General features: G+C 36.7%; 1 protein-coding gene across 2 annotated transcripts; it reads right to left on the bottom strand.

Moving 5' to 3' along the window:
- Positions 1-11,373: 11,373 nt before the first annotated feature.
- LOC124555100 (ras-like GTP-binding protein Rho1) lies at positions 11,374-71,397 on the bottom strand. 2 transcript variants are annotated; one of them, XM_047128897.1, is made up of 6 exons: positions 71,125-71,397; positions 39,201-39,343; positions 16,758-16,918; positions 14,254-14,454; positions 12,660-12,842; positions 11,374-12,414 (listed from the first exon to the last, which is right to left on the bottom strand). In XM_047128897.1, the coding sequence occupies exons 2-6, from the start codon at positions 39,262-39,264 to the stop codon at positions 12,376-12,378; spliced, it is 648 nt and encodes a 215-aa protein (XP_046984853.1). In that variant the 5' UTR covers positions 39,265-39,343; positions 71,125-71,397; the 3' UTR covers positions 11,374-12,375. The 2 variants fall into 2 exon arrangements, with proteins under 2 accessions (XP_046984853.1, XP_046984854.1); XM_047128898.1 differs by lacking the exon at positions 39,201-39,343.
- Between the last annotated feature and the right edge of the window lie 692 nt (positions 71,398-72,089).

Genomic DNA, 72,089 nt, shown 5'->3' with positions numbered 1-72,089 from the left:
TTTGTATGACCTGCGTAATTTCGTACTCTTTCTCTATTAGCTGTTGTATGCTATCGCATGGTGCAACAATAATGTGTGATGTGTCACACCTAGCATTCATTGCACTTTTAACTTTTTCTGAATTTGAGAATGTGTCCTTTAAGTCGTCCTTGTCTACATGTAGGCATCCCCCATTCCTTGTCTCTTTTTCTTATCCACTTTCTTAAATTCCACTCCATTTCTCTTTATTATCCTAATTATTGGTCTTTTTATTGTCCATATTGGTATTGCCCTGTCTATGTGGCTAGTAACGTTTGTGTGTGTGTGTGTGTGTGTGTGTGTGTGTGTGTGTGTGTGTGTGTGTGTGTGTGTGTCTTCTCATTCTGCCCTTCACATTAGACCAGAATATTTTGGCTTATTTTGCATCACACTTTTTGATGGAGGTTTCTGTTTCTTACAAAGATGGCAGGTAATTTTTTGTGTTTGATCAGTGGGCTCGAGTTTGATAATTTTCTACTTTGACATTGTTTCATCTTATTCGACTGTTGACCTGACATTTTCTGCATTTCTATTTACTCTGTGGTTTCCTGTGATGCTTGACAGCAGATTACAGAGTGATTCTGAGTCCATATTTGGTTCTTTGGATTTCCCACTCCAAGAACATTTGGTACTATCCAACAAGAGGCTAGAAGTATTTTGGAAATTTAAAGAGTGAGAATAGTGATGAATCTGTGAAGTACGGAACATTTCAAGGAAGCAGGAGTTGGTTTAAAAACATTCAAAAATCACTACAATTTGCACAACTTGATAATTAAAGGAGAAAAAACTAGTGGAGCTGAAAACACAGCTAAAGAAACATTTTGAAATGGATACTGACCTGAATAAGGTTTCAATGTAGATGAGACAGCACTCTATTGCAAGCGAAGGCATTAAAGAACTCATATTTCAGAACGTGCAAAATCTGCATCTGAATATAAAGTGTCAAAAAAGAATTATTGACTTTGCTTCTTAGTGCTACTGCCATAGGTGATTAGGGAATCTTGGAGACTGTTAAAATCAACTAGACTGAACCGAATTTGGAAAAAAAAAATCTGGCTCTAATGTATAAAAACTAATAAACCTAAAGTCGGTTCTCTTTCTGAACTAAAACTTAGGAAGCCATTTTGGTTTTGGAAGAAGATGATTTGATTGACCTTCAAGACACTGACAGAGAACCTGTTCCAAACAAGGAACTGAGCCAGTTACAAACAGAATGAGCACATGAAGAGACAGAGCCAAAGACCACCGTGTGCCAAAAGGTAATTACCAAGAACTCTGATACGCTCTCTCATTCTGAGCTGGGAATGAACATCGTTCTTGAAACTGATCTTGACAAAGAACACAGCACCAAAGTGTGTCAGGCTGTGAACTCAGCCACTGCCTGTTACAAAATACAGCTAAAAGTGACTGAAAGCAAGGTGAAGCAGACAATTTTGCACCAATATTTTAAAGTGGGTCAATTCACATTAATGCTAAGTGAGGATGGAAAATATAATGGCTTAGCAAGTCTCTATGTTACTGCTTGTCATGGATTAAAACAGTTTCCAAATACTTATTTTGTTATATGTATAAATGCATGCATATGATTTTTTTTAATTTGTGCCTTTATTTGATCAATAAAAGGACAACAGGAAAGGTGATCTCAAATGCAGAAAGAAAAAGAATAACTGAAAGAATGAAGAATATTGGACATACAGAAGAACAAACACTCCTTTACATAATAATAAAGTACAATGACACTGGTTATAAGCAATGTATTACTGAAATATTATTGAACTGAACTGTACAGAGTGATCAACAGTTAATGCATCATTTTCACAGTGTGCGGGCAGCCGGTGAGGCCAGCTAATGTGACCGCGGCGCGGGTGGCATGAGGTTCGCATTAAATATAGCATGGTTTATTATAAAACATATGTACCATAAACACTTTAAAAAGCAAAATTTTCACATACATTTCCTAAGGAGATGCTGACACATCTTCCATTCATTATTCAAGCACTTCTGACACCTGCTTAGGAAATTGCTCATTCGGATCTGCAGTTACCCCTGAGAAATGGCAGCAGTTTCTTGATGAATGTTAGTTTAAGTTCATCTAAAGTGTGTGGATTTGATTTGTACACTTTCTCTTTTAATACTCCCCACAGATAACATTCACAAAGGCTTAAATAGGGCTAACAGGTCATATTTTGTTAGTGATAACTATCTTGATACAAGTCATGAACTTCCTGTACTGAGAAGTTGGTTCTAGTGCTGGTCACAGAATCCTGCTGGGTCATGAAAGCATGTTCTCTCTCAGTTAATTGGTCGTAATAAGGGCGCAAAATGGTTACCACATATCTCTCATTGTTAACTGTTTCACACACACACACACACACACACACACACACACACACACACACACACACACACAAAAATAAAGCCTATTATTCTCTCACTGCTAATAACGTCCTACGTTCCTATTTTTGATCATGCATAGGTGCCTCTTGTGCCACATTACATTTTTCAGAACTCCAGTAAAAATTATTTCGGGAATTAACATACCCATGATTCATCTGAAAAGGAAGTTAGATGAGGGTCAGTTTCTCCATCATGCACCCTATTCAAAGCCATTCATAAAACTGCAACCTTTTTGCAGGAGCATCATATTTAAGTTCTTGCACTGCTGTTACTTTATAGGGCTGGAGCTAATGTCATTTCATAGCTGTTGAAAGAGCCATAGGGAATTTCCATTTTCTGAGAAAGATGTCAAACTGAATTCCTTGGAGACCGTCCTAGAGCATCTACAATGTTATCACAGTTTTTTTCTGAGAGTACTGTACGTGGTCATCTAAGTTCACAAAATTTATTGATCCATCAATAGATTTTACTGCAAACACAAAATTGAACATGAAATCTCCCTTGCAATGGTCTCCTTACTGCACACGCTGTTTGTGTGCACCTATGAATCATACATAAATGCTCTTTGACGAATAGAATTTTGTGTTTCCACATTTTGCTTGAAGTCCTTTCCCTCAATGCACTGCATTTCGTCACCTAACGAACATGCTACCTGCGCAAGATTTCTACACAAACAAAGGCCTTGCAGGGGAGGAGAAATATTACTCCCTGCCAACACCATCACTGGCTGGCTGGCTGGCTGGCGACGGGGGAAAGAAATCCCTGCCAGGCAGCTGCGGTATGGATTGATCGCCCTGTATTACTGAACAACAACCACTCTTTGTACAAACCTCTGTAATTGAGAGTGGTTCAATGAAGACCATAAATAATATTTTAGGATGCTGAATATATACATAGTCACTAAAAACGCAAGTTTTGTTTCAGCTTTTACCTATTTCAATTTTTCTGACTTAATCAGAGAAGGGTTATGCATACATTACTCTAATTGACCTTCCATGGAAGGAAGGTCACATATGACACTAGCACTTTTCTTACCATATTTATACTGTTCCAAATGAGTGTCTAGCAGTAATTAGTTAGTATTGATACACTCTACATTCCCTGGCACCTTTACTTAATATATTTTTTCTTCTTTTGCACAGCCAATCAAATTAAAGATATGTCAAGGTTGACTTGGGGTGAAGTAATGCATGTTAGTGGAGTGCTCGTGCAAAATGAACTATCATTTATATATGTTAATGGTTATCTACAAATCATGACAACAGCAAATCCCACTACCCGCCAACGAGGAAGGAATACTCAAGACAGATGGTACGTGGATGAGGGACCTAGAGCTTGTCCCTCATCTCATTTGGCAAACAAAGAATAGAATGTAGACCATATTAATCTGCATGGGTCATTCTGAACAAGGCAGGACTCATGAGACGGGAGAGTAGCTGGACAAATGCCACAAGGGGTGTTACAGCACCTCAGCTGTTCATAATACATATACAAGGTCTGTTCAAAAAATTCTGGAACTTTGACCACAAAATTTTTTTATGCTTATCTTTCTCCTTCAAAATACTCTCCTCCACAACTGATACTCCGCTCTCAACGTTGTTTCCACTTCTACAAACAGTCCTGATACACCTCTTGCTGGATTGCTTGAAGTGCCATCTGCAAATTTTCTTTTACCTCATCTATCGTCACAAATCTTTGTCCTTTCAATGGGGTTTTCAACTTTGAAAACAAACAAAAAAAGTCCACAGGGGCCACATGTCTCACTTGTGTAATCCAAAAGCTCTTCATAGATTGCTAGGCGCAGGTCTTTGTGGTCTTGACTCATGAGCCATGGGACGAACTTGGCAACAACAAGATGCATTTCAAGATCCTGTGTCAGGATTTTATGACATGATCCAACTAAAATATTACATTCTTCTGCAATCTCTCCGAGTCAGCCAGTCTTCAACTGGCATGCACAACTTCACTGACAGTCCAGACACGAATATCGTTGATAGACATTGAAGGGTGTCCTGAATGAGGGTATTCTAACTTCTGTCAGGCCATCTTTAAACTGTATGAACAATTCGTAACACCAAATACGGTTCAAGCACTCATCACCGTAAGCTTCCTGCACCATTCGGTGTGTCTCTGTAAAGGTTTTCTGGAGTTTCTCACAAAATTTAATGCAGATGCATTGCTCCTCTAACTCCGTCATCTAGAAATGTGCAAACTGTATGTCACAACATTCTACTCAATACGGCAAAACTCTGACATTTTGACATTTGATAAAACTTTGTGTGCTTTTTTTCGGTCTTGGCTCTGCGGGATGCTTACATTGGGAAGACTGGGCTTTGGTTTCGACGTCACAACCGTAAACCCATGTTTCGTCACCAGTTACGACCTTTTTTGAGCAAATCAAGATGATCATTGATGTCATTCAACAGCTCCTGAGCGATGCTCATGCGACGGTTTTTGGTTTTTCTGATCGAAATTTCGAAGTTTTGGAACAAACTTCACTGACGTGTCTCGTGCCCAAAACATCCAAAAAATTGCACGACACTAGCCGACCGATATGCCAGCACCCTCAGCAACTTCTTTTAGGTAATTCAACAATTTTCCAAAACAATTTTCTTCACAGGTTCAACTTTATCATCTGTTGATGTGCTGGGTCGTCCAAAGTGAGGTTTGTCATTGGCATCTTTTCAGCCATCTTGGAATAGCTTGTACCACTTGTTAACATTTTCTTTTACTTAGAGCTGACCACCGTATGCCACTGTCAACATTTCAAGTGTTTTAGAGCACTTGATTTCATTTTTCACAAAATTTGATGCAACTTCTTTGCTCCATTTTTATAATAATCTAAAATTGCCAAGCACACTAAAACACGTCTAATCTTTCTATCTGTCAAAAACATACTAATTATGCTGTATACTTGAAACTGTGAACATAACATACAAGATGTGAGAATCTGAAGGTGACATTTTACTAGTATCGCAATTTTTGTGCCCAACTTCGATTCAAATTATCTAGCATTGTTATCCCACGTAGCCGCATTTTTTTGCCTCTTTACTAAATATTCAACTTTGCACTTAATTTATTCAATATTGGAATGTGGTATATATATGAAATTTTATACTTGAGAACCAGTTTCACATTCGTCATACTCTTAGCCCCAATATACGAGAAACAAACTCTGAAACTTTTGTCAGCGCCAATTTTTTTGGGCGATTTTGCCTGAAAGTTTCTGGCTAAATATGGCTCTTTTCATTATTATTTCTAAGAAAATGCGTAAAGTTTTACAAGATATCAGTGTTTCTTTTCTCTCAACAAAAGAGGGCCAGAGATGTATCAGCTCAAATTTACCAAAAATTCTTGCTCGCTCTACGCTTTAGCACAGAGTCAAACGAGTGACTGTATCTCTGCCTGTATTGCTTCAACGAACATCGCACTTTAGCAATTTTCATCGGGAACATGTGCGAATGTTCACATAAAATTTCAATAAAACCAGTGGCGCTCGAGCAGGGAGGCCCAGATGAGTTGATGTCGAATCATCCATTTGCAATTACAGAAAAAATGAAGATATGTAGGTAAGGCCTTTGTTCTACAAGAACTACACATGAATATTGAGTCATGTAAAGCTATGAACCCACTCCAATGCATACAACTGATTTCTCGGAGTTTAAAGATGCTCCTGAGACATTTGACAATGAAGGTGTGTATGATCCAATGCAGTATGACAAGAAGAGTGTCACGATCATCCATCTCAGTACCTATTACAGGTTCTTACTCTTTTTTTTAAAAAAAAAAAAAAAAAAAAAAAAAAAAAAAAAAAAAAAAAAAAAAGAATGGAAAAATGTCAGTCTTCAAAAGAGGAAAGGCCATGGCCAATGTATGAAATGCTGTACTCCATCTGAAAGACCAACCATGTTTATCAATTTCAAAACAGGATTACCTGTTTCTATCACCAACTATTCAACACCACAGGGAATTCCACAGTGAACTTGCAACATGTAATTCCAAGAATGGAATTGTGTTAAGTAACAGCATCCAATACGAAGTTTTTTAATTTAATTTTGTAATTCTTTTGCCAAAAAATTTCAAATATGAGTGTTTGTTGACCGCAGTTCCGCTAGTTACTATATTTTGAATATAAGTAAGTTATGCACAAAGAGAGATACATTGTTCTTTGATTCATTTGACAAATGCCAGATTTGCCATTTAGAACATTTTCCACTTCCACTCTTCGTATGTACTGAAAATAGTATTAATAAAACTTTCAATTTAAAGGATATTTTAATTAGCCATTATCAATCAATTTGAGACAAGTTTTTGGATGTGGTCCACTCTTCTGACAATTCATACTGAAACAGAGGGGAGCACACAAAATGAACAGTGTCAGTAAGTCTTTCAAAACAATGATGGCAAAGTGGACCCTTACCTTAAAGCTTTTATTTTATTCTGGTTGTGACACTTTGATGTCCAACCAGTGGAGCACACCCCTCAGGTGTCAAGAGTCACAGTCCAGTGAAATGAAATTTTAACAGTGCCTGAAAGTTACATTCCATTAATAAATGCATACCTATTTTTTTTACTCTCTAGGTACTAACCCCAACTACATGTAGTGGCAGAGTCCTCTACATGTAGTTAGATCATTAACTTGCATATAAACTGGAACTTTATATGAAACCTTATTGTTTTCATCAAATCTGTGTCAAACGATAACACTCATGTGTTTCAAAATTCATAAATGACCTATGCCTCAAGAGCTCTCTACCATACAAGTGTTAATCAGGCACTCAGTTTGGTGCCCCTCAGGAGACAAATTCAAGGTGATTTCATCAAGTGGAGAAGGAGGTGTGGAGCACAGTTATGCTGTCTTAATGCCAGAGTACATCCCACGGAGAGTTGCACAACACACAACAATTACTAATGAGCATGTCATTGAGGCTGTTTGCAAATGAACTTAGGACGATTGGCCAACATATGTTTCTAATCTTAGCTGAAAAGCATTATGCACATATTTCCAGCAACAGTCAGAAAAATTGGAATTAAGAAACTTTTGTATGTTTGGGTCCAAGGTCAGTGAATGAAGGGCAGAAAACCAACAAGTAATAAAACTGTTCACAAGGTTCCCCCACAAGTTACATGACCTTTTCTGGAAAAAATCTAAATCTGGTGAGAATATTACAATTCCAAATGAGGGAGTGGGGAATCAAGTGTGGAATGTTTAGACAGTCCTGGAGTGGTGTGGTGTGGTGTGCAAGTCAGAACGCATGCGCGATGAGTTCTGTGTACTGAGAGACAATACTTTGTGACAAGGCTAGGGTGCAGAGAGAGAGAGAGAGAGAGAGAGAGAGAGAGAGAGAGAGAGATATATATATATATATTTAATGAAATACTTTGTCTAAAAGCTAATACTCTCCAAATGTCAAGTGTGCTTGCTTGCCACTCAATGCCGTCTTTACATTGCACACAGTGCTATTGGGCGCATTGCTACTTTTGTAAGACTACTACAGCACCATCCAGCACAAAGCGAACAAATATTCCAAATCAAACATTCCTATTTATTTACGTGCAGTACAAATATGTAATAAAAAATGGGGATACCTATTTTTAAAAATGCATCTTCTATCAATTTTACCTATGGCAGTGCTATCTAGTGGGACATCCATCATAGCACCATCTGTTTTCCCCATCGCACTCTAACACATTTGTTGTTCTTATTTTTTGTTTAAATTAGCATCAAACCAAAAAAATAAGAAGACCAAATCTGTTGGAGCATAACGGGGATAGGTCAAATTGATAGAAACTACCTTTTTTTTCAACAAGTACCCCAATTTTTTATTATATATTCATATAGTACATAACTAAATAGGAATGTTTGATTTGGAACATTTGTTTCGCTTTGTGATGGCTGGTGGTGTAATATTCTCACAAATTTAGCAACACACCTAGTATCACTGAGTGCAATTCATTACTTAAAATAGGTATAACAACACACTTGTCCAGTCATAATAATTACGAGGAAGACAATCTTGTTAAAATGGAACGTTTAACAGTCGCAGGAAAGGTACATATGGTGTTTATTTATGGCTATTGTGATCAAAATGCCCAACAGGCTTGTGTTATGTATGTTGATCATTGTCCTTACAGACAGCATCCAATTGTCCAGACCTTTCATCGGACAGTTAATGTATTTGAAGTAACCTGAAGTTTTCAGCCAAAGATGATGCAACCAAGAACTGTGACAAATGAAGATGCCCAAATAAGTGTTTCAGCTGCAGCTGAGGCGAGTCCACACATCAGGAGCAGACAGAGTGGGAATCTGGAATTTCAAATACGTCTGTTTTTAGAATTCTATATCATCATACATTTCACCCTTCACATATTTCTATGCACCAGGAATTGCATGGCGATGATTTTGAATGTCGTGTAAATTTTTGCCACTTGGCACAAAATAAATTACGAGACAACAACAGGTTTCTTGAAAGAGTTCTAGTTACTGACGAAGTGTCATTCACAAACAGAGGTAACGTAAACCGGCATAACGTGCACTACTGGGCAACAGAAAATCCAAGATGGCTGCAACAAGTGGAACATCAGCAACCCTGGCAGTTTAATGTAAGGTGCGGAATAATGGGAGGACATCTAATTGGCCCTTATTTTATCGATGGCAGTGTAAATGGAGCAATGTATGTCAATTTGTTAATTAATGTACTACAGATTCTGCTACAAGATGTTTCACTTCATGACAGAATGGTGATGTACTTTCAATAGGATGTATGTCCGGCACATAGCACATGTGCAATTGAAGTGGTATTAAATAGAATATTTAATGACAAGTGGATTGGTCGTAGAAGCACCATACCCTAGCCTGCACGTTCACCGGACCTTAAATCTCAACTTTTTTCTTTGGAGAAAATTGAAAGATATTTGTTACCGTGATCCACAGACAATGCCTGAAAACATGCATTGTCAATGCATGTTAAACAGTTACTGAAGGCGATCTAATCTATGTCGAGAGGAATTTCATTACGCGTATTTCCAAATGCATTGGAATTGGACATCATTTTGAGCATTTATTACATTAATGAGGTTATTATGGTTGCTCACACAGTAACAGCATGCTTTCCCATCATTTATGATAATGGTCACAAAAGTGAGTATCATACTGGGACAACAGAAATCAAGTCCAAACTTAACTACTTTGTGTGTTTTAATTTAAAAAACCCTATTGTTACTAACTATTCATTGAAATGGGTGAGGCGTATTATAAGTGTCGGAATATTACAGCATCTTCCATCACAAAGTGAAACAAATGTTCCAAATCAAACATTCACATTTATGTACATACTATATGAATATGTAACAAAAATGGGGGAACCTATTTAAAAAAGTGCAGTTTCTATCAATCAGACATATGACAGCATTATCTAGTGGGCCATCCATAGCGTCATCCCCTGTCGTGCTAGAACAGATTTTTTGTTCTTATTTTTTCGTTTGATGCTAATTTCACAAGATATTTGACCCGGTCACTATCAATGGATCCACGTTCTTACTCTAGCTTTATTTTTCTAAACTTTATACTCATATAGTTAACAGCCTGCCAATATCAATACTTTAATTATGTCACCCAGAAACATTTTATTTAAGGAATTATTCAAAAATTCTGATCCATTAAAACAATGTGCACTTCAAAACTCAAGTTTTTAGATTGACATATTTCAAATGAAAGATCTCATTCTCATGCTTCTACAAATCTTTTATTTTCGGAAAACTGTGTATTTCAAAACTTATGTTCATTAAAAACTGTCAGTTATCAGAATGTTTGAATCTAAAAACCTACTTGTTTTAACAGTCTAGTGTCATAGTATTGTACCGCTAATGTTTGTGCTTCCAAAAATGTATAGTGTTACCAGAATAACATGTTAATGACAAAACTATTAGAAAATACAAGTTTGCAGAAAAATCTTTGCAAGATTTGTGGATTCTGATGCACACCAAAAACCTCCACTACATAGAATAGAATCATCATTAATACCACCAATTTTAGGACATTGAACTAACTGTTGATCAAAATTTCTGCCTACTGCGTATCACTCTTTTCATGTCTTTAACATAACTATGTACCATGTCCTAGCTGTTTCATTTGTAATTTTGTAGAAATTAGCTTACATGTGTCTAAATAGGCTTTGTGCACCAAGCCCATTTCATTTAGCATCTATTGCAACTATTGATCAAAGAAACTACAGTAACTATGTAATTTAATCTTGTTGCAGTTTCCATGATTTTTTTCCACCATTATTATGTCACAGTCAATACGCATATAAAATATGCATTAATTGTTTTGACTTAATTTGAACCCAACCTGGAGACGGTAAAGCAACAGAAATCAAAGATAAGTAAAATTTTGATCCAACTGAAATGTTTAAACACACAATACTTTTTAACTTCTCTATGCTCTCGAATGCATGCAGTGCAGTAAAGGAGTGTTGTATGCACTTTCAATGACGACTGATAACTGCTTACAGCAAAACTAATGATAAATTTAAATTCAGAGATACTTTAATTCACAATAATGCCATAGATGAGACCGATTGTTTTAAAACGAGCCTCAACTCTCTCTCTGTTAATCCAACCAAGGCCCAAACCACACAACATACACGTTGTTCACGAACGGTTTTCCATGATTACTGTCAGATAAAATGGCATTCTGAATATACTAGAAACTCGTGCAGCTACCTAACCAAATTAAACCAAACCATGTTGCAAGTTTGTTGATGGGGCCATCACAGACAGCATAGACAGAATATTTAAAAAACAAATTTTTAACGACTTTCTTGTTGACTCGTTAACCTTGTAAGATCAGCTAGTAGGCATTTGCTCCTTACAATTTGTTACTATTAATCAGTAACAACATTTCTGCAGGACAAACTGCAAATCCAATTATAACAACAATTTTGAAATAAAAAACAATTGGAACAGAATGAATTTTATTTCATCTAATCTCAGAACAGAATCACATACAGTACACAGATGCTTACTTTTATCAACATTTTAGTTAGATCACAAAAATGCTGTTAGACTGAATATACCATTTACATATTTATATGCATATATATATAATATATATCTCCATTTATGTATAATCAAAATACAAAGAATTATTTAACTATGTTACACAGATATACCATTAAAACAAAATTTTGAAACCTGTTACATAGATATCCCACTAAAAGAAAATTTTGAAACTTTTTTTTTGCAACTATTGATTAAAGAAACTTAAAGACATGTCTTACACTTCAATGAATTAAATATCAAACATTTGGAACATCCAGCATTTTTTCTGCTAGCAGTTCTTTATGTCAGTACAGATATAAATATCTAAAAATGAAATGATATGTCGTATGAAAATATTGGGCTCAAAATTACTTTAAAAATATCTAAATGAATAATGGAGGAATAATCCATACTATTTTAAATCAGTGCTAATGAGAATTCAACATAAAACTGCTCGCTTTCTTTGCTCGCAGGGTATTATCAGGCACCTGAATGCAAGTTCATTAATGTTGCACAGGGACAATTTTGTACGCTGTAAACTTTTTCAGCCTATCAGCCAGTATGTTACAGCTGCCATTACTATTCTGTTCACAAAACTCAAATGGACCACACATCACTTAAAAAATAAGAGATTTTAAATTTTTATGCAACTTATCGGCACCCTATACAAAAACTAAATACTCAAAAATGTAAAGTCATCACACAAATACATAAGTTTTAAAACTAAATCATTTTTAGTATATGGTATTTCTCCAACTGTAAAGCAATAATGAATTGTCTTGTATGGCAAACCAAGACACCTGGAACTGATAGCTGAAATGTTCTTTACGATAAATTTTCTAGTTATTTTTGCCATGCTATACAAGGTACTTACTGATTATCAGACAAATTAACTGGTACATAAGTAACATATGATGTTTAAAGCAATCTACATCGTCCCCTCTTCTTTTTCTTCACCTAGAAGGAGAGAGATCAAGCTCAGTAACAGTGAAGAATTACGTTAAATGCTAAAATCTAAACCTAGTACACATGTACACATGAACTTTTTAATATGAATTGTCAGCTATTTCACCTTTCAATCAGCAGTGAATAACATGCTCATGAAGAAAGCTCTGCAAGAATGTTACCTCTTGCTGTCTGTTAACTGACAAGCACAAAAGGCAATCTTAACTATCTAAGCATCAATTTACTCTTAAACTTACTTGCAAAGCAGCACGCGTAGCAGTTTCAAAGACTTCACGAACTCCTTCCTTGCTTTTTGCAGAACACTCAAGATATGCAAAGGCACTGATTTTTTCTGCCATTGCCCTCCCCTCCTCTGGTTTCACAGGTTCTTGCTTCATTTTGCCTAACTCTTTTATTGTATTGGGATCATTTCTCAAATCCTTTGAATAAAAAATGCAAAAATAGTAAGGAAGGTAAATTAAACACAAATTTATAATTGTACAAATTATTTTACACAAAATAAAATCCTTAACAACAACAACAACGACGACAACACTGCCCATTACTTGTTACTACTACAGGCTGTAAAAAAGACACTATACTAGAAACAACAGCAGGATCTTACATATCATGTTCAGTTTCCTTTACACCTACAGTTTTTTTAATGTTGAGATGTTACCTATCCCATTACGTAGTTACATGTAACAAGAGTCTATTCCTAAGATCACACCCACACTTTATGAGTTAAGTACACCAAAGTGCAACTTTAAAACATAGCTGTGTGCAGCAACCGTGAAATTAGCAATGGATTTTATGGTCTAATTGAGCATCGTTTTGACTCCTAAACTAAGGGAGTCTTCATCAGAATTTATATTACCTAAATAAGGGGATAGGAAGCTAGTCATTAATGAGAAAAATGCAGGACAGTAATAATTAATATTTGTATTTAACAGTCTTTAAAGTGCTTTATCATATACCTTGTTAAGGAATCTTTCATTTGTGTTTTTCAAATTGATCTGTTAAGTGTTTTCTGCAATTGCAGGTTGCTGTGACAGACCACTGTTATCCGAATGCCACAACCAGACACCATTTTCTTTGTTGGGTCAATTATCAATCTTGCTGAATGTAAATGCCATAATGCACTGTGATGAAACAGAAGATTTAAGTGCCAAAAACCGATTCATGACAAACTGCTGGAAACTAATGTCAGTTTGAATATGAGTATGTATGACATTTTGTACCATTAGGGACACTACAAATGCATTTTAGCTTTTTATGATGCACCTGCTCCTCTCTGATCAGAACACACTGAGTATGCAACACAATAATATTAACGCCCCATACATGAGACTGTACAATACATGTACATGTCAGATGTGATGTATCTGTGTCTTTCATAGTATTGGCTTATTAATTTATTTGTGAATCTCTTTTTCCTTTACAACTAACTAACTTTAGACAGAGCAGCTGAGCAAGTGCATTATTTACTTTGTTTCTGAGATTATGGAACAAGTCACCTTCAGCAATACTTTACTGGTCAGGCAAGACCTCTGAAATATTTGTTCACCCAAGTCAAAGATACTTCCCAGGCACCCTGGCAACACTGGAATGGGAACTATATGAATTTCAAATACGACTAGGGTTGTATCAGCTAGTTAATTTAATGGACTTAAAATACCATCTCTTCTGCCAACAACGCATACCATACTTTGCACCTTCCTAAGTAACTTCAAATGTGGTGAGAAATTTGTAACAAAATCATAAAAAGCAGAAGAAATACATCTGAATTGCTCCTATATGACGTAGAAAATTTAAAAAATTGAACTGACACAGAACACAAATCAAACTGACCTTTTTGTTCCCAACCAGAATTATTGGAACATTTGGGCAAAAATGCTTTACTTCTGGAGTCCATTTTTCTGGAATATTTTCTAATGAATCTGGTGAATCTATTGAGAAGCACATCAGAATTACATCAGTATCTGGATACGAAAGTGGTCTCAGGCGATCATAGTCTTCTTGGCCTGCTGTGTCCCAAAGTGCAAGCTCCACCTGAAATTCAGGAGATGTTCATAACAAAGGAATATATAAAAGTTCTCTTTTCATGAACAACAACAAGGGGTGTTCCACAAATAATGCAACACTTTCTTTTCCTGAAAACAGGTTGGCTTTATTCAGGATTACAATACACCATATTATTCCCCACCCTTCTGGCTACAAAACCCTATTTTGCAATATAATCTCTGTTCATGTGAAGGCCTTATATCACCTTAGTGTGAGAGCCTGTTTGCCCACATGGTACAGCTCGACTGGTCAACGACAAAGCCACAGTCTTGCTGCAACAATAACCTCCCCATCATCCACATACTGCTTCCCACAGAGTGCACCCTTCATCAGACCAAAGAAAAGGAAGTCTCAAGGTGCAAGATCTGGGCTGTAGCATGTATGACATAACAGTACAATTAAGTTTTGTGAGCCCCTCACAGGTGCACAGACGTGTGTGAGGCCTTGTGCTGTAATTGAGAAGAAGTAATTATTTGCATTTTTGTGTTAATGAACACACTCAAGTCATTTCTTTAATTTCCTGAGGGTAGCACTGCAGGAGTCACAGCTGTGTGCAACTGGCTGGAACAGGGGAAACTTGACAGGTGTGTGTGACTTCATTGTGATGATGACAGATGCCTCACTCAATGACTCACCATGCTTTTGTTCACTGCCACACCTCTGTAGACATTCTGCAAACACCTACAAATACGAGGGCTAGCCACAAAGTATATTATGTTTTGGAATTAAAAATAAATAAAGTGTTGGAATTTTTTTTATTATATACAGATGAAAGCCACACTTAAATACTACTTTTCTACATAGTTGCCATTTAAATTAAGGCACTTATCGTAGCGATGGACAAGCTTGGAAATTCCTTCGTCGTAAAATTCTGCCACCTGCGCCTTCAACCACGTGGTTACCTCTTCTTGAAGCTGTGCGTCGTCATCAAAACGCTGCATAGCCAACCACTTCTTCATTGCTGGGAATAAGTGGAAGTCGCTCGGTGCCAGGTCGGGACTGTACGGCAGATGAGGAAACAACTCCCACTTAAAAGATTCGAGAACTTCAAGAGTGGCATTTGCCGTGTGGGCCCGGGAGTTGTCGTGAATCAGCAAGATCTTTGAGCCCAACTTTCCCCTGAGCTTGTTTTGTATTGCTCTTCTGAGGTTGTGCAGAGTTTGGCAATACCTTTGAGAGTTTACTGTAGTGCCTCTTTCCAGGAAATTCACAAAAATCACATCTTTTCTGTCCCAAAAGACAGTTGCCATGTGGTTGAAGGTGCAGGCGGTCGAATTTTACGACGAAGGAATTTCCAAGCTCGTCCATCGCTACAATAAGTGCCTTAATTTAAATGGCAACTATGTAGAAAAGTAGTATTTAAGTGTGGCTTTCATCTGTATATAATAAAAAAAATTTCCAACACTTACTTTATTTTTAGTTCCAAAACGTAATGTACTTTGTGGATAGCCCTCGTATCTGATCGTCTGGATTTCCGGGAAAAAACCTCAATGACAGTTCTCTGCTTGGAACACACCTTCGTTACAGAGGCCATTTTGAAGGCTGTGCATAGTGCCACCACCTATCAGAATTTTATGAAACTGTGGAGGCTGAAGTGGGAATATCCACTATATCCCACTACAAATTAAGCATTTTTTAAACAAAGACTGGCTGAGAGAAAAGTGCTGCATTACTTATTGAACTCCCCTGTTGTTTACATGCATAATAATTATTCCTGTTGCAATGAAACCATAAGAGATTGCACACTAATAATCAGTCCGATACGTATATTTCAATATTAGATACGTTGTCCTTTCTATACGCCCAGGGGAATAAAATCCTCATTAATGTGGAGCATATCAGAAAAACACAATACGGAAGACATACTTTACAGAAGAATTAACATGGTTACGTTTGATGTTTATTCTGCAGATTATAGTTTAACTGATCTGCCAAACAAGTGGAACAAGTCAAAGCTCATGGAACTTTGCTGGCCCAGAATGAAGAAGAATGCTAGCAATAATCTTCGAGTTTTAATATTTCCGTAACTTAGTTGGGGAAAAACATTCCAAGCCCTCCAAATGAGAGCCAAGGAACACTTTCATATTACACTAAATTGTGCTGCTGGTGAGACATTTCTGTCACATTATGTGCAACAAACAATACAGATTAAAAGGCATAGAGTACTAATTTTTTAAAAGAAAGGAGAGATGTGACAACACTAAGCTTTTATTAATATGCATTGCCTAGAACTAACAGATTGCAGTTCACTGAAATCTTTAACAAAAGCCCTGTGATATTTATTTACTCACCTGCTTTCCATCCACTTCAATATCTGCAACATAATTCTCAAAAACTGTTGGCACATACACTTCTGGGAATTGATCCTTACTGAACACTATTAAAAGGCAAGTTTTACCACAGGCACCATCTCCAACTATAACCAACTTTTTCCTGATGGCAGCCATAAATTCTGAAAATATTAAAATAATTCTCTTACTGTTAAGATTTTTGTAAATATTTAATCATACCCCGTACAAATAATGCAGGAAACTACCACCCCATAACTAACTGAAAACTCATGCATAAGTACTTGCATTCTTGTTACAATATTTTTGATTTGGAACTTAAAACATCACTTTTTTACTTAGAGAGGATAGAATCTTAAACAGCAACTTTTCGGCCCTGGCAATGATTAAATACTCATGAAGTCCCCACTAAATTTTTCCACATGAACACTTCCACATATCACAAAACTTGCACTTCAAAAACATGAATGGTTCACATTTGTTTGATATCTGATATTATAGAGAAGTTGATATATGGCATTTGACTGTATGGATTATGCAGAAGACACCTCAGTTTATAAATTCCAGGAAAGAAACACTAAACTGAAGTACATATCATAATACTTAATTTCTTAAAGTGTTCCCAATTCTTTAGGAAAAACTGAATTCTTTACTAGCATAATTGTTTTGTATATTCCTATGTTTTTAACTCTATTAGAGTCACACTTTTTATTGGCAAGAGCTAATATAACGAATTAACAGACAATGTGCTTTCATTTGTAAAACACTAATGTGATTAACAAATATATTGCACCACAAATGTGTAATAGGCATTAAGTTTTAAGCTCAAAAATTTAAGACACTGCACTTATTTCCACTACCATTGCACACGTTCTTTTGCTCTATTTCATCTTTTCCTTCATAAAAAAATATTAATGCTATTAATCACACTGATCCTAACTCTAAGCACATTTATGAGACAAAAGAGTATGTTATTGACAATATTTTTCCTGTGCATGGTTAATAGGGGAAAAAAGGCCTACAGAGATCTTGACTTAAGGCTAGAATCAATTAAGAACATATCACTGAAGTTATTACTCTGCCTTCATTTTAGCCTGCACAGTAATTGGAGAAACACACATAAACAGACTTGTGCAGGGTTGACACATTTGGTAGAACTACAGACATGAAATACAGGGTGACAGAACTGGCATGCAGTGGCCACATAAACTGTCATGCACATGCAAGGAACATACACAATACTATTACCTTAGATTTGGTTATCTGTATCACAAATATTCAGCAATTTCTCTTAAACAGCATGCAGATTATCATTACTTACACATGCAGTGATACTAAAATAAAATCTCAAACTAAATATTTTCACTCACACTTGACTAATTTGATGGGTTAAGCTTTTTAGCATATTTGAGTTGCAAGATTTTCAAATTCTGTTTAAACTGTGCTTTATCTGAAACAGAGTTTTTAAAGACTGCTGGCAATTTATTTAATGGGAGTGTTCCTGAATAATGGACTCTGTTTTGGACTAAGGTAAGTTATTTTACGTCTTTATGTAGATACCAAGCAGTATAGCTCCTGTCTGTCTTCACTAACACTATTTATTTTTCCCAATACAGTTATTGTAAAATCCACAAATCTGTTACACTAACACTTCCTCAAGTCATTCCCAGCATTTCACATCACATCATTATTTTGAAGACTTTATAATGCAATAGGTTATTGCAACTGCACTTTTTGTTGGATAATTCTGTGTGTATAATTTATTTGCTGAAAAATAGTGTGTAGCTACTTAAAGTCATTCGAACTTCAAGAGACACGGTGCCGGCCTGACTGACATTGTCAGTAACATTTTTCAAGAATAAAGTTGCGCACTGTTTTGCACCACAACTGCCCAAAGGAAAGTTGTGCTGACTTTGATCAAAGTGCTTGTATCTGTGAGGCAAGTAATCATGAAGTTCCAGACTTCTGACACAAACTAGTAATACATGTTCATAATTATGCAAATTAAAGTGAGACTGACCAACTATAGTGAGAGATGCACTTTTCACTATCAATCCAGTATAAATAATAGATGTAAGACCAACTGAGTTGTGAATTTAGTACTATATAAAAGTTAGATGTTCTGTAGTTCATTCATGGTACATGTTATGCTCTGGAATTTGTAAAACCAGCAAACAGAAGACATTAAAAAACGAGGACGACAAAAATATATGACCACATGCTGGCCATTCAAACTTTTTTCTGTATGAATTACTAAAACTCCTGCTTGCCATAGAAGGAAGGAAGGAAGGAAGGAAGGAAGGAAAATTGGTGTTTAATGTCACACTGAAAACGAAGTCATTACAGATGGAGCACAAGCTCTGATTAGGGAAGGAAATCAGCTGTGTCCTTTCAAATGAACAATCCAGGCATTCACCTTGTGATTTAGGAAAATCATGGAAAACTTAGATCTGGATGGCTGGACAGTGATTTGAACTGTTGTCTTCCCAAATCCAAGCCCAGTGTGCTAACCTCTGCACCACCTTGCTTGGTCTCTTGGCATAGAAGGACCCATTAAGGAGAAAGATCTTTAATTTACATTTGAAAATACTTCTGCTACCTGTCAGACTTTATTTCCCAAGGTAGTCAGTCACAGAATTTTATAACTGCATATTTCACCTTTCTGTTCCAATGTTTGATTCATAAAAAAGTAATGCTGATTATTTTTCCTTTAAGTGTTACTATATCTATTACTCTCAAACTCAGGTGGATTGCTGTTCACAAACTTTTGTAAGTGAATAACGGTACAGTGATGCTGTAGTTAATATTCCCATCTTCTTAACCCTAGATTACTAAACCCTCACAAAATTATGACTGCAGTAGGGTATTAAAAAATAGGATATTTTGTACTTATTTAGCACATAAAACACACCATGTGACCAAAAGAATCCGGACACCCTGAAAAACATGTTTTTCATATTAGGTGTATTGCACTGCCACCTGCTGCCAGGTCCTCCATATCAGCGACCTCAGTAGTCATTAGACATCGTGAGAAAACAGAATAGGGTGCTCCACAGAACTCACGGACTTTGAATGTGGTCAGGTGATTGGGTGTCACTTGTGTCGTACGTCTGTTTGATGATTGGTTTGTGGGGCACTCAACTGCACTGACAACGACGACGACACAAACACCCAGCCTCCAGGCAGAGAAAATCCCCAACCCGGCCAGGAATAAAACCCGGGACCCCGTGATCCTGAGGCAGCAATGATTGCCACAAGACCACGAGCTGCTGACGTCATACGTCCGTATGTGGGATTTCCACACTCCTAAACATCCCTAGGTCCACTGTTTCCAATGTGATGGTGAAGTGGAAATGAAGGAACACATACAGCACAAAAGCGTACAGACCGACCTCATCTGCTGACTGACAGACCACTGACAGTTGAAGAGGATTGCAATGTGTAATAGACATCTATCCAGACCATCAAACAGGAACTCCAAACTGCATGAGGATCCACTGCAAGTACAATGACAGTTAGGAGGGAGGTGAGAAAAATTTGATTTCATGGTCAAGCAACTGCTCATAAGCCACACATCATGCCAGTAAATGCCAAACGACGCCTCGCATGATCTAAGGAGTGTAAACATTGGACAACTGAAAAGTGGAAAAACGTTGTGTGGAGTGACGAATCACACTACGCAATGTGCCGATCCAATGGCAGGGTGTGGGTATGGCGAATGCCTGGTGATTGTCATCTGCCAGCGTGTGTAGTGCCAACAGTAAAATTCTGAGGCAGTGGTGTTATGGTGTGGTCGTGTTTTCATGGAGGAGGAAGGGGGGGGGGGGCCCCTTGTGCACCCTTTGTTGTTTTGCGTGGTTCTATCACAGCACAGGCCTACATTGATGTTTTAAACACCTTCTTGCTTCCCATTATTGAAGAGCAATTTGGGGATGGCGATTCGATCTTTCAATAATATCAAGTACCTGTTCATAATGCACGGGCTGTGGAGGAGTGGTTAGATGACAATAACATCCCTGTAATGGGCTGGCCTGCACAGAGTCCTGACCTGAATCCTATAGAACACCTTTGAGATGTTTTAGAATGCCAACTTCGTGCCAGGCCTCACCGACCGACATCAATACCTCTCCTCAGCGCAGCGCTCCGTGAAGAATGGGCTTCCATTCCCCAGGAAACCTTCCAGCACCTGATTGAAGGTATGACTGTGAGAGTGGAAGTTGTCATCAAGGCTACGGGTGGGCCAACACCATATTGAATTCCAGTATTACTGATGGAGGGCACCACAAACTTTAAAGTCATTTTCAGCCAGGTGTCCTGATACTCTCGATCACATCGTGTACCACTGAAGATCTAATAATGACGATTAACTAACACAGACTCTATAAATTATGACACTGTGAATAAAATGTGGATTAGTAATGTGGAGTTCAGTAGCAGTGTAACACCCCCCCCCCCCTTTTTACAGTTCATGGGTTAATAAGATCCCTGCAGGATGTGTGTGAATCCCACAAAATAACTGTAATTGCTTTCTTTCGTCTGATGAATATTTTTTCACTAACAGAGGAGTCAGACTAGTATATTATCTCATAACACATCAATGAATGAAAATAAGTTAACATATTTAACTTACTGGCTTCTTTATCCCCAAAATTTGCAAGTATTTTTATGGCAAATCAGCTGAGCCTAAACGTTTTAGCGAATCTACTACAGTTTTTTTCCAGATTTAAGATTTCATCAATTTGCATACCTAGGAACTTATAATTTCTAACATGTTTATTATTTCTTGTTTCTATAATTTGTGGGGGGGATATTTTTGACAATACAAAACTGGATGGATTGCTTTCTTTCCAAATTCTAATACTAGCCCATTTGGGCAAAACCAGTCAGTACCTTTCACAAAGAATCATTTACTATTTTCCCTGTTGATGCTTTTCTGCTTGGCTTCACATCAATGCTTATGTAATCTGCAAACATAACGGATTTTGCCCCAACTCTAAAATCAAGCTCATTAGCATAAAACAACAACAGTAGTCGGCCAATGATCATACCTTGTGGGGCTCCCGCTGTAATTTCTCCCCATATGGATTGTGGTGTCTGTCTTTGTACTACTCAAACAGCTTAGGGTAACTTTTTGCATTCTGTTTCTTAAATGGGCACTAAATCATGCACTTACTGAACTACATAACCCCTAGGAACTTAACTTCTCTAATAAAATTTATGACTGACACAGCCAAATGCCTTCAATACATTACAGAAGATCCAGAGTGGTGACATGTTTTACCATTTAAAGATTTTTTTTATCATGTGCTCAGTAAATGTGTAAATAGCTGTTTCAGTAGAGTGGACCTTTTTTAAATCCAAAAAATTGTGTAAGGGGTGACACTGGACAGTAATGTGGAGTCAACCATCTTATAGAGGGGCAAAACAATGGCCTATTTGCATCTGACTGGTAAAATTCTCTGAATTAATGACTCATTACATAAGTGACTAAAAACCATTACATACTACTGGTACAAACTTTTATTATCTTATTTGAAAGATTATCCACCCCATATTAGATTTCACTTTTTAAGTCATGATCTCCCTTTTTTCAGATTAGGATATGAGATTAATTTGTTCACACAATGATAATGTATGCGTGCTTTGACTGTGCATACCGCTATAACTCTGCTACAGTCTCTCACATCCCCACATGGTTACATGGTATGGTAGTGCTCCTTCCCCTAACTATGTAAGTTACGTTTGGATCTGCAGGGGTTGGGTTCAAAGACACAAGTAAAAAAAAAAAGAAGGGTATCACACCAATAGACTTCTTGTGGGAAGATGGGAAGACAGTGAAGCAGCTTGGAATCGAGTACTGAAGTGGCCGTGACTGGAAAGAACGTTCCTTTGACAGTGTTGGACAATGTTCGAGAATGTTATACAATTTTCCTGAAGATTCGAGAATGTTTCAGATCTCCAAGGTAACACGGAATTAATAGGAAGCACATTATTTACACATTATGGGCATTTTCGCAAATGTTGCAGTTATTCCAATATCAACTCCAACAGATGAAAGTAATGCATGCTTAAAGAAATCATCTTTGGCCTCAAATGAGGTAAGTACAGCTAAGAAGAAATATGAGAGGTCAACTTTCCAATGAAGAAAGCAAAACATTTGTTGAAAACTCTTCCAAACTAGTGAAGGCACTCACCCGATTGATTGTGCAACTCATCAAACTGAACTTACTAATGATAATGATGTAGTTCACAATATTAATTTGTAAACTCAACAAGAAATGGTAATAAACAGCTATCAATCAATATAATTTAAACACCAATCATATCAGGAAAAAATAAAGGAAAAACAGCATTTATTATGAAGATTATGTTGATCTCTACCGAACTTCCATGTCAATTTCAATTCCAAGGACTGCAGTTTTCAATATGATTAGCATTTAGTATCACTATACACTGATCAGCCAGAACATTATGACAACCTACGTAATAGCCGGTACGTCCACCTTCGGCAAGGGTGACAGCAAGGTCATGTCTTGGCGTGGAAGCAGTGCAGCCTTGATGGGTCTCTGGAGAGAGTTGGCACACTACTATGCACAAGTCACCTAATTCCCCTAAATTTCTGAAAAGGGGACAATGAACTCTGATGCCATGTTCAATCACATCACAGATGTGTTAGATCGGATTCAGATCTGTAGAGTTGGAGGACCAGCACATCAAATGAAACTCACCACTGTGTCCTCCCATCACACTCCTGGCATTGTGACATGGCAAATAATCTTGTGGAGAAATGCCACTGCTATCAGGAAACATGATCGTCATAAAGGGGTGTACGTGGTCTGCAACCAATGTACAATACTCCTTGGCAGTCAGGGCACCTTGCACGAGCTCCACCAGGTGCATGGATGCTCACATGCATGTTCCCCAGAGCGTAATGGAGCCACCATCAGCTTGTCTCTGTCCTGCAGTACAGGCGGCATGGAGCTGTTCCCCTGGAAGATGACAGATTCGCACCTTTCCATCAGCATGATGAAGGTATCGGGATTCATTAGACCATGCAACACTGCCACTGCACCAACGTCCAGTGCCAATGGTCACGGGCATATTTCAGTTGATGATGTTGTGGTGTTAACATTGGTACATGCATGGATCACTGGCTGCAGAGGCCCATTGTTACAAGTGTTTGGTGCAATGTGTGTTCAGACACACTTTTACTCTGTCCAGCAATGAAGTCTTATGTTAGTTCTGCAAATGAAGTCTTATGTTAGTTCTGCAACAGTTCATCAGCTATCCTGTTTTACCAGTCTGCCCAGACTATGACATCTGTAATGAAGAGTGGCTGCCTAACCCCACCACGTCTGGATGTTGTTTCACCTTATTTTTGTCACATGTTGATGACACCACAGCATTCCCGAACACCCAAAACGTTTTGCAGTTTCTGAAATGCTAGTGGTTAAGGGATTGTGCACCTTCCCCATTCTACACACAGACAACACATACTAATAAAATAGGCACCATGTTTGTGTCTGACTAGCAGTCATTCATTTCCAGGTAATGCTGCTATCACCAGGGCTGGTTTATATCTATAGTACATCGGTGGTCATAAGGTTCTGAGTAATCAGTGTGAACAAGGCAAAAAGACAAACATTTAGATATTTTGGTATTAATTAGAAAGAATCATGCTCTTCTCACTATTAGTTATATGTAGCTTGCTCTAAGAATGGAAAACCCAAATTGTTTGTGTGTCTACTCACCAAACAACAAGATGATAAATGTGGGTCACAAGAAAGTATTGTGATAGAGGAAGTTAATCGAATATAAAATGTAGTGAAAAGGAAGGAAAGTTTTCTGTCACTAAATTAAACACAGCTGCATTCAGAATTTGATGACTTAGTATAGATTTAAAATTTGTCTACTTAAAGGTTGATCCTTTTACCACCAATCACCAGTTGTGTCAGGCACTGCCCTTGGTTTCCTTGTTGTGTACTACAATGGTTGTGCAGTGTTAGCTGCTGTGTTTCTGGAGATACACAAGTGAAGTGGTCACTATGGCATTGTGATGATCACAGGGACATCATCCATCTATTTTGCACACATTTTTTTAACATTCGAGTATTTTGGAATGTTCTAGGTGTTATATAAAGAAGTGACTGGGGGAGTACTTTACTTCAGATTAGGGTACTGTTGGGTACTTCAATGGATTTAAGAGTACTGGAGACTTTATGAACATTCCAGAGTACTTTTTAGCATGGCATATTAACATTTTTACGATTTTTTAATGTTCATTTTTACTACGTTTTCGACTGTCCTCGAGTGATCTAGAGTGTTCACAGAAAACAAATATAAAAACAATGGGAAGCTGTTCATATTCAGAAAACATATTTAAAAAATGTACAAATAAAATGCATACCATGTGGTTTTTAGTTGGAAGTATAACAACAATTGTCTTTTCAATCTCTGGTAGTCCTGCTGATGTCACTGATAATGATGCAGACAGCTTACATTCCTGCAGTGTGACAACTGTCCCATCTGCTATTACCATTTGCCCACTGTATGGCCAACTATTCCATAGGAGTTTGGCTGCAAGCAGGTAAATATGCTGCACACTACCAACTTATTATTTATGAACGCCCTTTTCATTCATAAAGTTACACAGTTCTGCTAGTGGACGTAACTATACTGTGTCCAGACTTCGTTTTACACAGTCCAAGTCTGAGATTCTCTCTCCTGTCCTGAAATATCTAATAATTTCTGAAAATACTCAATATGCTTACAAGTTTTTCAAGAAAGTTCTATACATTGAAAGGTGCCTGGATCTGAAGCCAATATCTTTAACCAACTCACACAACCACCTTTGTGTAAAATGTAACGCTAAATTCAAAGGTGTAGTAACACTGTCACCCAAAATTTAACAAAATATCCACAAAAAGATTATCATTAAATTTTCTCACACATGTAAAATTATTCAGTGCCTCAATTTCAAGACTCACTTATATGAAAAAGTGTATGATCTTATTTATCATTATCATGTTGTAATTTATGGGCAATTTAATTTTTGGTGGTAGTGGCAGTAACAGTCTTACCCAGCACCAGTTTGACCACTAAAACAAAAATTCCAATTTCATCCATGCCACCAAAGCATGCTAGTAGAAAGCCAAAGACTAACATGCAGCACACAAAATCGTAATTCCACAAAGTGTGTACATTAACTACATTATGCCTATTTTACATATAATTTTAAACAGGGTGTGACAAAAAAAAAAATGTGAAAATTCTCAAGGCAAAATACTAAGTGCCACAGTAGAACACTTCTATTATTTATATTAGATACATAAAACATCAAATATTGCTCGAAAGAACAAAACTTCTCACAAAGCATCAGTTCCACGCTGACAAATAAGTGGTACACAAAGAAGGGTTATATGGTAACGAGAGAAAACTCAGCTAATAGATATTATCTGGTACTCTGAGCCTCCACACAAGTGTAGCTTCAGGATGCCACATTTTATGCCCCTTCATGATGTAGACAACAAAAATAAATCACAGCTAGACCTCAATGAATTGATCATTACTATTTATGTGCCGATGTATGTAACTGATACACTGAGTGCATTCAGTCTCCGTCCATGCATTCTGTAAAATTTGAACCACAGCACAAAAATTAGTCACACAAAGCACGGTCACAACTCAAGCCAAAAATGTTTGGTTCCTAAAAGTGGGGTAACTGGAGCACCAACCCTATCCCCTCGACACGTTTCATGGTTCATTAAGGCCCACACTGTATAGAAGAATTAAGACTATCCATGAAGAAAATGTCTAATAAATTCCTTTGAGTGAACAGCATCAATAAAAATATGTTAAAAATATAAAAAATGCAGAATATTTCCATCAACACTTTTACAACAAGTAATCACAAAAGCAGCTCTTTTCTTAGCTTCCAATTACATTTTTTACTCTAGAAGGAATCTTTCACTCTGCAGTGAAGTGTGGAACTGTTTTGAAACTTGCTAACAAATTTAAACTGTACACCAGACTGGGACTAACCTGGAAGATCACAGGTTCCTTTATGAAATTTCAACTTTTGTACACTATATTCAGATTTCCTATCCTTCCTAACAGTGTCAAGTTATTTTTTTTGGGTGGGGGGGGGGGGGGGGGGGCGGCGATGACACCACTGGGACATTCCACGCCGAGTGGTCAAATGTCAGAGAAAGTTCGCTCATGACCATAATGAATTTTGCTGAAATTTTGTGAAAGTATTAGTAAAGTTTACTTTCACCAACAGCAGTGATTTGTTTTACCCTACAGTAAAGTGCACCAGAGTTTTTGCCAAGTTTGAGACAATATCTCTGGCAATATTTCCTTAAAAGAAACAGAACTAGGCCAACTTTTACAACTTTTTGAGCTCTCTTAAATGAAATAATAAAATATTTCTTGAGCAATTTTCATACGGCTAATTTGAAGCAAAGTAGGCCAAAAAAATAGGTGCTCAGGGTGGGGGTGGGGAGCGGAAGGTGAAATTCAGCTTTCTATATCTCGAAGTAATAGCAGGATAAACGTGAAATTTCACACATAACTTACCAATACAAGGTTTTAGAATACACAATTTTATTCTCATACTGTCTCCAAATAGTTTACAAATTGAGGGCCAAGTAATTGATTTTGTAAAAATGCCAGAAGTTGGTGTAACCCACTTAAATAAAGTCTTCTGTAAACTTTCTTAAACTATTTTCATTAGAAAGACCACGTCGTTGGATTTGGTTTTGCAATGCAAGCAGATAAGGTGAGGGGCATATAAAGTATGCTCTATTCCACTTTTACTCAAATCTCTATTATTTTTTTTATTATGTTCTACAATTGTTTAGTACTGTCTGGGAAAGATATTATCGAAAATTGTGATGACTGGAAAGTGAGTCATAAGAACTATAAAAACTTCAAGGAGGGTCTTGTCAAAGACACATCCTGACATTTTGTCCTCTTTTCCTGCTTTAGTGGCTACAGAATCAAACTGCTTTATACGCTTCAGAATTTAAATTTATTACCAATCCACTGCACATCACGATAGTTAAATTTTTGTGTAACAGCTGCAACACACATTGTATAAAACTGCCTTCAAGTCCCACACCATTGTTACATTGTGTAAATTTGGGTGAAGTTCATAGCAGTCTGCCTGACATTTTTATTGGAAAAAATCCTGTTATAGATAATTCTGAATATGTCTTTACTGTACACAGCTATGACATTCTAGTTTAGTTCTGGTTTTAAGTAAAGCATATTTTGCTTTCGCTTAGTTTGCAGTGTAAGAGGACCATTAGTGTACTGATGAAAACTTGTATAAATGTGATGCTATTGTCCATGGAAGCTTGCTCCTGCAACACAGCATTCTCATCACCACAAGGGCCATGCCTCATAGCAGAGCAACCGACAGCAGCAGGTGTTTTTTTTCCCCACAGGATCCCAAGGCTGATGGTACATTTCTTAAGTGTCAGAGGCCAAAGCTAGAAGACTTCTCTTTTAGGATGCTTTTGTTACCTTCAAGCTACTTTAATTTTTTTTTACACGATTCATAAATTTGTTATACAATATCACGAGGGAAACAATACTGCTGGGCCAATTATGTCATTGAGGGTGCGGGAATAACAGCAACAATGTACTGATCCAGAACCCACACAACACTTATTAAAGCATCCTACTCAGTGGAAGTCTCACTGATATTTCCAATCCATAACTACTTTTCATATATGTATGCAGCATACTGTCCTGACTGGTGATGCAATGTTAATATATCTACTTTATTACTGTCACTAATTTTAGTCAGAAAAGGTGACATTTGAAACTCCACCTATCTGAATTACTGCTTCATCAGTTGGCAAAAAACTGATGGTTTTTCTAGTTCCTGCTAGAGTATGCCCATCTTAAACCCTCTCTTCGTGTAATACTTCCCTTTGTTCAATTTCTTCTTCGCTACTGAAAACAAACAAATTTAATGTCATCAATGGGCTCCCAAGGCAGAAAATCATGTCACACCTCCAGCCACGACAATATGTTGCATGTATTTATGTAAAAGTGGAGGAGGATTGGAGATGTCGGCAATATTTCTGTTGAGCGGAAGAATGCTTTAACAAGATTTATGCACTCACATGGCCCAAAAAATCCATTTTACTGGCTATCTAGACGTGACAAGTACTCTGTTCCAGAACAGCACATTTTGCAGCTCTTGCAACATGCTCCGTGACATCATTTGCGAGCTGTATATAGAGTTTCTCTCATGACATTCTATAGCAAATTAATTACAACCTATAAGAAATTCAAACAGCTTGAAGGAAACATAAGCTTAGGGTTCTAAAAGGCACCTCATCTAGCTTTGGTCCCTAACATTTAAATGTATCATCAGGTTTGGGAACCTGTGGTAAGGAAATCTACTCGTGGCTGCTCTTGCACATCTATTACATGCGGGTCCCTAAGACGATGGCGATGCTAGTTTTTTCTCACTTTAAATGAAACAAGCAGTGGATAAACCATCGTGGGCAACAGCAACACATTTACACAATTTTTCCACCAGTACACTAATGTTCCTCACAAACTATGTGGACACAAAATATGCTACACTTTAAACCAGAATTCAAAATAGCACATCAATAGCATAGCACAATACTCGAGATTCTCTACAACACGAACCCTTTCCAAAAAATGTCAGGCAGACAATGGTGTAAAACTTTAAGGCAACTTATATTACGTGTGTTGCAGCTGTTACGCAACAATTTTGTTATCATGATGGTCCAGTGCCTTGGCAATGCACAGTTAAATATTGAAGTTTATAACCAGTTTGATACTGTAGTTATTATGGCAAACAGGCTCAAATATGTCACAATGAGTCATGCCAACTTACATCCCTTTTTGGAGTGAGTTGTTCTGACTATCTCACTTCCTAGGCATCAGGACTTTTGATATTACCTGCCCCAGAGAGTAGTAAAAAAATTGTAGAACATAAAAGATATCAGATTTAATTGGAGTACCAGACCAAATATAGTTATTTAGATGGTTTAGAACATAATCTTTTTAATGAAAACAGTTCAAAAGAGTTTGCAGAGAACTTTTTATTGTAAACATGGGCTACAAATAGCCATTTCTGGCATTTTTACAGAAACCATCAACTTTGCCCTCAATTTGTAAACTACTGGGAAGCAGTAGGGAATGACATTGTATTGGTGAGTTATTAAACACTAAATTTCAGGTTTATCCCGCAATTACTTCCAGACATACAAAAAGCTAAAATCTCGTGTTTAAAGGGTCTATTTTTCTGGCCAATTTTGCTTCAAATTATACTATTAAAAATGCTCAAGAAATCCATTATTTTGCTTAAGAGGGTGCAAAAAGTTGTACAGGATGACCTAGTTCTTTCAAGAAAATACTGCCAGAGATATTGGATCTCAAAGTTGCTGAAAACTTGGGGGTGCACCACTGAAAGTTGCACTGTGGGGTCAAACAATTATATTGGCAAAATTAAAACTCTACCAATCTTTTTTTTTTAGGAAAATGTGCAAATATTCATACAAAATTTTATCAGGATCCACAATGGTCATGCAGGGACCTCAAGATCACTTGGCACAGAATGATTCTACTGTTAGCAGTTTAAGTAATATACACTGTTAAAACCTGTTGACCAATATTCTCTTTTAAAGGTTGCGAACTACTCTTACGGCTCATATCCCTTCAAATATCCTTCTGTAGCTACTTTCAACTTTTCACTATATTGATTTGAAGGTACAATTATTATGAAATTTGTTATACATACCATTGTAGAGCAGATTTTGGTATATGATTACATATTTTATCCTTTTATTGAATTTCGACATAAAAGCATAATCTTACTTGTTATACACAACTGGTGGTAACGTGGCTTGATCGTACTCGTGTTTTTCTTGTAGGGTAACAACTAATTGAAAGAAATCTTTATTTTACTCCCATTCTACTTGCTTAATAATGTAATGGCTTGGTTGAAAAAGTAGCAGTATAAAATGAAATAGTCATTCCATGGTTGAAAAACTGAGAATTAATTGTATTACTCCACAGTGGATTACTTTCATGCAAATTCAGAAAGCATTAAGGTAACAACTGTGCAAAAAATGAGGTACTCTTACAACTATTTTCAATGTCCTCAGATTGATATAAAATTGTAAAACTTTCAGCTGAAGATAGTGCACCACGACATCTAAAGGAGATTAAAAATTGTGACAATTCAACAAATCATGCATAAGTCAATTCTTTCCACAGAAATGAGATCTTTTACATATACTTACTAAACACCATGTCACTGAATTTCCCAGGCTACACAAACCAAAAATGCTACTTGGAGCAATATGCAGTTTTAAGATTACTGCTGGGTCATTCCACATCAAAACACACAATAATTTAATGAATTGTAACCCTCTATCTCAGATTTTCACAAACCTTTGCACATTTGCTAACACTTATAACATAGGAAGTTCTGCAAAATCGTTTTAGTCTCAGCCTACAACTTTATTTTATATCAAATTTTGAATGTAGTGATATTCTGATATCTCGGCTCTGCAAGAATGTCAATGCAAAATGGTACTTATCTACATATATGCCCATAACACAGGTGTTTATGAAGTTGTTTTTTTTTTCAGAAGTTAAGTAAAGCACATAGTTAACAGATATCCAGTTATTGAAGCAATCAAGTTGCAAAGAAAGTTTTTAAAAATATTAATATACATCAATTTTCAATTTCAGAAAAATTGCAAGGGTGTGGAAAAATGCTTATCTCACATTTGTCCAACCTGCTGGGAACCTCAATTTGGTCTTAAATAATAGCCTAGATTGTAAAGCTTTCAAATAAAATAAAAATTTTAATGGGTCTTCTGCTAATTGACACTTACATCTGAAATCAAAATACTTTTTGCTGGGATGGAAAAGGGTCATTTTAAGTAATGCATCCACTTACTGTCTCACTGCCTCAGATGCAAGGGTATCAATTTGGCATATTTAAGTACAACTCATTTTAGGCAGGCAAGTTAACCTTATGTGTGAAAATTTATTTCCTTCCATTTGACTAATTCAGTAATTTTTTAAAGACTATGATATACATGATTTGTCTGTTCAGCCCATCACCTGCTCACAGTGATAAAGTGTTCTTAGACTGCAGTAGTTTGTCTGAAACCTTTATAGGCATGGAAACAATGCAACAATTGCTAAAATTCATTATTGAGAATGCAACAATTAGTTTATTTGGCCTCAGTTGCTTTGTCTTTCTGTGAGATAGGCCATATCTGTTTGTGGCGTGGCTGTATCATTCCAGCTGTATAAAGTATGTTTTAAGTCAACTGGTGCTCAGTTAATAGCAATGGAAAATGTGAATTAATGCACTGTTGGAAAATTACTGAAACACCATGTCATTTGACAACCTATGCATTAATAAAAACTATACAAAAAAATAGAAGAGCTGAGTGAAGACCAACGAGATTTGATATTGCTGCGATTAGCTGTCCACAAGATCAAGAAAGTGCTATGATATGTGGACATCACAGATACTATTACTTAAAAGGTTTTGAAAGTCATCAAAGAGCTTGTGAGTCTATCAAAAAACACAGACAAACAGTTAAAAATCTTTGAGGTCAGTTTGCTTGTCTTTGTCTAAAACATTAAGTACTAAAGGAATCTCCTACAGTATGTAAAACCAGGCCAAAAACTGTGCACATGTTTTAAGATTTGTGAACAGAAAACTGACACCAGTGATACAAATGGAAGAGACGGAGATGACCCAGAAGTGATACTTCACGAATCAGTACTAAAAAGTCAAAGTATTGAGGATGCAAATTAATCTTTACACGATTTGGAGCGCTCTCCCCCTTAAAACTTCACTCCATTCGAAATCACAGCGAGGCTTCAGATGGCAAAAAGAAGCTATAAAAGTTAAGCGTGTTTTGGAAAGAAAAGTGGGCCAGGCATTAGATTGCTGTATTGAATATTCTGGGAGTAGAGAAGAAAAATTTGATTATGAAATTGTTAAGAAAGCCAAAGATTTTGATACCAAGATATTGTTAATGAAAGAGAAAGTAGTGTAAGAAACAAAGTCAGAATCCAATGTTAGTGAGTATGTGATTTGACAAGCAAAGAAACTGAAAACAGAAATGGGTATTTTAGCAATTCCTAAACCAAAAAGGGGGAAGTTATTGCTGATTAAATCTTAAAGATTGTCACCAATTTCGACCAAAATGATTAACATACTCAAATGTTACCAGGAACAAAAGACATAGTTAGAATACAGAAGAATGTGTATATGCAAAAAGACTCATTCTTTGCAACTTATGAGAAATGTACTCTTGCTTGAAACAGGAGAATCCAAACATTAACATTGGTCTTTAAAACTGAATTGGTGTGTTTTAGCTAGGGCTGCCAGCAATCATTTAGAGTGTGTGTGTGTGTGTGTGTGTGTGTGTGTGTGTGTGTGTGTGTGTGTGTGTGTGTGTGTGTGTGTGTTCGTTCCACCAAAGTGTAAACTGCTTTTGGATGTGGAACAATGAAGAAATATACAAAGAACTTACAAAATTTCATGTATGTGGCTCTGAAAACTACAACTGCATGCTTAATCACTGTGATTGTCCCAATGATGGCAAACTATCAGAATTATTAAAAGAGAAATTAGCTTACAAACTGGCTGATGAAAAAATTGAGTTCTGCCAGATCAGGCAGAACTGGTAAAGAAGTCTGCAACTGTTGGTAATAAAATTACAGGCACTTAAACCACACTCATTATAGCTAAGTGTCAGTCAAAAATTGTTGAAACAATTGAAAGAAACTCAAACACCAGAAAAAGCAATTCTGCTAATGGACTTCACTAAAAACTACAGTTCTGTACTTCAGAATGAAATTCAGAGTTACCACTGGACAAGAAGCAGCTAGCTATACAATCCATCCCATGGGTGTTCATGTGGTAAAGGAAGAAAGTAAATTGGTAATAGTTAACCACTGCTTTATAAGTGATGATATGAAACATGATGTAGGATTTGTAAATGCTGTCCAGGAAGAAATGGTTACGTGGCTGGCAAAGCATTACCCACAAGTGAAGAAAGCACACTATTTCACTGATGTGCTGCTCAATACAAGAACAGAAAAGCTTTAAAACTTGTGTGAGCACAAAAATGATTTTTCTATTGATGCCGATCATTCCTTTTTCGCTATTAGCCATGGTAAAGCTGTGTACTGTGGTTTGGGAGGACCTATAAAATGTATACTGAGAGGATCTAGTGGATGATGCACAAATAACTGCATCTGGTGTGTACGATTACTGCAAAGCTAATATTGGCCTTTTTTTCCACTTCTCAGAGAAAGTCAATGTAGATTTCCTAAGCAACAACCTCAAGGAGAGATTTTCGACAGCCCGTACAATACCCGCAACCGGGAATTTTCACCACTACAAATCACTTTCTTGTGATTCTTTAGACATCAGAAGAGTAACTACTTCTGAAAAGCCTTCCTTGATTTTTTTTCATACAATGAAAATGCCCCACAATGGACATGCACTCATTCCTAACAAAATTCTTTTGTAGCAGCTGACAGATGGTACTTTGCCTTTGTCAAAAAGTCTGATGGAGGCGATGTTTATCTCCCTTTTCTCCACCCACCTGGACCAATAGTGTCACTCCTTTGGCCTGAGAATGAAGACTCTTGTTTTGTGCCTTTGGAAAACATTTTGTGCGTTGTTGGTGTACCTAAATCAGCATCATTAGGCAGAATGTACTACTTTAATGAAAAATTTACGAAGTTAACAGAATATAATTTGTCACAGTGGTTTAAAAACAGAAATGTTCTTAAGCAGTTTCATTGACAGTTTCAGGGATCATCACTGCTGAACATGTACGTGATGCAAATTTGACACCCTAAATAAAGTTAACTCCAGTTTCAATTAAATTTATACATTTTGGCTCTGTAGTTTCATGAAGCAGCAATACTACAGGTTGTCAGTTTACATAGTTTGATCTGAATGATCTTCTGAACAATGCTGTGATATGTTAAATGAACATCCAATATCTATCAAAACTACTTTTTTTTGCTTTTAAATAATATCAGAGTTTCAATAAAAATAAATCTTATCAGCTGTCAGAAAGCTTTACATATTTAAAAAAATCATTGTTTGGACAACAACAGCTTAAGTTGATTTTCTATACTACCATAAGTCAAGAATAGTTAATTTTTTTTCCTAATAAAGGTACAGCCCTTCTGTGACATATTGGGAAATGTGACAGTGATGTGTTGAAAATAAGACACTTCTTCTGTAGAAAAAGTTTTGTGAAAACCTGGAGAAGTTGGTGCAAGGTACTCATAATTTTGTTTTCATCACAGCATGAAGTACTGTGATTTTTCAGATTTATTTGTGTATCCATTTGTAGAAACCCATTAATAATTTTATTATATTACAATGTGTACTGTCTTGGGTATTACTAAAGACCAATGATTATAAGTTCCCACCAGGTTGGAGAAATCTGATAAGCATTTTTCAATGTGTGTGTGTGTGTGTGTGTGTGTGTGTGTGTGTGTGTGTGTGTGTGTGTCTCCCTTTTTCTGGAAATTGAAAAGTGACCCACATTAAATTTTTTTGTATTGTTCTTTGTAACTTTACTGCTTAAATAATTACATATCAGTTAAGTACGTGCTTCTTTTACTTATGAAAAAAATTCCAAATCAAAAGCTTCATAAACACCTGAGTTATCGGCATTTATGTAGGTAAGTACCATTTTGCATTGAAATTCGTGCAGAGCCCAGTTATCAAAGTATCATTACATTTAAAATTCGATAGAAAAAAAAAAAAAAAAAAAAAAATTAGCCTGAGAGCAAAAACATTTTGCACCGGTTTTTATGTTATAAGTATAAGCAAATATGTAAAGTTTCATGAAAATCTGAGATGATGGGAGACATGAACTGCACAATTTGACATGGAATATCCCTGCACTAACATCTGTGAAAATTGCAACACCCTGAAATAATGGCCTGAATGTATTTCAAGTCAAACAGCTTGTCTGCAAGTGATTAAGACTGCAGAGCAATGGCATAACACTGACCTTTACAGTCACAAAAGAGAGATTTCAAACAAAGAGGAAGTGGGAAGACAACAGCCAGTGAGCATTAATACTAATGTGAGTTTGAATAGGGTACATTGGCAAGTTTCAAGAAAAATTGTCATATTGCAATATTTCAGCTTGTACAGGATGGAAGCAATGATAGATTACTGGACAAGACTATCCAGTCATTGTATATTATGATCACAACATTGTCTGTATGGACATTACAGAACCTACAGCTTCATCTACAGTTTTATGTTAACACTGGAACTAGTGGCTCACATGCCCACTGCATCATCTTCCATTGGCCTGGAAAACCACAGAATGCAATAGGCATGTTACTACCATCACTATACTAAGTGATAAACAGTAGTGTTTTCCACAAAGCCCCACTTCAGCCCATTCTGCACTGATCATCATTTACAGAGAAGGAATAAAAATGTTGAAACACCAAAAAAAAACATTTTCTGGTCTAATTCAATCTAGGAAACCTAGAGAGATTCAAACCAACTTGAAATTGTTTTGAACAGATAAATACAGGTGCTGTATGGTTTTCAAAGCAATCTTACACCATTCTTTCTGCAAAATTGTGGAAGTTCAGGTAACAATGAGGGATGTAAATAGTGGCCCCACCCCCTTCTCACCAAAGTAGACCACAAAGGCTCAATAATATTGAGGTCTGGTGACTGGTGGTCAGGAGTGAGGCTATAATTTATCCTCATGCTCACAAAACCACTAACAATGTGAGCTGTGTTAACAGGGACCCCAATGTCTTGGAACACAGAATCACCACTGGAGAAGAAACATACCCTGGGATGGACCTTATCAGCTAAAATGGTCGTATAGCCCTTGCACGTAATGTAACCTTTCAGAGTAAACATGGGGACCATGGAATACCATGATGTGGCTACCCAAATCATCACTTGGGAAGTAAACTCGGCCCGAAGTTGGAAACAATGTGCAACAATACTCATCTGACCAAGTGACTTTCTTCCCTTGCTCCACTGTTCAGGTTTCGCTATCAGAACTGCATAGAGCACTGTTCTGACCATGACTGACACTTGCAATGCACTGAGGATAATGTACAAGTGTCATTCATGGTCAGATATAACAGTGCAATCTGCAGGCTTGGATAGCATATGCATTTATGTTCAAAATGCATAGCTCACAGTGTTTAGATGTCTCTGTCCAAACCTGTATGTGTTTGACGCCACTGTGGTGACCACAATCTGGAGCTGCATTGTAGAACAGCTAAGTGGAAAAATTAAAGGAGACATGGACTGGACTTTCATTGGATATAACATTCATTATTGGCCACTACATACTGAAGGCGATCTAATCAGGAACCACATCGACATAGTGATGTTTGGGCCTGATATAGTGCTCCTTAGATAACTCCACATTCAATATTTTAACAGGAGACAGGCACCAATTCTTGTTTGAATTGTTTGTTCATCTGCTACATCACTCATTAAAAATATCTGGAATGTGGTCTGTTAGCAACTTGCCACAGTCCTAAAGCAACCGCTGCTGCTGTTTTGTGGGCATTTACAAATTGTGTAAAAGATTCTCTATGAACATATTCAGACACACTAACTCCATGAACGTATGTTTAAAGGCTTCAAACCACACTGAACTCTCCAAGTCAAATCATGCACAGTTGTCTATCACTTGCGTATTCTCAAATATATAGTTTGTTGTATAAACTTTAGTTCACTCAAACATATCCCTCACAGTATTACAATTTTCACTGACAGTAGTGTATGTAAAGAGCAAAAGTTAAACTGCCCACGGAGTTACATGCCAAACATACAACCTATACTTTTCCTTTCCTCCTAACACCCTCTCTTCACCCACAAGACATAGCTGATCCTACATTTTAGAAGTCCATAATGCAGCAAAGTTTTCACATTCCTGTGTAGGCCTACTAATTTCCTCGTGACAAGATGCACATCCAGTGTGAGAAACCCCAAAGTCAGACCCAGGACACCCTTCTGATCCTTAGTCTGCTGTATTAACCAAATGAGCCCATTAGGTATTTTGGGTGTACACCACACACACACACACACACACAGAAGTCTGCCTTTATCGTAAATGTTAATGTAACTTAAGAATGGCCCATTTTATGAGATGTGTTCATCTGAAATACTTGTGTAGTAATTAAGTGGGTGAGTATACTGAAAAGTTGAGCGCTTAAATAAAAAAGGCAATATTCATACTTTCGTAAATGAATCCCACGCTTTCCACTGATGCTCCAGTGTAACAATTTCTCATCCAATTTATTTTCCCAAGCGTAGCATAACTTGTGTTTCGAAAATGATTGTTTTTACAATGGACATGCCAGCTTTTAAAACCAATCAGTTGACAAGTCTACTGCAAGTAGTCGATTATTCCTACATCCACAGAGATGTATTTTTGAATTATAGCAAGAATTTTCTTCACACATTGTCATATCAACTGCTGAACAGAACTTTATATTAATGTCAATCATTAGAGACAACAAATTAGTAACACACAACATATTATATTTCTTGGCTGCTATAGGAGCTAGTGCAATAGAACAAAAATGACAACTTAGTTCTTTCACATAACATTCTATACTTTAAGCATGCTTCAAACACATACAGCACTGTTTAATTATGCTTACATGCTCACTTTTTAGCTAGTTTTCTTTTAAGCTAACTTAATGTGTACAGAGAAACAGAAAGCAAGTCCACAAAAGCCATTCTAAGTGTCACATTGAATATTACCCACAAGAAGGAATTACACAGTGATGCAAACTATAAGTCAGCACATTGATCACTTTCAGGTGTAACACTAGTACTTATGACTTGTCCTTAACAACAGCAAGCTTTGTGCTGGGGTTACTATTTCCAGACATATGGGAGCTTGAAAACTACATTATTATTCCAGGACCACACTTAAAAAAACTGAGGTTTTACAATCACAAGCAGTGTAATGAAAGAGTTGAATTGCAAGACAAAGACAGTAAGGTACCGATGCTATAATAAAGATCTAAAGAGTGCAAAGCTACAATCCAGCTGATCTTTTACTTGCCTTTTTTGTGAAATGAGTTATGTATCTTTTCAAGTACCTCTGATAACATGGATGTGTGTAAACCAGAGCTACACAGAACTTCAGATACATTCAAATTTAACAACCTCAATGAAGCATTTAACTGCAAGAAAGTGCTAACGGCCACAGTATTAACTGTTGACAAGACTAAGGAGAGGGTAAGGGAAAGAACTAAAGTGGGAAGTCCACAGGTAAGTGCAGTCTACTTTCATTCCTCGTGGAAACGATAACATGCTAAATACTTCCATTAACATACAAAATGCAAACAGTCACTGAGGTCTCGGAAAGTTCTTACCTGAAGATGATGATGTTGTCGAAAATTGACAATTTCCAAAAATAAGCCGGGTAAACCGGTCCATAAGGAAATGCCACTGAGATGGATTTGTAACTTTGGGCTCAATTCCAGCTTTCAGTCAACTGAAAACATCTATGTAGCTCCTGGAATGTATGTATTCCGATCAGAGCTATAAAGTTAGTCTCACACGCACACAAACAAACCAAAACAAATATATTATGCATGACGTGTTTTAACAAAAATATAAAAGGGCTGTACTAACCTCAGAAACCCAACTCTTATGAATTGTCAATAATACATAATCATCACAAACTTTACTTAGTATGCGCTCATGTACATTTACTTTGTGGCAAGTATTCCACAAAATCTACATAAACGCCATTAAAAAGAGAAAAGGAAGTTATTTGTAGTGTGTATATGAAAATGATGTGGTCTCTAAAGACTGTATGGTTACAGCTATGAACCAAATTTCATCCAAAACCAGTATCACCAAGGAAAATAGAGTGGAAGAACAAAAGAATTTTGTCACTAGCTTTTCATCTGTATAGATTGATGTAATTTTTGTAAAAAAAAAATAAAATTCTTCCACTCTTTGTGAGAGAAAACTGCTTTGACTGAGGAGCAAACCTTGAACATTAGAAACTGTAAAAAACTACCTTGTCATTTTACTTAAAATTGTTAAGCACAAACCTACTTCTTCTGTCTTCTTCCATAGTATTCATAAATTATTGGAACCATTTGCTTGGAAAACGTCAATATTCCGAAAGAAAAACCAGAGAATCAACCACCTCAGTATTGATCAAAAACCAAGTAATTTGATACGTTTAAAGATCTTTCAAAGAAATTTGTGCATAATTGATAGCATTTTCAAACCAGTTTGTCATACTGATGATCTCTGTATTATACTCACAAAAACAATTCTTAACATTTAAGTGTTTCAAAAAAATCATACATTGATTAATACTTCAGTAATGTACAGTCAACATCCATACTCAAATTCTTCTACAAGAGACTAAAAAGAGGAACAAACAGGTAAAAAATGAAGGAATGATGGAAATATGTTCCAACCAACTCATGTTGAGAATGTAAATGGGATGTGCAAGAATTAGCAGTAAAGATGAAAATTCACTAACATCGTTAATGAGATCACACCGGATGCAATGAAAGGAGTAAACAATGATATGGACATGGAACAGAAAGGAAAAGGACATGGTATGACGACAACAGGAATTATATGACAGCAAATGAAAAGGCAAAGAAATTGTGGCCATTGTTTGTAGAAGAACTACAATATTATCCGTAACAGTGAGTGAGAAACAGTACAGGCTAAAGAAAGTAGGTCCCCTTTGTGATACTATTTCAGAATGAAAACAGCAATGAACTAACTGCAGAGGTGACCAGGAAATAATACTTTAAAGTTGATTAATACTCAACAAGAATTGCTACTAACATAGTTGAAACAATATTATGGTGTGAGCTCATTAAAACAATTCCAGAGGAAAAGAAGGAAATGAAAAATGTGAAGGTGGAAAACATTGGGAAAGGCTGAAACATGCACAGGAATAGGGAATTATAAAATCAGGGTAATGTTCTTCAACTGAAAGCTCTACAAGAATAAGAGCTGCAAGAAGAATGACAGTTTCAGAGAAGAAAGTACTACCCACTGTAGTTGTTGCTTGCCACGTTGTACAAATATATATAAAAATAATATTTATGAGATTTTAATATTACTTCCACAGACCACCATAAGCCTTACAGTCTTGAGTGTCTGAAAGACAAGTGCCACCACGTATGAGAAATTGAACTTTACGATAAACTTATTTAATACAACAAAGAGTGGGGGAACAATGAATGGTGCTGATACAAGTGACATCAATAGTAATCTAAACCCACCAAATTAAACTAATTTTAGTGAACTGAAGAGAGCTAATTGAATGCAGCTGTATTAACAACAGATTCTGGAGACCATGGGACGTTTCAGGTACTTTGCATGGGACACACTGTGGAATGTCAAATGAAGAGGTTAAAAGAAGAGAACATTAGCTACCAAATTCTACTATCGTGTGACAAGAAAGTACCACATAAATATGAATGCAGTACGAAATTGTGTGTTTCTATTACACATGACACAAAAATAGGTAAGAGCAAATCAACTACAATTAGGCTACACAAGATTCTTGATAAATGTGGTATGAAGGCAAGAAGAAACAAATATGAAAATAAAAATCCGAGATATAATTCAGGTGGACAGGCTTGTTGAAATAGCCAAATAATCAGAACTCAAATGGCTCTGACTTTTTAAAATGACACAATTATCTCAGATGTTTGACCATGAACACAACAAGAAATACTACTGAGAAGAGTAAGAAGTTAATTAAGAGTCAAAAAACACAGTAAATAAAGTGATTCTGTGCATGCAGTAGTCCCCTTCCCACCCCCAAGCTTTTAAATATCAGAAGGAAGCCATCTTTGAGAACCACCAAGAAATAATGAGTAAATATTAACTTTGCTGATATGTCTATATTTTCTAATCAGCTGCAGTCTAGCAGTACTTTCTTTCAGGGCAGCACTTGCTTCTTCCACATCATTTTCTATTCTGTGCTCTATCATACATTTTTTCAAATTGTGTTTTTAACTTAGGTAGTTTTTTGATAAAATTAAATTATGATTACAATCAATCAGGTTTAGACTCCTACATTTAAATCTGCTCCTTACATTTGGTTCAGTTGACATAACCTGATACTTTGTCCATCCACAGCTCTCCTCCATACACATTTTAGAAGGAATGTGTTCAAATGCATAGCAAAAGGTAATCAGTGTGAACTAACTGACATACCAAAATTCAGTCTCTCAGTTCTTTCACAGTAATTTAAATTTTCATCATTTTCCTATCATTTACTCAATGGAACCTAAGTGTCTTCCACATGAAGTAAATTAGTTCTCATATGCTGTTCTAAATGAAATTGGTATCTTTTCTATTATGACAATACAGTAATTTGGAAAAGTCTTGGATATCAAAGCTGTGTATACAATATGAGTGACATATCAAGTGCCTCGCTGCCGAAGTAAAATATTTGTATGCTGTTTTCTACTTTGCAAAGGGAATATCACATAGTAGTATAAAGAGTAATGACACTGTCTTCATATCTACTAAAATTACTCTTTCGTGGCAGAAATTAATTCCTTTGAATACGCTCTAAGGGGAACACAATGTCACAGGTTTTCTTGTAAAGTTTAACATGTCTATCCATGACACTGACAATTTCTTTGTTCTGTATCTGGCAACAAGCTACACTCCCAACTATGCCCAGTAAAACTCAGGAAAGATCCAAGCAGTGAGTGCAACTCGCGCTAGAAAATACTGAGGTCAACTTGCCACCTGCTGAGTGATAACCCCCCCCCTCCCCATTAGTACTCTATTACCATGAAAAGTAAATTTAAAATCATCTACCAAAATTTCAAGTTCCTGCCTTTGAGTAACAAACATGCAGAAATATCTGAATATTAACTAATTTAGAACAAAAACTGACTCAGAAAAAGCAGGTACTCTGTGCTCAAACTTGCCAGTAGAATGAAGCGATATCAATAATTACGACGCCAGATCCTCTGTGTCCCAATTCTGGCAGACAGCTTCAAAATCTGTAAGTTTAATAATTAAGCTCTTCTTTTTTTTTTGTTATAACAGTTAGCTACTTTAAACTGCAGCATAAGGTTTTTTTTCAACAAATGCCTTCTTGTAATTAATTCATTATGACTATTTCTTACAAAGGGCCCTTCAATTCTTTCCACTTCGCACACTGTCCACTAGTTTTACAACAGCAGAAAATTCCACTGCAAACAAACAGCTTTCTGAAGAGAGGAAAATGAGAATGGAACAGATTTGACAATCTCTTAGAGAAAACACTAGCCCATTCAGTTGGAGACTGACAAGAGAATAAAGTCACAATAACTATTTCTTAAGTTTGCAGTTATTAATCAAAGGATACGAAAACTAAATTAGGATAGCTCTGAATCCCAATTTCCTCAAATGTCTGATATATAAAAGTAACCCATTTACCCATAATTTTCATGGTTGTACCACAGTCATGCAATGTATGGATCTACCATCCCAGTACTGTTGATTACTTGTGCAATTTTTCTGTAGCAGACACCATGAGAATCAGGCATTTTCTTCAAAGATACTGATTTTAGTGATAGTAAAGCCTATGTCAATGCATGTGATACATCTGAATGTGATGAAAACTGTCTTTTGGATGATGGGGGAACCAATATACACAAAGTGTGCTGCCCAAGAAACAGTCCAATGTCACTACAATATAAGCTGCAGACAAAGTGGAGACCATATAAATGCCTGTCTCTGTCCTCACTTATCAGAAGTATGCAAGTGGTGTAAGATCTATTTTTACATCTTGGACATAGCAATGCTGGACGAGTATTATCTACTGCATATTGGACACAGCACCAAAGAGGATGAAGTCAATGAAGTCGCAGCACAATGAGGCAGTGCACCTTCAAAATAATATGACCTTCCCTGATTGCATGAGTATATTATGACCAAGCTTAACAAAACATCCAGCAAGGGTTCAAGACACATGAAAATAATGCACACAGAGAAGACCACCGCTGCCTCTAGGAGTACGCATTTCTTCGATGATCAATAAGAAAGCACCAACTTCGAGGGACTTAATGTAGGTACTGCCTGTTACTGCAAGATTCCAACAATATTAGAAAGAACAAATGATATCTTCTCAGCAAAATTGTGAAGTTCACTGGAACAAAACTAGAGTAGTGAGAGAGGCGAACAAAACTAGAGTAGTGAGAGAGGGGGGGAAAGTGCCTAAATAGAATGTTTTGTGTTACTCTTTATCATCATCTGTAATGGTTCCAAATGTGAAATCTTGCTATACATTTTGGGTGATGACAAAGAATAAAACAAAGCAACGAAACAGTTTTTCTGGTCAGCCTCATAACTGAAAAATTAACTGTAGAAGATGGCTAGACAAATGAAGCTACAGTTGTTCTATCTTACATCATAAAGTAAATGTGAAATGTTTGTTAATTAGTATCATTATGGGCTTTTGTTTTAATTTTCACAACACTACTCAAACCGGTTAGTGTGAGGGAAAAAAATTACAGTTTCAGAACAGCAGAAATCCCTAAGACTGTCCTTATCATAAATACAATATTCATTACCCTTAACAGTTTCTACACAAATATATTTTTTGTGCCACATAAACTGATCATTCTGCAATATCAAAAATTCATTCCATTTAGTCCACAGTATCTTAAATTCAGGCACTTAGTAACAGTTACAGCCCTTATTTATGGATTGATCATAACTGTTTTACACTGTACACTCATTTCCTCCAAAAACAAATACATGAAAACATATCAATTGATTGTTATAAGACATGCATTATGCAGTAAGAGGGATACTCCAAGATGTTAATCACGAAACTTAACAGTTTGACATAATCTAGATACATCCAGAACACAATTTTGTAAGTATATACAACAATCTCAAGTGTAGTTTTTATGTAGCAGTCAGCATCTGTAGGAAAATAAATGCGAGATTTAATATGCATATTGCCTCAATATCCGCTGCCAGACAATTTATAATCCAGCCCCATCAACTGGTTCCAGAATTAACTCAAATGCAATTAAAAACACACTCACTCACTCACTCACTCACTCACTCACTCACTCACTCACTCACTCACTCACTCACTCTCTAGCCAAGTCTTAGTATGTAACAGTCAGAAAGGAATCATCACTATAACCATATAACCAACCCTGTAGTCAACCTTTCAACTGGATTGCAGTCATCCTTTAGCTGGTAATAACCCATCAGGCACTGTATATACTACACATGACACTATCCTGCTATTTTCCTAATCTGTTGCTTCCACTATTGTTTTCTGCATGGTACCTACTCTCTGTAGATCTTCAATCTGGTACACTCAAACCCACAACATTAGGTTATCCATATGTTTTTAGCACCCACCTACAGTACTACAGTTTTGAGCACTTTTATTCCAGTGCTCCAATGGCACATAGCAAACTCTAAACATATACCTTCATTATATTCATCTTGTTAATCCTAATATTCGAGATGAACCATTTTCTCTGCTTATTGAGCACTATTTTTGCTTGGTTGTTTTGTTTACGATCTCTCTCTCTCACTCATACCATCAGGTGTTTTACATCCTAGGGCAGCAAATTTTTGCTATTCTTGATTAAGAACCTTATTCTAGAGAACATATCAATATCACCACATTCTACAAGACAGGTGATAAAAAGCTTAACTCTCGTTTGGGCTGTTATTACCATCCTATTTTCTCTATATATATTCAAAGTGTATGCAGAGGAAAATTATTTCAGCACTGTTTCTCTCAAATGCTGTAACTCTTCTTGTTTCCATACAGCTATGTCCAGCAGCTCATTTTAACTTAACAGCTCTATATGATGGTGGTGGTGACAGGATTATTTACCATTTTTCAAAACTTAGTACAATAACTGCTCCTCTTTTCCCTCTGCTTCTTCCATATCAAACTATGACTTTACAGCATACACCTTCAAGATTTTTTCCCTTGCATCTTTTCATTTTAGATCCCCGAGATAGTATGCTCAATATGAAGTATAATATTTACAGTGGTTTGATAAAAACATGCGAAAAATCACAAGAAATGAATGCTTGACCATAAATCCAGATGCTAACCAAGCCTGCAGGTTGCACTGCTTTATTTGAACATGAATGGCACTTGTGCACTTTCCTCAATATCATAGTTAGAACACTGTTTTGTGCAGTTGTGGATGCATTTATTTGGAGCTAAGTGAATTTGAATGAGGACAAATTGTTGAGGCTCCTATGGTGGGTGCTTCTGTAGCAAACATAGCCAAAGTGTTTGACATTTGAAGAGGCATTGTATCACAGATTTAGACTGCATACAACAAGGACGAAACTGTGGGCTGAGTGATTGTGACAAACAGGTATTAGAGAGGATTGTAGGAAAAAGTAAGGGAACTACTCATCACTAATGCATATGCTCTTAACAGGAAAATGTACTGCTGCACCCATAAAAACTGGACTATGTGGCAATGGAAAACAGTCATTTGCTCAGATGAGTCTTCACACTGTTTCCAACTTCCAGCCAAGTTTATGTTCCAAGAGTGAAACGCAATGTGGGTTCGCTGATTTGGGCAGCCACAGCTTAGTATTCCATGAGCTCCATGAATACTCTGCAAGTTTATATTACTGCCAAGGTTTATGTGACCATTTTGGCTGATCAGGTCCATTACATGGGTCAATGTTTCTTCCACAGCAGTGATGCCGTGTACTGGGGTCCCCTATACACACAGCTCGCGTCATCAATGACTGGTTTTGTGTACATGTGGATGAACTGTTACATCTCCCCTGGCCACCACAGTCATCAGACCTCATATTACTGAGCATTGGTAGTCTACTTTGGAGCAAAATGCGCATGATCACTGTCCACCACCACCTGAACTTGCCACTACTTTGCAGGAAGAATGGTATAAGATTCCCTTGAAATCCGTACAACACCTATATTTATCCATTCTGAGATGGTAGGATACTGTTTCAAATACTAACGAATTTTCTACATCATATTAGGCATGATTATTTTTGTTTCGTGTTTTTGGTATTTCCATATTTATGTCAAGCCCTGTAAGTGTTTAACAATCTTCTTTACCAGGCCTACTATAACTGCTGTTCATTTACAAAAGCCCACTAAGGTTTTTTGTTGATAACAGATACTGACTTACAAAATTCACTGTTTATCTTATTTATAGTGGGATCCAAAATCTTCCAGTACTTTATCAATCCTTGATGATATTTGTTGTTTGATAGTATTAGTGTGTTGTAAATTCATCCACAATGATGGAACACACTTTATCGTGATCCACAGTTTGTCATTATTCCAATACTTTTATGTTGGAACATAATTCCATCTTCATTTTTAAGGTCACTACACCTACTCCTAAGCTTTCTGAACAAGTTATCTGAAAGTGCCTTTTCATTAATTTTTGTTTTTAGTTATCAAGATTGTTTTGTGGAAGTTCCTCCCCCACTCTTCCTTGCATCTTTGTTTATGTTATTCCTGAAATGAGTATTGTTTTTATATTTTACACATTTTCTTCCTTTTATATTTGAATCTTATCACCTGTTATCAATTATTTTGTTTCCCACTTACATTACCCAAACATTTACTTTGCTGATTTATTTATATTTTCTAATCAGCTGCAGTCTAGCAGTACTTTCTTTTGGGGCAGCACTTGCTTCTTCTACATCGTTTTCTATTCTCTGCTCTATCATACATTTTTCAAAGTGTGCTTTTAACTAGGGTAGCTTTTTGATAAAATTAAATTATGATTACAATCAGGTTTAGACTCCTACATTTAAATCTGCTCCTTACATTTGGTTCAGTTGACATAACCGACTGTCTATCAACAGCTCTCCGCCATACAGGTTTTAGAAGGAATGTGTTCAAATGCATAGAAAAAGGTAAATCAGTGTGAACTACTTGACATACCAAAATTCAGTCTCTTAGTTCTTTCACAGTAATTTAAATTTTCATTATTTTCCTAATCACTTACTCAATGGAAACTAAGTGTCTTCCACACGAAGTAAATTCGTTCTCATATGCTGTTCTAAATTAAATTGGTATCTTTTTTTTATTAAAACAATGCAGTAATTTGGAAGAGTCTTGTATATCAAAGCTGTGTATACAATATGAGCGACATATCCAGTGCCTCACTGCCGAAGTAGCAAATTTGGATGCTGTTTTCTGTTTTGGCAAGGGTAGTATCATACAGTAGTATGAAGAGTAATGACTTAATCTGTCTTCATATCTCGCAAAGGTACTCTTTCGTGGCAGAAATTAATTCCTTCTAATATGTAGTTAACCTAACCTAACCTAGTGGGAAAATTCTTAGAATTTTGTTGGAGGTATAGCTTGTTGCCAAATGCAGAACTAAGAAATTGTGTCCATGTTATGGATAGACGTGTTAAACTTTACAAGAAAACCTGTGACACTGCGTTCCCTTTCAACTGTGTTACACAAAATGTAAGAAAAGGACATCAATTAAGAGGAATACTTGGTCTCACACGTCAAAACTGAGCAATGAGAAACAGTGTTGTTACCGTTTCCTGCTGGATGAGGAGCTATGCATCAGAAGGCACTGCTTCTGAAAGTAAAGTGTCTATCAAGACTGTGTGGCTCTCACTCATTCTGTTTGAAGGGTGTTATGTCACTGTCTCAAATGGAAGTGTCCGCATCAATTGCCACGACAAAAATCACAGAAACTGACAAAGCACACCTCGTGACTCCTCATTATGGCAAAGGACGTCTCCTGAAAAATAAAATCTAACACATCTGGGTCTTTGGTGGCACAGAGAGAGAACTGAAAAAGTGCTTTAACCTACATGTGTACTCTCAGAGTAAGGTCACTGTAGTGCCCTTGATAAAGCATTTTATTTCCCCTGGTGGAAATCTTATCACAATTATTGAAAAGAAGGTATTGATTATGATTGTATCAACCACTGTATAGAATTTGTTTCATATAATGATCCACCTGTCCACACACAATACATTGGGCATTTACACAAATCCTTGAAGTCACCTATTATGAGAGAAGGTTGTCCGGAGAAGGGGGTAATTTGTGAACTGCATATATTCCAGTTCTATTTTTGTAACTTATGCCTGCCATGGAAATATCTTCCATCTGAAACTCTCCATATTCAGAGATATTGCCCAAGTTTTTCCCAACTGCAGGAAACAACGAATGCTGCTGACTGCATATACCAACATGGCACTGTCCACAGTGAGGATGTCACTGACAAGTGAAGTAAGTAAAATTAGTCTTGCACTACAGCACTAACTTGAAGGAGTAATAATATGCTTCCATTAATCATTTCCTTCAGTTAACAATGCACTGTCTTATTGTCTGTGTTGGCAATGGTTCAACAGTGAGGCATTTGATGTATAATGCTTGTGGTGCACACACGACTTCGAGACCCAAGGTTTCTTCCCAATTACCAATGATGTCATTAATATAGCATTAAATTCTACACTTAGGTGACTAAAGTCATGGGATATCTCCTAAAATGAGGTTTTTTAAATGAGGTTCTTGGTCCTGGTGGGTGGTAAAATGTAACATACACCTCTCGGTTTTGACGATCAATATTATCAACTTCAGCAGTTCACCACTATTTGCCATAAACACAAGCCACTATGGCCTTATTTGGAAGTGTCAGTGATGCAAGTTTTCCACGTTGGTGAAGTTCACGGTCAGGGGAGGTTAGTGTGAACTTACACTTGAGAAAGTTGTGTGTCTTGAGGTTTAAAACAATGAAAAGATTGGGTGCCTTTACTCTTTTGACAAGTGATGTTTCCTGCAAGACATTGGTGCAGAGTTCTTGTATATCCACATATTTTACAAAAACACATGTAATCCCTCTTACCTGTTCTTTACAGACTATAAAGATTTTTGAGGTGTCAAGATCTGGTTCTCATATGTCTACTGCAGACTAGCTTCTGTGACAGCTCATCCTGTTGTCCCCTTGATGCCACCACATGCATTCTTCCCATGGCAGCATGCAAAACAGGGCCACTCTGAATCAAGTCCATGGTCTTTGTGATAGATGTTAATATTTTTTGTTTTTATATTGGCTTGCAACACCATCTGAGAATGTAGATCAGTGTCTTTACAGAAGGGTGGTGCTGTTTTATGTAGTTTGTTAATTGCAGTTGAAAAGTGTGCACTGCTGTAGTGCGGTGTTCCAGGTAGTCACATGACACAAAAACTGACTATTTTATAATAGTATACAAATGGGTGAACTTTAGCCTGTCTGTTTACCCAGTGGTGCCTTTGCTTTTCAGCTTTAGCAACAAAGGAATAGTTGTCAGAAAAGTCAGTAAGAACTTAGCAGTTCTCAACTGCCGTCGTTTCCTTTTTGTCTTTCAGAAATTTAACCTGAGCTTGAGCAATAAAATATGCATTTTCAGGTTTTCAAGTAAGTTACCAACATTTCAAAAAACTCTTCTCATGGTTTTGTAATTGTCACCATTTCCATTCTGTATTGTGTCACTCACTGTTTGTATTCTATATTGTCAGGCATCAAGTCATTATCTTATCTTCCAATTCTTCAAACATGTCAAGTAAAGCTTGTTTGCCTGGATAGTCGTAACATTTTCCCATGATCACACAATTGTAACTGTCCTTATTGTAAACCAGAACTTCCAAAAGATATAGTCAACTCTGAAGATTGGCCCCATCTATCATCAACTTTATATTCTGGTAATACAAACAAATGCAAACATTGTGTGTGCCAGATGCCTCTCCAACAATACACCATTTCGGTTTCAACTTGCAAAATTTCGAACTTCCAATTTTAATGTTAGGATTTTGTTTTTTTAAATTCAGTGAATAATTCATTTAAATTACACGATATTAATATTTTCTATCTCTGAACCTTAGTACCATTTACTTTCACAGAAACCAATCTTTTTTCCAAGCATCAAACAGCAGGTTCTTCATAAACTCTAATAATCTTTTCAATTGTGTTTTCATCTACGAAGTCAAGATTCATTTTTCTTTTGTAATGCAGATGAAATGACCTGTTCTTTTACTGACTGACTTGTTAACCAAACATTCTAACATGTAAAATTCATCACTTTTGCTAGATTCCAAGAATTTAGTAGTAAACTGACAATATTAACTTTATCCTCTTTCTTTGAAATACAGCATTTAGTTTTTAGTTTTCCTATGAAATCATATTTGGTCACAGAATGTATAGAACTTCCATATGGTCTAGTGCAACTTTTCTTTTTACAAGAAACTTCCAAATCCTTTTTAACAGTAATTGCCACTTTCTGAATTTTTGCGTTCAATGCAAAAGGTCTTTTCCTTCACTCAAGTTTCCTAATTTTACTAGCAGCCAACACACCTATGATTTCACAAGCCATATCCACTTTTTTCTGATGAATCACAAAATTCTTTATCTGAACTATCACTATCCCTTTCTTTGCTAATGACCAATATCTTAGGATAACATGTTGGAAACAATGACTTTCCTGGGGTATTACAGTGATAAAAGGGCTTTTATTTTTTGAATAATAATCAAACATTATTTCTCTCAGACCTTTTTTATAGGCTGCTAAGGTTTCGTAAAAGGGTCCAAGCAAGACTGGCCAAAAAGGTGATGGAATTTCTTTAAGTATTTAATTCCATGGTACTTGTAGGTTGAGTTAACCTCTGAGCCAACTTTTAAGTAAAAAAAACAACACTTTTTTCTTCACTGTAATCTTCACTTAAAGTGGCTGCCTCTAGGAAACATTTGACACACACTTATGGCAAACTTGATTAATAATAACACCCATAGAACATAGGATCCATTGTTAAACAACACACTTCAAGACCTCATTGCTAACTGAGTGTGAGTGAACAGATAGTGGAAGGTGGAAGACAATACACATACTTGTACATGCTTGCCTGTGAACCTGCACAGGCTTGCAGATGCTGTCTGCTAGCCTGCTGAAACTTTCTGCAGAGGATTGTTTCCACAAAGAAACATTCATACCTTTAATTTCATGTGGCTTTGTGTGTTTAAATGAAGGCATTGATACGCTTTATACCATCAGTTCAGATATTTTACATATCAAGGAAATTATGACTTATTTGTAAATTTTTTTTGTAACTTCCCACTGAATCTCAAAGTTGAAATATATAACTTAAAAACAGCAGAAGCTTGTGAATGCAAGAAACCACTTGTGGCCTGAAACAAAAACAGCTGCTGTTACTAAATGATAACCAAGTCAGAGTCCACCAATCTTGAGAAGTCACCCAGCACATATCAATTTTTTATGAGCTGGTTGAGCAATCAATTTTTTTTTTTTCCTCGAGCACTTGGTATTGAATGGCTCGTGTAACACAATTTTGGAATCATTAGTTCTGAATGAGAATACTGTAGCCAAGGTTTCTGAAAAGAACAGTTACGCTTATGGCCGATGGCACACCACCACATGTTATAAAATGTTCCCGAAACGTAGAGGTTAGGTTTACAATTGCTGATTTAATTCTACATACTATATCTCAAAATCCGCATGTGTGTTGAGAAAAATAGGCACGAAAAATACGTTTACATTTTATGTAGAGTTTTTGTACCCAAGTTTTTGAAGTGAATTTATGAAATGCATGTGAAGACAAAGGAAACGATGGGAATCGGCTTATATAAGTAAGTATATTAATGTGTGAATTGCACAGATGTTGCCACTTAGTTGATTCTCTATCCCTTTTACACCAGCATGACAAAGAAGAGCACTGCAGCTTCAGTATATCTCACAAAAATTGCACGACATGTCAGACAAAAAATGCAAATCTGCTCGAGACAGTCAGCACTCCTCCTGCAGTAGCAGTTTTTAGGTTTATATCATGTGTCCCTTTAACTGCAATGTAGCAATGTTGGATCTACTCACCCATTTCTCAACTGTTGAAAATAAAAAAGCACACTCCTTACAAGCCTTCAACTGCTTTGAATTTTCACTCGCAACAAACCTTACACGACAATTCTGCGAGTTCACTGAAGTTAAACACCTGACTGTAAAAACACACACACACACACACACACACACACACACACACACACACACACACACACACACACACTTCTATAAAACAAACTCTTTCCGTGAATCACGGACCTTGCCACACAACAAACTCCTCTTGCAAATCGTGGACCTTACTGCAACAGAGTGGCTCATTCGCTTCAGTTATGCAGACAGCTGTTCAGCAGAGGGTTATCTGTGGAGAGGACAAATTACCAAAATGTGGCATCAGCCTTTTCAGAAATTGGAGGGAGACTGGTCTAGCCCTGTAACATTAACCAACAAGGCCTCTACAGGTTTGTACTGCAAAAGGCTGATAGTAACAGGAAACTACAGCATCACATTTCTTGATGACATGCAGCAGTAGTGTATGGTTTAATGTTAATGGCATTCCTTTGTGCTAGATATTCCAGAGGCAAAACTGTTCCCCATCTGTATCTTTAAGCAGAGACTATTCAGGAGGATGATCTCAAAAAATAAATCTGGCTTTCTAGGTCCCTTAAGTAGGTATGTCACAGAACTTTAAAAGAGAAATCAATAGGTTGAAGTTAGATATGATGGGAATTCGTGATGTGCAGTTACAGAAACAAGGTTTCTGGTAAGTCAAGTACAACACAAAATCAAGTACAGATAATTGGGGAGTAGGTCTGATAAATGAACAGTATAGGCCTAGTAATGTAGATACAGTTATTACAGACAGCATAGCAGACTGACCATCATAGCTTAGACAGGCACAAAACTATGACCTACCATAGAAGAGAAAGTGTATATAATGCACTTTCTCCTAAGGGTCATCGGCACATTTTCTCTAGTGTTTTGGCAGATATTTACCATTTCTTTTTTATGGTATGTACTGGAAGGAAACCTAAACAATTTGGAATTAGATTTAATTTTAATACCTTCAGCTGCTCATGGGCATTGATATATATCAATGGGGACAGGTAAAAATGTGTGCCCCGACTGGGACTCGAACCCGGGATCTCCTGCTTACATGGCAGACACTATCCATCTGAGCCACCAAGGGCACAGAGGATAATGCGACTGCAGGGACTATCTCGCGTACACCTCCTACGACACCCACATTCTCACCTTGTATGTCCACATACTACACTCGTAGTGTCCCACCCCAACACACTCATTACTCGTGGAAGACATTCTTACCAAGTCCCGTAAGAGCTCAGGGAATGTGTGTGCATCTACACAAGAGGAGGAGGTCATGGTCGGTATTGCCAGAACTATATACCTGTATGGATATGACACCATTCCATGTAAGTAAAAACAATTAGGGCTCATCACATCTTTGATGCGACACACAGGATCAACAGAACGCATAAGTTTGTTTCCCTTTACGAACAAAATTATTTTTAAATCTGAATTTCACATGCTCACTTGATAGATTACTCCCAAATTAGTCTAATCTGATAATCATTTTATCGATATGTATTATCAGGGACATTAAAACACTATGAATAAACAGCAACCTAACAACGACCAATGTGGGCCTGCTCTATCGAATGGGCACATCAAACTCCATGAAATGGTTCCTGAGACTGTTAAAAGCCTCAAAGGTCAGATGCAGACTGATGTGACGAATGAAAACTTAACAAGGCTGGGATTTGAACCCAGATCTCCTGCATACTAGACAGTTTCGTTAACCACTAAGCCACCACAGCCATCCCCCCTCCTCAAACCAAATTCCCACTGTCGCCTGAACCCACTTGGTATTAGCCCAAAACTCGAATGCAGAGGTCAATACACTTGGAGAGCCTCTGCAAAACTGTGAGTTTAGGGGGAATACCGAGTGGGCTGAGGTGAGAATAGGAATTTGGACTGAGGAGGGAGTCATGCAAGGTCAGTCAGTGCAGCTGAGTAAGCCACTGCGCCACGGTGGCTAGTTGTTAGCACAACTGTCTAGTGAGCAGGAGCTGCAGGTTCAAATCCACGTGTTGGTCCAAGCTTTCATTTCTACATCCACATGGATACTCTGCAAATTACACTTAAGTGCCTGGCAGAGGGTTCATCAGACCATTTTCACAATAATTCTCAACTATTCCAGTCTCTTACAGTGCACGGAAAAAAACAAACACCTATATATTTTCATGCAACCTCTGATTTTCCTTATTTTATTATGATTATCTTTTCTCCCTATGTAGGTCAGTGTCACACACTCCCCATTTCGCAATAATACAAAATGTGCTGCCCTTCTTTGAACTTTCTCGGTGTACTCTGTCAATCCTACCCAGTAAGGATCCCACACCACACAGCAGTACTCTAAAAGAGGGCAGACATGCATAGTGTAGGCAGTCTCTCTAGTATATCGTTACATTTTCTAAGTGTCCTGCCACTACAATGCAGTTTGGTTTGCAATCCTCACAACATTATCTGTGTGTTCTTTCCAATTTAAGTTGTTTGTTATCGTAATTCCTATGCATTTAGTTGAATTTACGGCCTTCAGATTTGACTGATTTATTGTGTAGCCAAAGTTTAAGGGATCCCTTTCAGCATTCATGTGGATGACCTCACACTTTTCATTATTTAGGGTCAATTGACAATTTTTGCCACCATAGAGATATCTTTTCTAGATTTTTTGCAATTTGTTTTGATCTTCTGATGACTTTACTAGTCTGTAAACAACAGCATTACCTGCAAACAACTTAAGACGTCTGCTCAGAGAGTCTCTTAAATCATTTATATGGATAAGGGACAGCAAAGGCACTTCAGCAGTGTGATCTGCTTTAATTTTTTTTGTTTTTTGTAATGGAAATCAAACTTACACTTTCCATTGACACCAGGAGTCATGTGAAAAATGTTATAAGCACTATTTGTTTGAGTGGACTACAGCTACACAATGCAAAAACAAAATTGCGAAGACCTGCTGAAACACCAGCGGAAATGCATCGGAGGGTACAGCACAAAACCAAGGAAAGGCGATTGGCGAAGTGTGGAATGGCTAGTGTGGACAGCAAATGGTGCAGCTCCGCACAACAATGAACAGGTTCCACTCTGTCGGTACATCGAAGGAAATGGTTTGTTTGTGTATCTCTCTCTCTCACACACACACACACACACACACACACACACACACACACACACACACACACACACACACACGAACATTGCTGTGCACCTACGAACACAGCTCCATTCTGCGCAGTTCTGTCCTGGTCTGTACTGCATGGTTTACTTAAGACACTACTGTGATGTCTCACTCAGAAGATTGAGATGATATTCTCCACACATCTAACAGTAGAAACATGGAGGAATGCACAAAATCACTGTACCACACTGCAGGAACTGCAGAAAAATGTGTAATATGTTGCAAAGACTCCAGTATTTCATTGCTGCCACACTTTCTTTTGCTCTCCTGGGGAACAAACTGTGATAAGAACAAAGCAAATAAAACTCCAACAGTTCTTCACAGGCCTATATGACAATTGGATTCAAAATCAGAATAGATTGAATTAACACCGATGGCATGAGCCATAAGAAAAGTGCACAAGTTAGCAAGCTGGCATGCAAACTTAAGCTTTATGTTATGACAATCCAGGGAACACAAATAGCTGACACTAGTAAACCAAATCAGAACTGAAAAATGATATCAGATGGATTCCCCAAAAGTTGTGAGCTATGAAAGATTTCCTGGGTTCGGATCCTTTTAGAAGACTTCATGGTTCCTTAATCTACTGCTCAAATTCCTTTGGACTCTTTCTCCTAAACTGGAGTGTGTTGTAATCAGTGCAGTAAAAGCCAGTTGTGTAAGAGCAGATACATTGGCCAGACTTCCAGGATTTTTTATACAAGATTTAAAGACCATAAAGACCTGGCCAACTCTGGGTCAGCTCTGATAACGGGTCTGACAACTGGCATCAGCTGCAGCAGGTTAGTGATAGCTGTCTTACACACTGCCGATAAAGGCCATATACTCAATGCTAAAAAGAAATTGAAATCCTAAGATGTCTTCATTCCCATCCTATTAATACAATTAATGAATGAACAGACCTGTATCACAAAAATATTTTAGTTAACTATCACATTATCCAGAAAGATTAAGGTGGCCACATAACGTAATATTGTTCCTTCTTTTAAAAATGTAGAGGTCCTCTTCTCTCAATGTTGACATGGTTCCATCTTTCTGCTGTTACTTCCTGCTTTTCCTCTTTAAACAAGTCACCAATCTCATATCTCTTTTGTACTGCACCTGCACTTGGTCCTGTGTGGCTTCAGTACTCACGGCTAGTATTGACTATCACTAGTTTTCCTGTTTGTGTTCCTGGTTGTGTAGCACGGGGAACTATTGTTACAGAATTTTTGTAAGTAATTTCATGCAATATGTTATCTCCCCCATCCCTCCTGCTCTACTTTTATTGCATTTTACATTACATTATTTTGGTAACTTTTGGTGTCATTTCATGATGTCCATTTTTCCAGATTCCTTAGGCCCCTTTTACCTTTTTGACATGGAACCAACATTGGGGTGAGGATGACCTCAAGATGATTAGGTGATTTTATTTGGAAGTAACCTCCTGTTCTCTCTTTTAATTTGTTTAATTTTGAAATTTTAACTGCAGAGTTCCTTATCAGATGTTTCAAACTAAGATTCCTCCCCAAGGGCCTCTGCAAGCATGCAGAAGTGCTGCAACACAATGTGGCATAGACTCTACTAATGTCCGAAATAGTGCTCGAGGGAACTGACACCATGAATCCTGCAGGGCCGTCCATAAATCTGTAGAGTATGAGGGGGTGGAGATCTCTTCTGAACAGCACATTGCAAGGCATCCCAGATATGTTCAATAATTCCAGATATGTTCAATAATGTTCATGTCTGGGGAGTTTTGTGGCCAGCAGAGGTGTTTAAACTCAGAAGAGAGTTCATGGAGTAGCAATTGTGGATGTGTGGGCTGCTGCACTGCCCTACTGGAATTGCCCAAGTCCAACGGAATGCACAATGGACATAAATGGACGCAAGGGATCAGAGAGGATGCTTTTGTATGTGTCACCTGTCAGAGTTTTATTTAGATGCATAAAGGGTCCCATATCACTGCAGCTGCTCATGCCCCACACCATTACAGAGCTTCCGCCAGCTCAAACAGTCCCCTGCTGACATGGAGGGTCCATGGATTCATGAGGTTGTCACCATACCAGTTCACATCCATCCGCTCAATACAATTTGAAATGAGACTCGTCCAACAAGGCAACATGTTTTGAGTCATCAACAGTCCAATGTCAGTGTTGATGGGCCCATGTGACGCATAAAGCTTTGTGTCGTGCATTCATCAAGGGTACACGAGCAGTCCTTCGGCTCCAAAAGCCTATATCAATGACGTTTCATTGAATGGTTCACATGGCCCAGCATTGAAATCTGCAGCAATTTGTGGAAGGTTTGCACTTCTGTCATGTTGAACGATTCTCTTCAGTCTTCATTGGTCCCATTCATGCAAGATCTTTTTCTGACCGCGGAAATATCAGAGATTTGATGTTTTACCGGATTCCTGATATTCATGGTACAATTCAGAGCCATCTAGTGACAGAGGGTTGCAAATATCTAGACACGGAGAATAATGATGTAGAGAGTTAATAACATTTGTTTTATTTAAAAAGCTGTGAGAGTTTCCACACACAAAATTCGCATACATTACTTTTCAAAACGCTCTCATTGTAAGAGTCTGGCTCTCTACTCTTGGCTTGAGCAATGTTACGTTCCACACATGATGAACTGCTTGTTGATTGTCATTCCTCAAACACAGTTCATGTCAAAGTGCCATCTGTATACTACATAGAAAAGCAGGTTTGTTTCCTGCTACATGTGGCGTGGTACAATTCAATGACTGAAGTGTCTTAGTAGCAACACGTCTTATCCTTTTAACCTGCCCTTCCCTCTACTTCATGTTTGATATAAATGTTTAGACACACCCTATGAACTTTTTACTTATCAGATACCATTTTTAATACTCAAGAGTTTTGTAATTTTATTGAATCACAGAAAGTTGCTGCCAATTACTCTCCAGCATGCTGGAAGTAAGTAAAGTTTAAGTTGTTTTGGTGTGCCCTTATCTCCATCTGTGTCTCTCCACCCATAGTTTAGTGTCAGGATTTTGGAAGTTGACAATAGGTAGCTCCATACCCCACTGCCACAACTTTACCCAGCTTTACATCCATCCTCTACAAATGACTGAGGTGCACGGCAGAGTGTACACCCCATTATAATGCAAGCATTTCTTCCCATTCCATTTGAAAGGGGGGGGGGGGGGAGAGTAGGATATCAAAAATTTGAAAAATTAGATTTTTCAAAAATATGCCATTTGGTAGTGAACATGTTCCCGAATAGTTTGATATAGAAAATACATATTTGAGAGATTATAAGCCATGTTATTTGGTCTTAAGTGTACCGAGATGCAATGCAACACCCCTTTGCACACTGTTCTTCTGTCATATATAAGTGTATTTCCCTCAGTAGAAATTGAATGTTTATATTTGCGGCAGAGATACGTGAAACAAAGGACTACTGATATAGATACTTTCTTTGCTTCTATCAGCGTGAATTTGATTTTCTTTGTTTTGAAAAGCTTACAGTTTGGTGATGAGAATTTCGAAATGAGTTTCATTTGGCTGTGTTGTGTGTTCGTTTGTTGCATATTATCATATAAGATGCCTAGAATTCATTGCTTCAACCATAAACAACACCGCCAGGGCAACAGATAACACAGTAAAGGGTGCTACACCAAATGTTACACCAGGGGCTCAAGACTATATAACCTCTCAGAGCCGGTAAACGAACAGCTGTCAAGCGCTTCAAGAAGAAAACTTTTTTTGCAATAATGAAAACGGAGGCTGTGAATCTGAATGTTTGTGGAACATTATTGTTGATGTTACAGTCACAGTTAACATTGGACGATGTTATGTGCAAGCATTGCTTTGATTTGTAGTGTGTCCGTGGTGGAATATGAGAGTGCCAGGAAAGGTCTTGCTATGAACTTATCTCTAACATGCTGCAAATGCAATGTTGGTGCATCTTGCACGACATCTAAATTTGTATACAAATGTTATGATGTGAATTTGAGGGTAGCATATGGCATGCACTGTATTGGTAGGGGACAAAATGCAGCAAGAACACTTTGTGCAGTGATGAATCTTCCACCTCCTGCAGCAAAATTTGAGAGATATTATGGCTTACTGCTTGGAGATGGAAAAGAAGTTGCAGAATCATCAATGAAAAGTGCTGCAGAAGAATCTGATCAAACATGATGGTGATACGGACAAAGTGGCTACTTTTGATGGTACCTCGCAAAAAATAGGGCACACTTCATACAATGGTAATGTTACAACAACATCTATTGACACTGGCAAGGCACTTGATGCTGAAGTGTTGAGCAAATTTTGTCATAGTTGTGTGAAAGGAATTCCAGATCATGAATGTAATATGAACTATGAAGGCTCAAGTGGAGGTATGGAAATGCACGGAATTGTCAGCCTGTTTACCAGATCTGTTGCCTCCCGTGGCCTGCTATATGTGAAGTACCTTGGTGATGGTGATATAAAGCTTTGCTTGAGGTTCAAGAATGAGCTCCATTAGAAGCTGAAATTATTGTGCAGAAGTTAGAATGTGTGGGACATGTACAGAAAAGTCTTGGCACTAGACTTAGAAGGCTGAGAAAAGATTTGTCAGGAAAAAAATTACCTGATGGAAATGGAATAAAAGGGAGAGGGCGACTGACAAATGCAGAAACTGACAACCTACAGATATTATGGCTTGTAGATGAGAAATAACACAGAGGGACTTGAAAAATAGGAAGCAAGCAATTTGGGTCTTACACTTCCACAAAATTTCCACAGATAACAACCCTGTCCGCAACTTGTGCCCAAAAGAAAGGAATTATGGTGTGGCTACCAAAAGTCAATTGCTGGCAGTGAAGAATATCGTCACAGGAATTCTCTAACAACTGCTGTAAAGGAAGCCATCAAATTCAGGGACTTTGCAAATGAAAACTTACTGAAGAAATGTCTTCATGTCAGTATCCAAAATCCAAATGAAAATTTTAACCAAGCCATACTTTTATTGTGGGAAGTAATGCACTTGCTATTGGTGTTTATGATGCAGTTTTATGTTTTAATAATGGTGTGCAAAGCAGAAAATATGTTTTAGAGAAAATGGAATTAAGCCCGGAGTGAACTGCATCAAAGCTTTGTACATGATAAAGAGCGTGTAGTGAAAACAGATAAATAATTCTTGGAGGTGATAAAATCAAGAAGAGTACATCATAGGAATGTGGAAAGGAATAAGACTGATTTAGAAAATGAAAAAGAACCTGCTTATGGTGCTGGACAGTTCTAAAAGAATGCCAAACACACGCAGAAACTTAGAAGGCCATTTTCCCCAAAAACACAAATTTCTGTACTTAAGTACAGGTAACACCCAAAATAAATATCTTATTACTTTCAAACTTGGTATGCTTATTACACACAAACTCCTTAATGCAAAACTCTAGAATTTTCCAAATCTATTAAAAACAGTGGCAAAAATTGAGAATTAAATATAAATTTGAATTTTTCTAAACATGAAGTTTAAAAATTTAACAGCTCAATTATTTTTTTCAAAAATTAAATAAATTCCAGAGTTTCATACACCTGTAAGTACGGTTTGTATGCTGTGCAAAATTCATCGAAGAATCTCTTATTTCTTACTTATGAAAAAAATGATGAGATTTTACACACCAAAAAAAAATGTATTTTGTTATGTTTTTGAACTTCCACTGCTATGAGTGTGAATTCTGAATCCTTCCCGATCATGCTGACAAAGTTTTATGAATTTATTTGTGAAAGTGTAGACAGTGGTAATTAAAATGTCCAGTGGTGCCGCTCCTGCTCCAAGTCAGCCTGTTTGATGTCCTAACGCCCATAAAAGACTGCACTATAATGAATCTAATGGTTTTTCACAGCCCCTGTGACACCAATACATAGGGATTTGTAGTAAATTCCTACATTCCCCAGTTAATACTTGTTCCTTCAAATAATTGACACATGGTATGATTGTTTTACAATTAAAGAAGCCGCAATATCCAGGGTGTAAATTTTAAGTTGACAAACCAGAATAACCCAAAAAATAAGGTTCACACAAAAAATATATATAATCCCAAGTTGATTATTTTCGAGGGGGACATCTGCTGGTGCTAAAATTAGCCCGCCACCCCAGCCCCCTAGGGGTCGGGCAACTATAAGATTTCAAATGGGATCCCCATTTTTTTTGCAGAATCAGATTCTACATAAAAAGACTACATACATTTTGTCTTAAGCATTTGTTCTGATTCTTGGTAGTTGGCGCTGTAATTCAATAAAATCCACGTTCTCATTTTTGCGTGGAAAATGGTTACGAATGAATAAAAAATACTTATTTACTTCATAAATTTTGATTTGCTAAAACTAAAACTCCCCTCTCTCCCCATAGGGTGGGGTTTAAGACAGAGGAATTAGAGTTTTTCCAAGCAAAAATGAGAATATGCATTTTCTCGAATTACAGCACAAACTACGAAGAATCAAAACAAATGTTTAAGACAAAATGTACATAGTTTTTTTTATGTAGAATCTGATTCTGCAATAAAAAATGACAACAGGTCACAGATCTGACAGATGGGGAAGCCAGAGAAAATCTGATCTCATACTTAACATTCCCTAACATATTTCAGAAATTTACTTATACTTTCAATGACTTATCAGATAGAATGGAAAGGGTACACCATTTTATCCATCACAGCTACATAATATTTCTCTCTCAAACAATGTACTGGATTTTTACCGATCAGCTGTGGAGCCCCATCATGAATAAATTATTAAAGCAAAACCTAGAACTAAGCAGTTCCATAAGTCATAATTCTTCCCTCATCATATCTCTCAAGACACCAACAGTTAAACTAATATACATCCCCCCCCCCCCCAAAAAAAAAAAAAAAAACTATTAACAGACCAGGAAGAAACATTAATATATGGAACGATTGTAAGTATCCTGTAAAATTAAAATGTACACTGAAGACTGATGCAGGATGTTACATGTACATTTAATTTTTAACAACGATCCTTTCCTTTTTTTTGGACAATCAGAACTGCTTCTCTATAGTTGGAGTTTATTTTTTAACAAAAGTGATTTCTGTCTAGTTAGCTTGCTCATTTCTCCTACCTATTTTACATAAAACTTTTGTCACACAAAACAACCTAATGTGTAATGTTTTCTGCATTTCTACATTCACCTTTTCTTAGGAAATATGCATAAATAGTAATTAATGCTAGCAGAACAGCAGCAAACCGACTTGCACTCACTCCTGCCAGTCACCAATTTTTAATAAGTTTTCATTACTTTGATTTCTTGTCTGTACGTCGAGTACAAATTTTGCAATTGATTTTAAACTAACGTCCAGATGAGCTAGAGACTAGAAAATTTCAAGATAGCTCAGAACTGGATGACAATGCAATGTAAGCTGTCTTGTCCAGTGTGTGGCAAATGGAACTTTGTGTGGTACTGCCATTTCACTTTTTTCCTGTTCAGTCTTGAATGGTTCACAAGAATGACAATTGCTGGTAAGCCTCTGTGTGAGCTCTAATCTCTCTTTTATCTTCATGGTAATTTTGCAAGAGGTACACAGGAGGAAACAATACACTGATTCAGATAAGATAAACAGATATAAACCTGAAATTTAGCATGTGTCTCATTTGTAATCTCATCAAAATGTCTGACCTCTTAAAAATTCTCTCTCTGACACGCACAACTAAAAAGTAGAAATTAGTTACTTAATTGAAGATAGGTGTTTAATTTTGACCGAAAACTATAAAATAATTTCTTCTAGTCCCATACAAATAGTCCTGACAATTTGTAATTATGAAACTTTAATAGTTATGAAAATAGTTGTATGATTTAAAATGAAAAATGCAGACTGCATGCAATACATAACAGTAAGGATTTGTATTAGTCATGCATAAATTATGTACTGCTTGCAACCAATGCTTTTGTTTTTAAATCTTTTCAGTTTTTCCATGGCTATTAAAAATTTACAACCACAAATATTCAGGATTATCTGTAAGGGGATTAGGAATCTATATGAGACTAAGAGAAATTATTTTCTACTTTTTAGACCAGTTGAAAAATACAGTATATTAAAAACATTTAAATAATTATATAAATATCTCCTCAACCAATTTCCTTTAGCAGTAAACAAGCCATTTTTTTTACTTTCACTACACTTTTTGCTGCTTTATTTATAAAGACTTTTCTGACACCAATTACATCTTTTTGGACTGAAGGATTAACAGATTGCCACTTTTCCCACATGTAACTGAATTTATTTACTCTTTCCTCTGTTCATGAGTAATGACCTGAAGCAACATGTCAGCAATGACAGCCTAAAGTCTGGTTTATAAACATTTATTCATGTATGTTTTATGCTGGTAGTAATTCACTGAGTCATCTATTTACCAATTAAAGTCAGTTATCTCGCAGGATGACTCAGATTTTTATGCTACAAACAGCTGAAACTTTACCATACTCTATTTCCTTTATATTCTGAGGAGAAAATTTTCTTTGCTTACTAAAACATGTGAATGCATACCACTTACTAATTTATCCTTTTCTATATTAAATTAATATGTCACATCCACCATATATTTTGAGACTACTTTATTTGGTTGTAAATGTGATTACATTAATGCAAGGTCAGTTTTTGCCAATTTCATTTTTATTTGTGTTGTTACATCAGCCATAATAAAGTTAACTTATTTGTAAGCCATATGACGTTAAAACACCTCTTGAATTTATGCAAAATACAAGAATTCCTTATTCTGTGTTTACAATCATTTACTTCTGTAACTGTATCTTCCCTTGCCTACATAATAATAATAATAATAATAATAATATAGGTTGTGCACATGCACACACACTACTGCTGTACCTGCTTCTGCTAAAATTCTGTGAGCTATTACCCTAAATTTCGTTTTATATATAAAAATTTTCCTACCTTTAATGTTTGAGGAAATAAGGGTGACATCTCAAAAACAGCATGTTGCTGTTCTTAGGATTAAAATTTGTTCCAACTGAAGACTTACCATTCTAAACTGAAATTTTAGACTTTCACTGCAATTTTTTGGACTAAACTGTTCTAGAAAGTAGCTTTGGGAAGAAACTGCTTTAGAATGAAGCACCTTGTACATTTCAACACTTTTGCTTACATTTATCTTGCCAGTCTATGGGATTAGAAAACATTCCATTTATTTTTGTTAGCTGCATTTTTTAAACGATTGATTAATTTTGATCGCCTTTTTCTTTGAGATCTTTGTCAGTCACATTTGCTTTTCAGCCAACTCTAATGGTCTTAAATAATAGGTCAAATTTCCACTGAAGAGTGCTGCTGTCAATGTGACTGATTCATATTAATTTATTTTGACAACTAGTTTATTTTCAAGCACTGGATGCGGAGACTAAAAATTCTATGGGGGCAACCATGGTCTCTCTCTCTCTCTCTCTCTCTCTCTCTCTCTCTCTCTCTCTCTCTCTGTGTGTGTGTGTGTGTGTGTGTGTGTGTGTGTGTGTGTGTGTGTGTGTGTGTGTAAAAAAATGTATTTGTTTCACATGCATGAGCAGTTTCCTCCCAAAAGCCTGAACGTCCAGTTACACCAATGGCTAATTTGGAAACAACATCCAAATTAACAGGCATATTATTCTGGAAATGGTATAATCACCAAACCATCTCTTATGAAAACATCCTACATTCTGAATGCTGGAAAATAAGCATTTAGTGTCCCATAAATGGTGTGGCCAATAATGATAGAGATACAGTTCTAATATGATAGAATGGGAATGGGAATCAGCCAGGTTCTTTTAACTGTACTGCTTCAGAATGAGGTCCTATTGTTTTAAACACTGTGCCACTGTTTGATTACATGACAATACTGCACTTTTCACCCTTTCATCTTCCACATCACAGATTCCTGATGAAACATTATTGCCTTCAAGGACGTGTTTAAAACTCACATTAAATATTATTACGTTCTGAAATAGAAACTTTTTTAGTTCCAGAAGGTCACAGAATGTTTCATTCTTCCACCAAAAAGTGAATCTTGATAGTTATAAATTGCCAAGTACTGACAATTTTAACAGGCACTGAAAGACATAATTCTTTATAAGATGAGGGTTGTTGTTCCCTATATAGTCACCGTGAAGAAACGCTATTTTCAGGAGTACTTATATTAACAGGACAACACAAACAGAGGAAAGAATGTGCAACAACTCAAGAGCTGCAGTGAATGACGTGCAAGTTATAGTATAAACCATTCTATTCCATAATTTTCATATTTTGCAAGACAATAAGTAACACATGCACTTGATACTTTGGTGGTTTCATTTACATCTGTTAACTCTAGACAGCTGGCTCCCTGAAGTGATACTATTCAAGTGGCAGAAAGATTTTACTTACAACTATGTAATACAGTGAAAAAACACGAAGTCCCAGTATTAATAAGCCCCTGCCTGTTTATTCACAGATTCTGATACTCAACAGTTTTGAAAGACAGATTTTTAAAACTGTGCCATTACACAAGATGACATACACCTGCAAAATCTACTGGCCTCTCATATTTATCATGCCTTACATCAACATACTACTGCACTGTCAAATTCTGGGAAGAGGAAAGAAAGCAAGACACTATGTCCAGTCAACATCAAGGTCACAAGAAACCTATTACCGGCACAACTGGAAAAGGCATGGGTAAAAGTCAACTGTAAACCACTTACTGAGACAGGCATTCATCTTTAGTTATAAATGGCATTCACCTTTAGTTACAAATGGAAACCACAGCAAATAGAAATTGTGCACCCATACAAAAATGCCAGTGCAATACATTTAAGAACTGTCCCACCTAACTTGATAGCTTATTGAAGAACAGAATAACCACATGGATGTGTGTGTTCCAACACACTACGCGAGAGAGAGAGAATCTGTTGGTGCTTTTGTCGAGCATAGACAAAGAAAGCACAGAGTAAGGTTGAAACAACAGTGCACGGTATGTAAAGGAGGTGAGAAAACAAAAACTTAAGTCACTGAGCAGAATACAGTACAACAAACTGATGAAACCATTAATTCTTTAAGCACCAATGACTGCCTGCAATCATATCTATATCCATAAGATTACATAAAGATAGAAGATGAAAGAAACAAGTGGTGAACTTCCAATTACAACAAATTCAATGAATATTCACAATTAAACAACAATAAAACAAAATGGAATTTCAATTATGAGAACACTATGAGGCAGTAGAACATAGAACAAGTAGCTAACTATCCTTGATCCATTCTTTCATACAAAACCAGAAGAGAAAAAGCAATGTTAAAGTAAAAACAATCACACAAAAATATGTTCAAACCACAAAAAATGGTGAGATTCGGAGAGCACCTTTAGTCATGTGACAACAATAGATAAACATGGTGACAAGTGAGAGGGTTGAAAAGAAACTGTCAAACTGAGAAACAAAAAAGCTAAGGAAGAAATGTACAAACTTCTGTTACAATAGAACTCAGACAGTTACAATGGAGCAATTGAGAAAAGAAGCAATTTTAAGAATGTAGGATGAAGTTTCCACAAATTTAGTGCCAGTTACCTAATGGCATCTAATGAGCCTCCACTGAGCTGTCAATCTGGATTTCCCAATGCCTGTCATTCCTTTTTGCATTATTTACTGTACCTTTTCTCTTCTGGTTCATGAGGAGGAGGTAATTTCAAAACCGCTGACATTTTGAACATGAATGTTACCTAAATGACAGTGATTTTGGACCTTTCACTTATAGTGCTATATACAAGAGTTTCAGACCATTCTTCAAATACTGATTTCATTGTTTCATCTGTTCACTCTGACAGGAGCAAGATCTTTGAACAGGGGCGAGGGAGGAAGCAGGTATGAATGGTAAAGTAGGTGGAGTACAAAAGGATTAGAGAAAGGTAATCCACACATACATGTAAATCACTTGGGACTGTACTGAAAATTTAATGTATCATCTGATGTGTGTATTAGGCATCCAATTGTTATTGGGACACTCGATGTTTTTGAAGGCACACACCACAACACTACAGGTCACTGAAAACTGTTCCTCAATATTGGTTCAATTTTATTATTCGACTGTGGAAGAGGAGTCAATACTTGCCACCATCTACGCGAAACACTAAAGACTGCTAATCACAAATCATCCTTACTGAACCTTTGATTACCTTAGTCCCTTGTGAGTGCTGCATCAACTGCATCTCATCAATAACAATTATTAGTTTCAAAGTTAGTAGAAACAAAAAGATGCAGCCCGAAATATTTAAAACTGGAAATTTGAGAAACTATCAAGGCTCATCACACCATTAACAAATTAACATGCAAAAAAAGGAGAATCTGGAATGTGACAATGATCTACAGTGCCACGGCAAGACATAGTAAAGTACAATTCAAACAACAGTTTACCTCATTTGTACATGTGTCTAATATTTGTGCCACAAGCAGTTTATTACTCAGAACATGCAATTTATTATTATTATTATTAACACACAATCATACAACAAAGAATGTTCCCTTTTTAGTCCAATCTTAGTGTTACATGCCTCAGACAAATATATACAAACATGTGGCACAATTTCTTTCACCAGGCCTATCTCAGCAGGTCACAGGAAACATTGCAGATTGCAGCACAAAGAATGGGATACTAGTCACTATTAATAAACACTGGTAATTCCATATTTATCTGCACTAAAATTCAGCTGTACTAGTGACTTGAAACAGCACATTTCCCTCATTAAATGCATTATTGATGAAAAGAAAACTTAAGAACACCTCTGAAAAATTTAGAATGAGCTCAGTCCCCCCCCCTTCCTCTCCTCTCCAGTCCATTACTAAGTAAACCTCATGAATTTAGTTCATGTAACTGTAAATCCCCATTAACAAACTTACAAATTGTAGGTATCTTATTTTAGAGTTGGACAAAAGATAATACATGAGAAGTCTTAAAACATAAAAGTGAGTCCCATGGAATAACAAAAAAAATATATTATATGCTCTTGTATTACTTATTTTCCTTGTCACAAGTACCCCCAAATCCCCTGAGCTAAATTGCTTTTAAGGCAAGTCACTAATGTTGCTATATGCTCTTGTATTATTTATTTTCCCTGTCACAAGTACCCCCAAATCCCCTGAGCTAAATTGCTTTTAAGGCAAGTCACTAATGTTTACTTTCAGTTTCTCCACAGGAACTACTATTCCTACCTGAAGACTATCTTAAGACTGTTCACTCTGCCACCCTTCAGAAAACTGGTTGCATACTTGTCATAATTTATAAATTTCACAACTGTACCCTGAAATAACAACTTTATGCACTACTGCCGGTGTTTTCCTAATCATAGTTGTTAATTTTGCACTTATTCATTAATTATAAAACACGAAAAAATTCTAGCTGCTGCACAAGATTATATTCACCTCACACCATATTACCACATTCCTTTCCCAAAATAAAAATAGACCTGTGACCAGAACAACCATTCATTTAACACAGTACATGGCTGATACACGTTTTCCAATAAACCATTTAGTAGTTTTACTGTATCATAAATACATCCTTGGGGAACAAAAAGCAATTGAAAGTAAAGTCTCAATTAATTTACAACTTTTATTTTATCTACTACACCCAACAGTGAATATTCAGATATTAAGTCAAAATGATGTATGAAGAATAGCTGTTTGGAATCAGTATAAAGAACAAGCACTAAAGCACTCGGCACATAAGACTTCATTATCTGGAATGAATGACAAGTTCCCTTAACATGGCACCTGTTAGAAATCTAGCCAACACTAAACAACCATCTGGTTCACCTCAGTCTGGTTAATTTCTTGTCCAAGAACATAGAATTTTAAAACTGAAAAGGTTCCTACATATTAAGTTACAAATAACAAACTTAAATTAGAATGTCCAAGTTGCCACTATTCCACTAATCCTATTATGGGGGAGGGGGGGGGGGATTTACAGGTGTCATGCTGACCAGAATGGTTACAAACTACTTGTAAACAAACACAAACATGGAAATTGCTTACAAGCAGCCCTGAAGAGAAAAATTCGTTTCCCCACTTCAAACTACCAGTTCCAAAACATTTCCTATACTCAATTCTACTTCAGTTATGGTTGACTGTATCGAAAGAATAGCCTTTAAACTAAATTCTAAAGTTTTATATAGTGGATGCAACAAAAGAAACCCTAATCTTTTATTTCATGTAGCAAATTAAGTGAAATATCTATTACATTAATAAGTAACAAATTATACTGAAAAGTACTTTTACAAATAAAACTTCCTTCTCGCAATTTTTTTCCTTAACGATTTACAAGATAATCCAAATAAAACCGAACGTTTGTGGATAGGGAGTGTGGGAGTTGAGTAACAGGAATATAGAGTTTCGTTTAGTTCTTAAGAAACCAGTGCATTAATGTTAGGAGATACAGCCCATGTTTGAAGATCGTGTAAAAATAGCTTAAAACTGCCAATTCATTCTACGAAAAGAATCTCACGTCAAATGTTTAGGACCTACCATACCTAATATGAATATTTAATTGATGCAATATTAAAAGAGAGGTGTATTAATGCGAAAGTCTGACTACGTATTTACGCACAACATTTGTTTTCAATAACAGTATTCCCTGGTTGACGCTTCTTGTGATCATCGGCTTACAAGTGGGACGCAAGTATAAATAGTATCTGCGATCATTCAGTCTGTATTACTGTAACACACTACGACAACCAATCAAATGAATGATTATACCTTTGTTAGTAACAAGCTTTGAAAACTTTCACAGGAAACAAGGCATTTCCCCCCGAAAAGGTCCGGTTACGAATAGTTTACTTAAGATATTTATGAATACTCAGCATCAAAAGAAGCTATAACTTAGATCTAACATTCGAAAGGCTGTTACCATAAAGCAAAAGGTAGTTAACGCAACAGGCTACACCAAAACGAATCGCTGATTACACCTTCGTAACTGTGATGTAGAACGCGCACAAACACCACTGTCGTCAGTGTCTAACGTATGTAGGCGCAGTACCATTCATTACCATCCTTTCTTTCACAAATGTTTGGCTCTACTTTGAGATGTAATTTATTAAGAACTAAATGACACTACAAACTTAGCATGCGTTAATGGGCAGATAAGAGCTTAACGAAGTTTTATCACTTACCGAACAGTACAAAAAGAGATAAAACGTTTAAATATACCAATAAGTAACAAATCACAATTATACATCGTCAACGTTACCTTCGTAAATTCACTTGGAAGAATATTTGTTAAAAAGATGGCTGAACTTGGAGACCACACCTCACTGAACCTAAGGTGGTGAATTTCGCAACACGCTTTCAGTCTACGACAAAACTATTAACTGTCCAACGAGAAATCCTAAACTACCATCCCCCGCCTATCAGTGACAAACAAAACAATTAAATGAATATCATGAATGCAAATATCTCCGTAACTGTCCCGAGTAGAGCTTCACTTACTTCTTTGACAACTCAGGCAATTAATAACTCCGATGCGAATATCTTTGGATTACGTCAAGATATGTTACATTGTGGACTACACGTTTGGGAAACCAAAAATCAATAAAGTCTGTTGGTAGCCTTCAATTGAAAAAATGGTACACTTCATCAATATCGTGGCCATTGCATTTTCAGTCTCACCGAAGAAAACAATAAGCGTTTATAGTTGTACGTGTCCGTGATAACCATTCTGCTGCCGTAAATCTTCCTAAAATTCCTGCTATTATTGATAGTCAATTAATTTGAAAATGTAGTGTTTTCAAATTGCTATACAGATGCCGGTAGTTTGTAAGAATTCATGTTTTCTAAAAATAATATGAGGGTTCAAAATAAAAAGCCTATCTTCATCAGCGAATTGAATATTCCACAAGTTCTTGAAAACTGAGGAGAAAACACTTCTTTATACATCTGACAAAATTGGCAGTTTTGTTTATCTGGAATCAAGCTGTAACAAGAAATAACGATTTTACCCTTAATTATAATCACTATCAGTCAAGGTGAAAGCGATTTTTTTGTGTATGTGTTTGCTTTAAGAAATAAGTGAATGTTTCATAAACAGTGATACAGTATCTGTCCGCGATTAGTGTCCTAGAGTTTTGACAACATGAAAACCGTAAAAATTGTGGTTGACAAACTGTACAGAAATATCAGCTGTAGGGCCACTACAGGTAATAGACAACAACATTT

Source organism: Schistocerca americana, chromosome X (assembly GCF_021461395.2).
Source record: "Schistocerca americana isolate TAMUIC-IGC-003095 chromosome X, iqSchAmer2.1, whole genome shotgun sequence".
Lineage (NCBI taxonomy): Eukaryota > Metazoa > Arthropoda > Insecta > Orthoptera > Acrididae > Schistocerca > Schistocerca americana.
The sequence above is the reverse complement of the archived record's forward strand: the minus strand, read 5'-3'. Positions and strand labels throughout refer to the sequence as shown.

Coding starts and splice junctions, on each gene's coding strand:
- LOC124555100 (XM_047128897.1), bottom strand. CDS start 39,264: ATGGACCGGTTTACCCGGCTTATTTTTGGAAATTGTCAATTTTCGACA. Junction 12,843..14,253: donor TTCTGGTTGGGAACAAAAAG/GTCAGTTTGATT, acceptor TTTTATTCAAAG/GATTTGAGAAATGATCCCAA. Junction 12,415..12,659: donor CTACGCGTGCTGCTTTGCAA/GTAAGTTTAAGA, acceptor CTCTCCTTCTAG/GTGAAGAAAAAGAAGAGGGG.